The sequence below is a fragment of the Astatotilapia calliptera genome, chromosome 18 (assembly GCF_964374335.1).
Source record: "Astatotilapia calliptera chromosome 18, fAstCal68.1, whole genome shotgun sequence".
NCBI lineage: Eukaryota > Metazoa > Chordata > Actinopteri > Cichliformes > Cichlidae > Astatotilapia > Astatotilapia calliptera.
The window spans coordinates 1,334,737-1,406,825 of record NC_137439.1 but is presented as its reverse complement, the minus strand read 5'-3'; the positions used below and the strand labels follow the sequence as shown (position 1 = coordinate 1,406,825).

General features: G+C 42.0%; 2 protein-coding genes and 1 long non-coding RNA gene across 3 annotated transcripts in view; all 3 read left to right on the top strand.

Moving 5' to 3' along the window:
- The first annotated feature begins 47,809 nt into the window (after positions 1-47,809).
- Positions 47,810-54,697, top strand: LOC145421717 (caspase-1-like). Its single transcript, XM_080292388.1, has 10 exons — positions 47,810-47,929; positions 48,733-48,772; positions 48,932-49,105; positions 49,194-49,395; positions 49,527-49,667; positions 49,755-49,864; positions 50,108-50,195; positions 53,132-53,183; positions 53,332-53,378; positions 53,537-54,697. The coding sequence occupies exons 2-10, from the start codon at positions 48,740-48,742 to the stop codon at positions 54,088-54,090; spliced, it is 1,401 nt and encodes a 466-aa protein (XP_080148514.1). The 5' UTR covers positions 47,810-47,929; positions 48,733-48,739; the 3' UTR covers positions 54,091-54,697.
- Positions 54,698-55,179: 482 nt separating this feature from the next.
- Positions 55,180-59,054, top strand: LOC113010390 (uncharacterized). Its single transcript, XR_003270330.2, has 3 exons — positions 55,180-55,806; positions 58,618-58,829; positions 58,915-59,054. It is a non-coding gene; the product is annotated as an uncharacterized LOC113010390 (long non-coding RNA).
- A 12,962-nt stretch (positions 59,055-72,016) lies between these two features.
- LOC113010728 (stonustoxin subunit beta-like) overlaps positions 72,017-72,089 on the top strand; it is a 2,660-nt gene continuing 2,587 nt past the window's right edge. The window contains exon 1 of the mRNA XM_026149932.2: positions 72,017-72,089. This exon is cut by the window's right edge and continues 12 nt beyond it. Coding sequence (XP_026005717.2) covers positions 72,017-72,089 — 73 coding nt within the window.

Sequence of the window (72,089 nt, the reverse complement as noted above, 5' to 3'; positions counted from 1 at the left end):
AAAATAAAACAGGAAACACACAGACACAAACTGACGCAGCGACTGGGGAGACAGGAAGAAACACAGAGAGAGACGGACTAACCACAAGAGAAGATTAGACTCAGAGGGAGGGAGAACTATGATCACTAAGAACCTACGATCCAGAAACTAAACAGAAACTAAACGATCTAATAAGACCTCCAAATGACAAGAAAACCAAACATCAACCCATCCCCAGCTCTTTCTGTCCTGGTCGTTGTGTCCTTGGGCAAGATACTTCACCTACCGCCTACTGGTGATGGCCAGAGGGGCCGATGGCGCGATATGGCAGCCTCGCCTCTGTCAGTCTGCCCCAGGGCAGCTGTGGCTACACCTGTAGCTGCCTCCACCAGTGTGTGGATGTGAGAGTGAATGAATAGTGGCATTGTAAAGCGCTTTGAGGGCCTAGAAAAGCGCTATATAAATGCAATCCATTATTATTATGAGTAATACTCAGTATACATTTATTTTCCAGTGTACTATTACTATTCTAGATTTAGATTAATGCATTTGTCACTTGTTCCTGAAGCGATGGTTCTACTAGTCAGTGATTTATCCTCAGACCTGCTCTGGACTGTGGAAAGGAGTTGTATCTGGCTCTACTCGTCCAGGAAAAGTTTCAGAAGACACACAATCAGAGGAAGCTCTACAATATAAAGGTAACATTAATGTGGGCTAAAGCTACAGTGTTGTACTGCATGCATGCAGGATCCAGGTATGATCCAGTTCATTTTACTTTGCTAGCCCCTCCCTCTGGAAGACACCACTGCTGCTTTAATCACAGCTACGTTAAATGATGGCCGCTAGTAACCGATGACTGAGCCGAGAGCATGTCTGGGTCTCTGTTATCTGACGACCAGTTAAATTTTCTTTTTCATGTCGCTGGACTTGACAGAGGCTGTGTTTCAAAGACACACGCCTTAATGACAAGTTAGTTTTTTATGCTTTAACTTTTATATATTGTGTTTATGTTATTGTTTAAGGTCACTGATGCAGGTCTTATTCTTTATTTCTTCTTCTATAAATGTTCACTCTGGTAGATTCAGTTTTATTTATATAACAACAGCAGTTGTTGCTTTACATTGTGAAGTCCCTGCAATAATACAAGAGAGAAAACCCCGACAATCATGACCCGCTATGAGGAAGCACTTTGGCGACTGTGGGAAGGAAAAACTCCCTTTTAACAGGAAGAAACATCCAGCAGAACCAGGCTCATCTGTTGTGACCTGTTGGGGTGATGGGAGGAAGACAGGACAGAGACCCACTGTGGAAGAGAGCCAGAGATGAATAATAACGAATGAGTCAATACAGAGAGGTGTATAAACACATAGTGAGTGAAGAAGAAAATCTCAGTGCATCATGGGAGTCTCCCAGCAGCCGACACCGACTGTAGAGTAACTGAAGGAGGTCTTGATGCACAATCAGTCATCCAGGTAAGTAAATCTCCAAAAGTTGGTTCTGTTCATCTGGACATAAATGCTACGTCCAGATTAACTAAAGGAGGATTCAGGGTCACTGATCCAGCTCTAACTATATGCTTTATCAACAATATACTTTAATATAAGTGTAGCATTTAAATAAACTGCAAAGTAACTAAATATTTCCTGAAGGATCACAAACCATCAAACTGACCAAGGAGCCACAAAGTAAAACAGATGTTGTGTCCAAAAGCGTCAGCTGTAACTGGGACTGCTGCTGCACCACAACACTCCTGCATGTCGTGTCCACAGACATGACGTCTCTCAGGTTTGTGTTTGAAGATCAAATCAAATAAGATGATGCTTCATTTGAAAAAACAGTTGTGAACAAAAATCCTTCCCAACATACACAAACTATTCTGAGATGTTTCTTGAATTCAGGACTTCTTACACATTTTTCTCCAAATGTCTCAAGTTTCAGACTTTTTAACTGTGTGAGTATCAGCGACTCTCTGACTCTGTCTACATCGTTAATGTGACTTCTGCTTGTGTGATGTGTCACACGGCTCCCTTAAATCATTTTGGTTATAAAGTGTGTGAAGCACAGGAGGAGGAGTGACTGAGAGCAGAGAGGAGGAGCAGAGATTCAGGGAGGAGCTGAGCTGTTACTGAACTATAGAAGAGAGAAAAACCTCCACATTCAACAGAGTTCAACACAAAACAAACTTTATGTTCCTCAACATGCTGTCATTACATCACTGTGTGTTTCCTCTGATTCTTCTCACTCTCACAGGTCTGCTCACCTACACAGGAAACTATGTTCAACTCAAATGATTCATTAACGTCAATTATTGATTGAAAACGTTCTCTCTTCCTTCAGGTGTCACATGTGATCAGCTCACTCCAGTCAAAGATGAAGAGTCCAGTGTAGAAGGCAGCACAGTTACTCTGACCTACAAATACACCACAGGTGCTAATTATTTCTTCTGGTATCGACAACATCCAGGAAAACCTCCAGAGTTCCTGATCTCACACTCACCTTCAGGAGAAGTAGGAGTAGAAAAAATTCCTGGATTGAAGATTCAAGTGGAGGGAACAGAAATCAAGATGAACATCTCCTCTGCTGCAGTGACTGACTCTGCTGTGTACTACTGTGCTCTGCAGCCCACAGTGACAGGAAACAGCAAAACTCTGTACAAAAACCTTTGGAGCAAAGACAACAGAATACTCCACAACATCCACTAGAGGGAGCCACACACTGTTAAACCTCTGATTCTTGTGTCATTGGACTGATGACAAAGACAACAGAGAAATGAAGCAGTAAAGATCAGAGACAGAGACAGAGCTGCTGTGGCAGCACAAAACTGTTTGATTGGCTGAGCTATTACAATGGCCCCGCCCACTGAACCTGAGCTCATCCAATGACATTATTTGTTGGTCATTGTGCTGCAGTGGAAGAACATTGTTCATGTGCTGTCTGTCTGGCTTTAATAACTCCAAAGACATGTTGCTGCACCTCTTTTTGCTTCTATCTCACATTATAGGTGAGTTTAAGAACAGGGATTAAAGTTTAGTTGAAGCTGCTGCATTAAGCAGATATACAGACTGCATTTCACTACTTTTCTTCTTTCTTTTTCCAGGACTAACAGCTGGAGACTCAATCACTCCTCAACAACCTGAAGTCACTGAAACAGAAGGAAGAAGAAGAAATACATAAAAACAGCCGCTATAATGTGATATTCATAGACTGCTTTACACAGTAGTTCTTAACAGACTTACTTTCTGTGATCACTAAAAGTTTGATTTTTTTTTTAATTCATTGGTCCCGCTCCACAACAAGTCAGAAAAGCTTCTTTTACTGCGAGACAAAGACACTACAATACAGTATCAGAAAGAAAACTGAAAATCTGAGAGGAAGCGCCTGACAAAAGTTTGAAGGAAGAACTCCTTATTATCAGCAAGAGCCCTCCAAGAGAATCAGGCTAAGACAGGGGCAGTCATCTGCCTCTGCAGGTCGGGTGGGAAGAATAGGAAGAGAAAAGACAAGCTGTGGCACTGAGACAACAAAATTTAATGACAGGCACCAGTGGCTACTATTTGGTTGTGCTTTGCTCTGTAGTCCAGTCGTCCAACCTCCATGATGCACAATGTGGGGAAAAAACGGTGAGAGAGAAAGTAGCAGGAGTTTCTCAGCTGAAATTGAAGAAATGTTTAGATGTTAAGTAGAATCAGAGCCAGTGTAACACTGATACTGATAAAAACTTTGTGACATGTGACATTTGTGGAAAAGTCTGTAAGAAAAAGTCCATCATGAAGAATCCACACAGATGAGAAACCATATCATTGTGAAACTTGTGGGAAACATTTTGGTAAAAATAGTAATTTCTTGACCCATATGAAAACTCACACAGGTGAAAAACCATATTCATGTAAAACATGTGGGAAATGTTTTACTATAAGGAGTTGGCCCACATCAGAATCCACGCAGGTGAGGAACACTGTAAAACTGTAAAACCTGCAGGAAAAGATTATCTGCCTCATCAGCACTTAAAAGGTATAATGCAGTGTATACAGGGGAGAAACCATATTCCTGTTAAACAAGTGGCAAAAGTTTGCCTGAAAGTCGTAGTTTGATATGAGAAGCCATGCTGGTGATAAACCGTACCACTGTAAAACCTGCGGGAAAATGTTCACACACAGAAATCATTTAGTGGTCCACATGAAGATTCCCACAGGTCAGAGGTCATAGAGCTGAAATGTTGGTTGGGAAAATAATGTGTGTAAAGCCAAGCTTAAATAATAATGAAGATTTAAAGTAGAGCTTCAGTGGATTTCTTGAATGTCACACTGTGCGGGATCAGCCTGATTATATCTGTTTTTCGGCAGTGATGAAGCTTTCAAATTCTCTAATGAGACTTCTCCTGTTTGCCTTGCAGAAGTGTGTTTCAGCTCCTTAAGGAAACAAATTAACCAAAGAACTTTTTTTCTCTCTGACCGCCATTATTTTGTTCTGTGTCTTTAACTAATTGTTATTGAAAAATTGTGTATTCTTTAGGTCATATTCTGACCTTTGACTCAGTCTGCACCAGTTATTTGTGGCTTGAGAATTGTAACGTTGAAGTGTTGCAGTGTTGGTTCAGTTCATGTTTCTATGTATTCAATACTTGTTACCTGTTACAGTGGTGAGAGACAACAAAGCCCTCTAAGTATAAATGACATTTATAGTGACATCATGTCCTTCTCTTAAGCTGAAAGTGGAAAAGAAATAGAAGCAAACCAACAAAGATTTTATTCTCACAAAAACAATACAACAGTGGTCAAAGGTGAGAAATCGTACTGTTACGAGACACTGGAGAAAGATTTACTTGAACATTGTAGCGCGCACAAAGCAGACGTGTTCTCTTGAAGCATGTGGGAAAGCTGTCAAATGCTGTTGGCTCTCACTGCCATACAGTAGCACTTCCTGTTCCCATATCTGTTCTGTCTGCCCTCTGACGTTTTTTGCTTGAATACTTACAGTCTTTTAGCTCCAGAGCTCTACCTGTTTCATATTCAAAACTATGCTTGCGATCTAAGCACATATTCCTGCTTAGTCACCTGAAAATTGTGACTGTGTGGCAGCAATCTTCATCTCAGGCTTATTTATTTATTTATTTATTTATTAACCTTTATTTAACCAGGAAGATCCCATTGAGATTAAAAACCTCTTTTTCAAGGGAGACCTGGCCAAGATAGGCAGCAGCAGATGTCTCACAGTTACAGAAATTACTCAAACACAGGCAGCAACAACACACATGCAACAATAAGTGAAAGAATACAAATAAAATAAAAATAAAATTCAATAAAATTCAAATAAAATAAAAAGTCAGTTAAAATGACAATCAATCTAATTGAAACAGTTGCATGTTATGGACTTGGCCTCAAGGATTCGTAGTTTAGATTTAAAATCACTTAATGAAATGAATTCAGTCATTTTCCATTCCTTCTGCAGTTTGTTCCAGGCCGAGGGTGCTAAATGGACAAAAGCTTCTCAATCAACCAAAGATCCAGACAGTTTTCATTCATTCGGGGGGGGGGGGGGGGTCCTATTCCTCTGCGGGGCAACCTGCATATGGCCAATAAAGCATTCATCCAATTCAATTCATTCAATTCAATTCAATTCAATTAGAAATGTTGAGTCTTGGTCCTGGGGTATAGAGTATGTGTGGGGAATGTGATTGTGTCCATTTCTGTTTGTCTCCTTGTTGGGTGAGTGCCAAGTATTTGCATATATGTGCATGAGGGTGGGAATGCACGTTTGTGTCTGTGTGTGCCTGGCGCCTGGATCTCCTCCATGCCTGCTTCATACCCTGGAGGACGGGGCTGTGGCCCCCCACACACTCTAGCAGACCATTACACGGAGAAACCGTTTTAATACAAGTGCGCCCGTCCGGACAGGTGCGCACACAGCTGTACACACGGGTGTTCACAAACTACACCTTTCTTGGCTGCTACCTCAAAGCACATTGTGCGCAGTCGCTCTTGCATGCTGCACAACAATTTCAATATTTAGTATTTACTGTTACTTACATTTATTTAGGTTATTGCAGTGATGTTGTGTGTATTGTGTTGCTCTATTTTTGCATGTTTTCCCTTTTTTATCTCTCAACAGGTGCCATGGTCCTGGTTTATTTTGACCCAGCGCTCTCAGTTTTCTTGTGTTTTTGTATTACTGTTAATTTCATTTGTTATTTTAAGGATTTATTCTATGGTTCCTAGGGTGTTCTGTTTATTTTTGTTTATTAGATTCCCCCCTTGTGTCTTTGCTCTTCCTCACGTTCCTCCATACTCTCTCTCCAGTCTGCATCTCTGTGTACTTCCTGTTTACCTTGACAGTCTATCATCAGTGTACACAATGTCCCCTCTAAGCTGCGTGCATGCACAATCACGTACAGAAGATCTGCGTGGCACACAAAAAAAATCTAACCTGAATTGAAATTAAAATAAATACGTTAACAATTCATTCTGTTTTGCAGTGTGAGTCAGTAAGTGACCGGTGACTGGCTGCTCCACCCAATCACGCGATTCACATTCGTATATACGCAGCTATTCAACGTCATTGACAGGCTATGACGCGTCCTTATGTGCCGACACCGGTGTTTTAGCGAGCAAAGCAGCTGATGTGGAGTGAAGCCACGTTAATGACAACGTGCACAACCATTGGAGATGTGAGCAGGACAGACGGAACAACTGACGGACAAAGTTTGGACTTTATACCAGTTTTTAAATTGTGTTGATCGGCCACGTAAAACCAGAGTTATGATAAAATATCTGAAATGTTTGTTTTTCTTCCTGAACTCATTCGTTGTTTATATTTACTGCGGGAAGAAACGGTAAAAACGGCGTTTTATAAGGAAAACGCTCAAAAGCCTGTGAGCAAAAGCAACACCAACCCCCCCCCCCCCCCCCCCCCCCCCCAGCCTTTCCTATTGGTGGAAAAATGTACCATGTCGACCAATCAAAAAATGATATGGCAACATGACATTTAGTTGCTTAGGAAGGGAGGAAGTTTTAGGAGTGACGCCGTGTTTGAGATGTGAGACATTTGCATCGTTTAGCACAAATCTTGTGTAGTTAGTGTGTAGTCAGTGTGTAGTTAGTGTGTAGTTAGTGTGTAGTTAGTGTGTAGTGTAGTCAGTAGTTTTGTTGTGTGTCAGAACAATGAGGCGACTGCTGAGTGTTACAGGTGTTACAGCAGTGATTCATCTGCTGCTGTCAGGCCTGCAGGTATCAGGCTGTTGTTCTCCTTCATCTCATAGTGGACAGAAATTATTTTTTGGAGTGGCACAAATAATTTGTGTGGCATCAGATTTGATGCAGAACAGCTGATTGTTCTGTAAATAGTTTGAAATGTTTATTTTAAAGCGCATTGGCTGCATTTAAAAAAAAAAAACATAGCTGCAAAAAACTTTCTAGCTACCAGACCACATACTCATAATACAAGTCAGAGCTTTATACATATATACATATATACATATAAAAAAAAAAAACACCCAGCACGCCCCTGCGGGCGGTTTATCCTTCAAGCTCGGGTCCTCTACCAGAGGCCTGGGAGCTTGAGCGTCCTGCAGTATCTTAGCTGTTCCCAGGACTGCGCTCTTCTGGACAGAGATCTCCGATGTTGTTCCCGGGATCTGCTGGAGCCACTCGCCTAGCTTGGGAGTCACCGCACCTAGTGCTCCGATTACCACGGGGACCACCGTTACCTTCACCCTCCACATCCTCTCCAGCTCTTCTCTGAGCCCTTGGTATTTCTCCAGCTTCTCGTGTTCCTTCTTCCTGATTTTGCTGTCATTCGGAACCGCTACATCGATCACTACGGCCGTCTTCTTCTGTTTGTCTACCACCACTATGTCCGGTTGGTTAGCCACCACCATTTTGTCCGTCTGTATCTGGAAGTCCCACAGGATCTTAGCTCGGTCATTCTCCACCACCCTTGGGGGCATCTCCCATTTTGACCTCGGGACTTCCAGGTTATACTCGGCACAGATGTTCCTGTACACTATGCCGGCCACTTGGTTATGGCGTTCCATGTATGCCTTGCCTGCTAGCATCTTGCACCCTGCTGTTATGTGCTGGATTGTCTCTGGGGCATCTTTACACAGCCTGCACCTGGGGTCTTGCCTGGTGTGATAGACCCCAGCCTCTATGGATCTTGTGCTCAGAGCTTGTTCTTGTGCTGCCATGATTAGTGCCTCTGTGCTGTCTTTCAGTCCAGCTTTGTCCAGCCACTGGTAGGATTTCTGGATATCAGCCACCTCCTCTATCTGGCGCTGCTACATACCGTGCAGGGGCCTGTCCTTCCATGATGGTTCCTCGTCTCCCTCCTCTTTCTTGGGTTTCTGCTGCCTGAGGTATTCACTGAGCACTCGGTCAGTTGGGGCCATCTTCCCAATGTATTCTTGGATGTTCATTGTCTCATCCTGGACTGTGGTGCTGACACTCACCAGTCCCCGGCCCCCTTCCTTCCGCTTAGCGTACAGCCTCAGGGTGCTGGACTTGGGGTGAAACCCTCCATGCATGGTAAGGAGCTTTCTTGTCTTTATGTCAGTGGCTTCTATCTCCTCCTTTGGCCAGCCTATTACCCCAGCAGGGTACCTGATCACGGGCAGGGCGTACGTGTTGATGGCCTGGATCTTGTTCTTACCATTCAGCTGACTCCTCAGGACTTGCCTGACCCTCTGCAGGTACTTGGTGGTTGCAGCTTTTCTAGCGGCCTCTTCATGGTTCCCATTTGCCTGCGGGATCCCCAGGTACTTGTAACTGTCCTCTATGTCTGCAATGTTGCCTTCTGGTAGTTCAATCCCCTCAGTTCTGACTACCTTCCCTCTCTTTGTTACCATCCGACTACACTTCTCCAGTCCGAACGACATTCCAATGTCATTGCTGTATAGCCTGGTAGTGTGGATCAGTGAATCGATGTCTCGTTCACTCTTGGCATACAGCTTGATGTCATCCATGTACAGGAGGTGGCTGACAACTGCTCCGTTCCGTAGTCGGTATCCGTAGCCAGTCTTGTTAATGATCTCACTGAGGGGGTTCAGGCCTATGCAGAACAGCAGTGGGGACAGAGCATCTCCTTGGTAGATCCCGCACTTGATGGTGACTTGTGCTATGGGCTTGGAGTTGGCCTCTAGTGTTGTACGCCACATCCCCATTGAGTTCCTGATGAAGGCTCTTAGGGTCCCATTGATCTTGTACAATTCTAGGCATTCCAGTATCCAGCTGTGGGGCATTGAGTCATAGGCCTTCTTGTAATCAATCCAGGCAGTGCACAGGTTGGTCAGTCTGGACTTGCAGTCTCGGCTGATATATATATATATCTATATATATATATCTATATATATAGATATATATATTTAGATATCTATATATATATATAGATATATAAATGTAAATATATATCTACATATATATATATTTATATATTAGGGGTGCAACGATACTCGTATCGATATTGAACCGTTCGATACAGTGCTTTCGGTTCGCTATGCATACTGTATGTATCGAACAATACAAAATTTTTCATTTTTCTTAACATAATTGGTGATATAGGTTACAAGCAAGTCTGGTGCTGAACAGAAATTGTCGCGCTATGCTCCTTTGTTTATTGTGCATAAATAGTGAATTGTCCTGACACAATATTGTGTTTCGCTTCTGTTATTATGGTACATTGACAAAAACATGTACTTTTATTCACAGGATAAAACAGGTTTTTTGTATCATTAATTGCCCAGTACGATTACAGGATACAGTATTATTGTCACTGCTACATTTCTGTGATGCTACCAGAAATTATTTCCACTGCTAATTAATTACCATTGAGCTCAAAGGTCCTATTAATAAACGGTTAACGAATGTGTATTTATGACGACGATTTGTGAGACTGGTAAACTTACCTTTGTTCTTACGATGGTCTTTCGTTCTACACGGTGCATTTCAAGGTCCTGCACCCATCCGTCGGTAAACTGTACCTGGGCTTGTTGCAGTGACCTGAAGTTACTAAACTTCATGAGTGTATGCACTCACTCCAAGAACCGTATGATTATAAATATGAGCGTGGTGAAAGTTGGGCAGCACGCTAACATCTTTTGTCCACTCTGTGTGCTCGTAAGGGTCTAACCCTTTCACTCCTTTGATTTTGTCCTCGTATCTTTTCTTTGCCTTTTCGTCGAGTCTGTCTTTGACCGGCATTGTTCTCCTTCGTTTTGTACATAACTTTTTTGGGGGGCAAACAAAAAGCAAGAAGGTATTGGAACCGGAGAATGAACATTTTGCGGTGCTGCAAATGCTTGCATTTGATGCGATACTTGGATTGTTTTGCCACTAGTTCCCGGCATGCAATGCGCAAAAGTCACGTGGTCTGTCAATCTCTATTCAGATCTGGCCTTTGGAACTATTTTGGTTTTCATGTGACGTATGACCCTGAAGGTAAGCGCGTCATGGACAAAAGTAAAACAGTATGTTGGATGTGCCACGCAATGCTCAATTACATTGGTGGGAACTAGTGTGTTAGCGCAGTTAGCTCGTTAATGTGTTGACGCCGTCCAGCCCCACGCACGGGGCGATCCGCGGTAGCTCGTTAACGGAGATTTGCCGTGTTGTGGCGTTAACGTCATTTCAGATTAACGCTGACAGCACTAGTGGGAACACAACGAATATGGCTGCACATTTACTCCGACATCATCCTAGTGCAAAGACAAGTGGAAACAGACAAAAACAACAAGCACGCATGCTACAAACTTTACCCGAGTCATTTAAACAGCCGTTAGCACAGGATTCTCCTTATGGGGACCTGATATGTTTAATATGCTGCTGAGAATATAGCCCAGAAGAAGCGGATAGTATAGCTTTTATTTTGGAAAAAGCCATTTCTCTGTAATAAACTCTCTTTTCCAAAGATGAGGGATTTCTCCATCAGTGTCATGGTCCTGGGCCATGTGGGCCCAGTATTCTTAGTTTCTTGTATTTTTGTATTTCGTTCCTTATTTAGGCCATGTTTCCTGAGTTGTCCTGGTGTGTTGTTCCCAAATGTTTTCCCTTCGTGACTCTTACCCCCTGTGTGCCCCTCTGTGTATTTATGAGCCCTCATCTCTCTTTGTGTTTATTCCATGTTTCCCCTGCCTGTTATGTCTGTGTTCTTCCTGTGCTCTCTCTCTCCCCTCCTGTCTAAACCCCCATGTACTTCCTGTTTTACTTTGTGACTCTCGCGCCTGTATACGTCATGTTATGTTCATCCCGCCCTGTCTCGTTATGATTATCAGTGTCACCTGTGTTCCCCATGTGCTCCCACTTCCCTCATTATCCTCCTGTGTGTATTTAGTCCGCGTGCTTTCAGTCATTCCTTGTCAGGTCGTCTGCTCATCCATACCCTCACTTCAGCATTCTATGTCAGTTCACCACGTTTAAGGTTTTTTCATTTTTAGCTTTAGTTCACCCAGTTTAGGTTATGGTTTAGTTTTCACCTGTGTCCTTCTGTTTGTACACCTTTTTTGCTGGCCTCAATAAACGGCTTGTTTTCTGTTAAATCTACGCCACGTTCAGTTTTTGGAGTTGCATTTGGGTCCTTTTGCCAACACCTACAGTCTGCCCTCGCCAGACTGTGACAATCAGATAGATTTTTTAAATTACTTTGTTGTTTCAGCAACATTAAATTTAAAAACTGTACTTTTGAGTTAAAATATATATTTATAATTTTAATAAATGACAAATTAAAAAGGCATGAACATCTTTTGTATCGAAAAAATATCGACCCGTGACACCAAAGTATCGAACCGAACCGTGAATTTTATGTATCGTTGCACCCCTAATACATACATACATATATATACATATGCATACATATACATATACATGTATATATAAAGAGTAGCACCGCCTACTCTTATTATACTTATTATACTATGAAAAAAGAATGTATTTAAAAGTTTTTAATTAAATTGATAAGCTACTCAGAAACACCACTGTGTTTGAGCAGGAACAGGAAGTGATACTCTGATACTCTACCGCAGAGTATGAGAGCGAACACCAAGAGTAATAATAATAACAATAATTGTTATTATTAGTATACTTTTATCATGTCGATGTTTTCTTGTATTTGAATATCAACAAGTAAATAAGCAAATAAAAGAGAGAGTGTGAACACTGTGTGATTCCTCAGTGTGAAACTTTATGATGTGAATATTGTGACTCTGAGGGATCTTACATGGTTCTTATCTAATGGATGACTTCATCTACTGAAAATGGAAAGTATCAAGTCAGAATGTTTTTATGATTTATCATCATTTATGAAGAAAATTAAAGGAGGATTCATCAGATGTGAGCAATTAACGTCCATCAGGTTAATCAGTAGTTTAAAGCCTCACTTTAGCCTCTACAAGATATTTATGCAGAAGTTCAACCAAACAGAAGACATCAGGTCCTGAGGTCACAGACTCAGACTATCACATTATCAGAGAGAAGCTCGAATGTCTGTGACCTCTGCAGACCTGAACCTATGAAGAAAGACCTACTCTAAAAATATCAAAAGAAACCAGCTTCAAAATCAACAACCAACCTCCTCTACATGGACCACTGACTTCATGATATTTTCTTTAGTTTGTAACATTTTGCCCTGTAAAACAATTAAAGACTACCTTAAATAACTTTGGTTATAAAAGAATCCCAAAGTGTGTGAAGCACAGGAGGAGGAGTGACTGAGAGCAGAGAGGAGGAGCAGAGATTCAGGGAGGAGCTGAGCTGTTACTGAACTATAGAAGAGAGAAAAACCTCCACATTCAACAGAGTTCAACACAAAACAAACTTTATGTTCCTCAACATGCTGTCATTACATCACTGTGTGTTTCCTCTGATTCTTCTCACTCTCACAGGTCTGCTCACCTACACAGGAAACTATGTTCAATTCAATCTTTATATGAATGTCGATTATCCACTGAAACTATTCAACATTTCTTCCTTCAGGTGTCAGCTGTGATCAACTCACTCCAGTCAAAGATGAAGAGTCCAGTGTAGAAGGCAGCACAGTTACTCTGACCTGCACGTACACCAAAGGTGCTGCTGATTATTTCTTCTGGTATCGACAACATCCAGGAAAAGCACCTGAGTTCCTGATCTCTCATTTGGAATCAGGAGAAATAGTAACACCTCCCAGCAGCTCCAGACTCTCTGTTGGAGTCAGAAAGGAAGAAACAAAAATGACTCTTCAGATCTCCTCTGCTGCAGTGACAGACTCTGCTGTGTACTACTGTGCTCTGCAGCCCACAGTGACAGGAAACAGCAAAACTCTGTACAAAAACCTTTGGAGCAAAGACAACAGAATACTCCACAACATCCACTAGAGGGAGCCACACACTGTTAAACCTCTGATTCTTGTGTGAATCAGTGGTTGTAAACTTCTGGAGTTTGTTAGGATGGAGTTAAGATAGCTTTCAGTCATCAAACAGTTATGAAGAAAGAGTTTTAGAGGAAACAGTAAAGAAGCATCAGAGTCTTCCTGTTTGAAGAAACTGGAGGTATTTTTATAGGATATTGAAAGAAATGAAAAGTGTGTAAATCTCCTGTTAAACCAGTACAATCTTTCTCTTACTGGCACCTTTAGTGAAGCTTCCAGCAGAGGACCTGTGAGGCGTCTGTTTCTCAAACTACAGACTCTCGTGTACGTGTCCTCTTGCTCAGTGTGTATCAGTGGAGATTTCAGTAGAGCCAGTTTGTGGAGAAGGTCGTTCTCATCGGTGTATTAAACCTTCATCAGCCTTTGTTTGGAACAAGAACTCTGCTGAGTTTCATAAGAAACTTCTTTTGGTTTTGGGTCATTTGAAACTAGCCTGGATGTGACAGAAGCTGATGTTCTGCACACAGTTTGGTAAATGTATTGTTTCTTTGAGCATCAGATCATTCTCAGCTACGCCAACGTGAACTGGAACGTTTTTACTCCTCATCAATCATCCTGTAAACATGACAAAGGTGAATTATGTGACACAGAGCAGCATCTGAACACGGGAGCTGTGAGTGCTGAACAACGGCCCCCATGTGCTCAGTCTTATAGTAAACTACATTATACTGTTGGCAAAGTGTTACATTACTGTTATTAAATATTAAGTTTAAAATAAGATTTTGTTGGATTTGATTGTCATTTTTATGGAAGAAGTTTCTGTGATTTTCTGTTAGGTAGAGATTTCATATGGTGAACAACAGGGGGCGCTGTTACACAAAACTATTTGATTGGCTGAGCTATTAAACTGGCCCCGCCCACTGAAGTTGAGCTCATCCAATGACATTATTTGTTGGTCATTGTGCTGCAGTGGAAGAACATTGTTCATGTGCTGTCTGTCTGGCTTTAATAACTCCAAAGACATGTTGCTGCACCTCTTTTTGCTTCTATCTCACATTATAGGTGAGTTTAAGAACAGGGATTAAAGTTTAGTTGAAGCTGCTGCATTAAGCAGATATACAGACTGCATTTCACTACTTTTCTTCTTTCTTTTTCCAGGACTAACAGCTGGAGACTCAATCACTCCTCAACAACCTGAAGTCACTGAGACAGAAGGAGAATCTGTCAAACTCACATGTAGCTATGAGACAAGTGCAAGTGATGCTTGGCTTCACTGGTACAGACATGATTCTGACCTTCAGGCTCCTCAATTTATACTCTTGAAAAGAGGAAAGGGGGGCACATATGAATATATTCTTGATAAACGATATAACTCAGAAACATCAGATCGATCAACTAATCTGACCATAGCAGCCCTAACCCTGGCAGACACAGCTCTCTACTACTGTGCTCTAGAAACACAGTGATACAAAGTGTAGAAGAGGCTGTACAAAAACCTGAACACAGATATCTGACTACTCTTCAAAGAGGAGGGAAGTGGTATTCAAAGCACAGCTTCATATCAGATGGATTCTGCTAATTCCTGTTTTATCAGAGTCACTGTGGTTACAGCTGCTAATGAAACACTGTGGGAGGATTCACATGAGCAGCAAATCCACATCAACCACAAACCAACTGCAGGAACGTTCAGACACAATAAAAACTGTCAAACATCAAAAGCTGCTCATTTACACTATTTTATATTTAGTGGATGAGGACATGCAGAAATGCAGCAGAAGCAAAATAAACAGAGTAACAGAGGTTTATCTCTTTAAGGTAAAATCTCTCACATGAAGCTAAAAGTCCAACCAGGAAGACCATCTCATGCTTGTTCCATTTATTCTCTTTGAACTCATCACATCAGATGATGATGCTCTCCTTCATCATTGTCCTGCTCTGGTACTTTGTGATGTTCCCCCTCTGGCAGGTCCAGACTCTCCTCTGTGCTTCTGCTCTGAACAACATTTCAGAGGGCCTGGCCTTCTTGAGATCTCTGAGCAGGATCCTGGACGCTGCATCATCTGGTAACTCTATTGTGCTTCTGAGGACTTTATGTGTCCGAGTGACACAATGGTGGTTTCTGTTTTACTGGACTTGTGTGCTAACCACAGTATAGGTTGATGCTTGACTCTGTAATTGCATCATCAGGTCTGCAGCAGTGTGTTCTGGACACTCTGGTGAAGAGAGGAGCTGAGCTGTCATCTGATCACCATCTGGGGGTGAGTTGAGTCAGGTGGTGGGGGAGAATGCTGGACAGGCCTGGCGTATCAAAGTGGTTCAGGTGATCTTCAACTCCCACCTCCAGCAGAGCTTTGGCAGCAATCTGAGTGAGGCTGGGGACTCATTGCTGATGGGGCTGTGCAGAGCTTTGGCTGCAAGCTGGTTGGTGCTTGTAGTGTTGCTAACCTCCTAACCAGATCTCATTAACTCCTCGTGTTTTGGGGAATGAAAGGTCCAGCTGAAACATCCACTCTTTGTCAGATTGTTGTCTTCATTCTGGTGGTAATTCAGCTTTAATTTATGACTTATCAGTTTGTGCTTGTAGCTTCTGTTACCTCACCATGTTCTCTTGTGTCTGCTCATAGCTCTGTGGACTTGAGTTACCTGAAACCTGAAGGATTGTCTCATTGCCTGCTGTTTGGAAAGGACTGACTTGTAACAGAGCTGGAAAACTCACCTGTCCATCCACTCTCCACCCACTCAGCCTTCTGAAGCCTTCACTTACCTCCCTGACACAGAAACTCCAAAAGTGAAACACAAGAAAGGACTCTAATAAATACTATATAAGCAATTCTGACTGCACTGATACTCAGCAGTCATTCTCTCGGGCAGTTCTCTGGTGTCTCCCTGCTCTGTCCCTCTGCAGGAAACCTACTTACCTGCCCCCCTGTCTTTGAACCTTCTCAAAATAAAAGCATGTAAAGCTTTAGCCTCATGTGGGCTGCGTTAGAGTCGATGCATTCCTGTAATCATGACACTGAGAGGTTGCTCCAGGGATTTAAATCATGTATTAATCGTAGTGGAGAGAAATTAATATGAATATTTCCTGTGTGAAGATGATGGTGTGATATCAGGGCTGCCACATGAAGGGGCAACGTGAACAAGTTTATGAATACCTCAGAAAAAAAGCTTCAATGAGTATAAATGATCTTCTGATATTAACGATATCCTGGAACACCAACATGCACGCTCAGTCATCCAGGTAAGCAAATCCCAAAAAGTTGATTCTGTTCATCTGGATGTTTTCAGTGGGAGAAACGTTTCATCATCATCAGGTGATGTCTTCAGTCTCAGCTGACTGCAGGTTTCCAACCTTAGAAACAGGACATTTGCACAATGACTGAAACCAGCAGCACTGAATGAACACTGGGCTGTGAGGTCAGTTTATGACCATTAATATGCAAATCGTCACAACCATTGATCAACAACCACTGATCAATGGTCACGAGTACCACTCTCTGTTTATCATACTAAGCTGCTGTGGAATCAGAAAACTATTTGATTGGCTGAGATGAAGTTACAAAAAATATTAGAGCTCCTCCCACCTGAAAGTGAAGATGCTGCTACTAGTGTGTAAAGCAGGAGGAAGTGAGAGAAGTTCAAATCCAGATCAGAGAGGAGGAGGAGAGATTCAGGGAGGAGCTGAGCTGTTACTGAACTAGAAGAGAGAGAAACCTCCACATTCAACAGAGTTCAACACAAACCATAAACTTTACCTTCATTCAACATGTTGTCTTTGGACTATTTTGCACTTTCTTTACTGATTCTCACCATTCTAACAGGTACGTTACAATCTGTGTGTTTAAAGAAACACATTTGAATTGTGATGATTTATAAAAGAATAAAACATGTTTCTGTTCCTTTAGGTGTCAGCTGTGAAGATCTCACTCCAACCAACAAAGAAGTGTTCAGTGTAGAAGGCAGCACTGCTACTCTGTCCTACAGATACTCCAAAAAGGCAACTGGAAGTGACGAGTTTTACTGGTATCGACAATATCCTGGAAAACCACCAGAGTTCCTGATCTCTCATTTACCATCCGGAGAAGTGATGAAAGAAGAAATCTCTTCACTCACATTAATCTCTATTAATGTGAGTGAAGATAAAACACTGATGACTCTTCAGATCTCCTCTGCTGCAGTGTCAGACTCTGCTGTGTACTACTGTGCTCTGCGGCCCACAGTGACAGGAAACAGCAAAACTCTGTACAAAAACCTTTGGAGCAAAGACAACAGAATACTCCACAACATCCACTAGAGGGAGCCACACACTGTTAAACCTCTGATTCTTGTGTGACTGATGACAAAGACAACAGAAACGTGACGATCCAGTTCTGGGACCAGGAGTTGCAGTTTTAACAGTCTTCCACACCAGCTTATTGTGTTTTTTTTTATATTTTTTTATTTTTAAAATTTTTTTTCCAAAATTTAAAACAAACACAAACCCCAAAACAAACAAAAACAAACAACCATGCACTTCACAAAAACCACAGGTACCAAAAGCTACCAAAACATCAAACCTACTTCCAGTGGCCGCTGCACTTTAAACGGGAGTAGCTCAGACGTCAGAGAACATCCAAAAACTACAAGTTCAGGCTGTGCAGGCTTCATATCTGCCTCAGAATACCAGTCAAACATTTTAGAACAAAAGTCATGGAACAACGGACCTTCTGCCAGTCTACACCTGTCACACATTGGGGAGATAGAAGGATAAATGTTGTGCAGTCTGGCCTTAGAACAGTGTAACCGGTGGAGGATTTTAACTGAATTAACTGGTGTCTGCTGTTTATAGAGCAGGAGTGGATTTTAGACAGACACTTACTCCACATAGATTCAGGCACCTTCATCCCCGATTTATTCTCCCAAGCCTGCCTAATCCCAGCTGTATGCACCACAGCAGAATTACCAAATAACTGTACAATTTTGGTGATATGATGTCTGGAATCAGGTCTTGAGTATTTTGTAGATGCCATGTTCTGACGGTGGAGTTGCAGAATCTTTAAACTTGGACTGGATGTAATGCCTGAACTGCAGATATCTATATAAATGTGAATGTGGCAGATTATATTTCCCTTTTAGTTGACAAAAGAAGAAAATGTGTTATCAACATACAAATCCTCAATAAACACTAAACCCTTTTCTCTCCAGTCATGATACGTCTTCTCTTGCCAAGGAGGCATAAAATCATGATTAAAATACATCTGTACAGGTGTGTCTGGCAGTTCCAGAAATCTTCTCCTCTGATTCAAGATTCTAACGGTTTGTTTTAATTAAAATATTAGCAGCTCAGGAGTAATGTCTGAAAATTGGCAGGCCCAGCCCTGCGTCTCTCTTGGATTTCTGCCCTCTTGCCATTCCAAATATAGGACGTTGGCAGCTAATTCATGACCTTCCATGCGGTTCTGTAAGTCAGTCTGTACGGATAGCACCGACTGGAACTTGGCCTCAAAAGCATCAAACCGTTCATCAGGTCTCTCCAGGATTGATTCAGATGTTGTCTTACATATTTCCTGGCACATGTCCTACATTTCAATCTTGTCATCTGTGGTGACAACTTTAGGCTCAGCCAAAGCCCTGCTAGCGCAGCTATCATTAGCACCAAGCTCGCTAACATTAGTGCTGCTAATGTATCTGTCGATGGTCTTATTCTCGCCCAGGTTCAAGGCTTTCTTCAGCAGTTTGAGATGTGCAGGGCAACGATTAAGCCAAAGGAACCAGTTGATTATTTAAGCTCCTGAATGGTTTTATCTTGTGTTGCATGGAGAGCTCAAACCCACGCGTCTACATCATACACATGTGCACTAGCCTTCCAACCAGCTTATTAATCTACCAGCGACCCAGACAGAGTTTTCATTCATTTTAAAGCCTGAAAGCTGTTTTATTTGCTATCATCTATCGTCCACCTGGGCCTTACACAGAGTTTCCATTGATGGAAGGACTCGACCAAACTGGAGCAGGGCCAAGCGATGGGTTTGGTGACTCACCCCCAGTTGCCACAGATGCGTCCCCAGTAGGGTGTGGTCCACGAGGGCTGTGTGGTCACCAGCCATTGGACCAGCCATTGAGAGTCACAGCACATAAATGTGTTGGAGCTGCAAGCTGTGGTCCTGCCATGGTCACAGCAGCCTACATGAAGAGCCGGGGGGCCTAGGCTCCCCCCTCCTCTCCAGGATGGCTACTAGGCTGTGGCAGTGGGATCACCTCCTGTTCCACTCACTGAGAGCAGTTCATGTTCCAGGGCCATTGAATATGGCATCGAGTTCTGGAGACACAGAGACACAAAAAGAAAACTGATGATGATAAACTCTGGACTCATGTTTTAAAATCAGTTTTGCTTCACAGAAACTCAGGAGGTTGTGAGTAGAGCAGCTCCACAGTTTGATCAAAGTAATGTTTGATTCATTTTAGTATCACTGCATTTATAACTGTTGAATGATTGTGGCTGAGCTGGGTGCTTAGTTAAAGTGTGTGCTGTAGAACATAAAGGATCATTCCCAAGCACTGAAAGCAGCTTAAAAACGATCCAACAACTAAAACTGGTCCATTCAGAAAAGAGCTGCTGTTAAAAAAGTGCTTCTGCTGGTGTTCTTGTGGTCAGCAAGCTAACTAATGAAGCTCTGCAATGTGAAAGTGTTATTCACAAGCACACAAAAGCTGCTCTCTAAAACCTTCAACACCAAACAGTGTGAACTTTCCATTTAAATGAAGCAAGAAGAACTGTTTTTAAGGATGACTGGGACATAAAGTTTACCAGGACAGCAGATACAGCACTTATTTTTCACTGAACAATGAAGGAGGCAGCTTTCTTCTGGCAGTTCAGGAATAAACTGCAAGAAGTCTACACTGACCTTTCACCCTTCAGTAAAGGCTCAAACTTGTGTAGAACTATTGCACATTTCTGAGGGGGAAGAGGAAGTGAGAGAAGTGAGACTCAAAGAGGAGACAGAGGGCGACATCATCCAGTAGGCGGGGCTCTCCTTCTGCACTGTGTTCAACCATTGTGTCAATAATAAGTGCTGCTGTGAAGAGAACAATTCTCAGACTGAATGTTGAACATCAGCTAGTTTCTCCTGTTGATTTAAACCTTGTTGTACAGATGGAACATTGGCTGTGGATTATTCTTGCTGCTCTTTTCTTTGGTGAGATACAAACATCAACATGTTTCCTCTGCTTAAATAAATGTGTGAGTCTGATTAATGGTGAGTTTTTAATCATGTTTATTGATCCATCTCTTCCTCTGCATGTTCTGTTCTTCCTCAGAGTGTAAAGGAGAAGACAAAGTGATCCAGGAACAAGGAGATGTCATTGCTGCTGAAGGAGACACAGTTACACTTGGATGTACATTTGAAACAACAAGAACAGGCCCCACTTTGTTCTGGTACAAACAGGAAGTAAATGGTTACCCACAGTATATGCTGCATTGTCTCTCAACATCAACATTTAAAGCTGAAGAGTTCAATGTGGACAGATTTGATTCTAAAATCATTGAGACATCAGTTCCTCTGAAGATCCAGAAGCTTCAGCTGTCTGACTCTGCTGTGTACTACTGTGCTCTGCAGCCCACAGTGACAGGAAACAGCAAAACTCTGTACAAAAACCTTTGGAGCAAAGACAACAGAATACTCCACAACATCCACTAGAGGGAGCCACACACTGTTAAACCTCTGATTCTTGTGTCATTGGACTGATGACAAAGACAACAGAGAAATGAAGCAGTAAAGATCAGAGACAGAGACAGAGCTGCTGTGGAAGCACAAAACTATTTGATTGGCTGAGCTATTAAACTGGCCCCGCCCACTGAAGTTGAGTTCTGATGACATCAGATCCAAAGTTTGATCAAATTAATGTTTGTTTGATTTTTTTTATTTGATTTGATTTTATTGATTAGCATTCAAATATCTCAGTGAATACAGAATACACATCTTCGTACCTCGCTAAGTAAGTTAGCTGGATTAGATTGTTGACGATTTCGCGTGATCTTGGATCGTTCGGTTCTCCGAAGCTCATCCGGGACTTGCTGTCATAGCAACAGAGCCGTAAGCGTAAACCTGCTGGGGAGCAGGTTTACTTTATGTAAACAGGAGGTATGCCCGCGTCATTTATACGAAAGCAACAGCGATATTCCACCACTGTTTCACCATAAATAAATAACATCAATGTAACTAAAGATAATGCAGCACCTGATCCATTTATTGATGTCACACAGATACATACAGGTCATTTCCTAAAAAAGGGAAATGTACTATTAACATTCTATTACATGTATGTGATTATTTCAGATGTAATTCATATTTCAGAGTAGTAATTGTAAATTACTTCGTGTAATCAAGATGAGAGACCACGGCTATAAAAGCGAAGGTGGATTTGGGAAGCCTGTCGCAGCCATGTCCTGTCCGTATACGCGAGCCACCCATTGCGGAAGGTGCAAGATTGATAAGGAGAGTCCTCAGAATCCAGCGTATATTGCGGGACAGACAGGATCCTTTAGCTCAGCGCGACAGTGTGCTCATAGAGAGATATCGATTTTCCCGTGAGGATATTATTTACTTAACCAACTTGTTGACGAGGGGGTGCAGGACCACCACCTGTCTTTTGTTGCTCTGCCCTTTTCTTGGTTGCTGTTATGAACAAACAAACAGATTATTTCAGGGTCTCTTTCCAAGAGACTAAAAGCAATATAAGTGATAAATATTACCATTCTGTAGAACATTCTTATATTTCACTTTTACTTGTTCCCATGTTCTAGTGGGTCCTGTTGTGGCTCTAATGTGAAAGAGGATAAAATATAACATATTATAATATAATGTAATATAATATAATATAATATAACATATTATAATATAATGTAATATAATATAATATAATATAATATAATATAATATAATATAATATAACATATTATAATATAATGTAATATAATATAATATAATATAACATATTATAATATAATGTAATACAATATTGGATAATATAGTGTAATATAATAAATCTACCCTACCGCCTACTGGTGTTGGTCAGAGGGGCCGATGGCGCGATATGGCAGCCTGGCTTCTGTCAGTCTGCCCCAGGGCAGCTGTGGCTGCAACCGTAGCTGCCTCCACCAGTGTGTGGATGTGAGAGTGACTGAATAGTGGCATTGTAAAGCGCTTTGGGTGCCTTGAAAAGCGCTATATAAATCCACTCCATTATTATTGTTATTATTAAATTACTTACGAGTTTAATTTGTCAGCAACTTCCTGCCAGCCCTCTCTCCTTGCTTTTGCAGCCTTTGCAGTGTTCGCTTGCGTTTTAATTAAACTCTGAAACTCCTGAAATCCCTCAATCAAGAGTTCTTGCTCTGCTGCCGAAAAATACCGAGCGCGCTCCTTCGACATTTTCGCCGACCAATCAGAGGGTTGCCGATCAATGTTTCTACTCTCGATGCGTAGCCCCTTTTACGACACCCAGTGATCTCACATTACTTCATCCAGCTGTACTAATCGTCAACAGCAGGTGTGTTCGGAGAACCGGATTAGCGAGCTCACGGTTAGCGCGATGATTTGGTCTTGGATGTAGTGAGCGACGTACGAAGAACGGGCCCCAGATCTGCATGCAGCTCCTGTCCACAGGGCTCGAAGCAAAGAATAAAACAAAGCACAAACAAACAAACCAACAAACAAACAAACAAACAAACAAAAAACTTTCCACCTTAGATAAGTAACTACATCAAAGCAAAACAATCAAGAGTTTCAGTAATATTATTTTTGCTCTTTTCATTCTTGATTTATATATTTTTCTAATACTCTATTTTTAAACATGTTTTTAAACAAGGAAAATGAACTACGCCTTTTTAAATCACTGTCATAACTATTCCACAGGTTAACTCCTCTAACAGAAACACATCTCTGCTTTATGTTTGTCCTTATCTTGTTTTTGATTGATTCATTTTAGTATTACAGTATTTATAACTGTTGAATGATTGTGGCTGAGCTGGGTCCTTCGTTAACCTGTATGCTCTAGCCCTTTAGCGTTCTCCTCAACCGTTTGGTAGAGCACATTTTCAGCCCCTAACTGAGGCTTTCACTGAAATTGACCTACCTTGTTGAGTCTTTTCTACCAATTGGTTTACATCTGTAATGCCAAAAAAAAGCCAGCAGAAGGCGCTGTGAATGGAAACTGTGGGCTCTTCTTATACCTCTCCCAACCAGGAAGTCAGAAACAAAAAACCATGCAACATATTTTGAGTGTTTTTTGATGAAACTAAGGTAGAAAGATATCATTTTTGATATATGACAGTGTTAGAGGACTTACTAAACAGATGTGTGTCACTTGACAGGATTAAAAAAGTGAAATTGAATGTTGAATAATTTTTTAAAAAGTGGTGAACCAAACGGTTGATTTGTCCCTTTATGGTGCTAATGCTAACATAAAGTAATGTTATTAAAACTGATTATTTGCCATAAAATCAGACCACTAGACCCATTTTGTTTATCCATTGCTGTTGATAAATCACATTAAGTGTTAGCACAGCAAGAATATGCTGAAAGAATTTCCTCAGTAAGTCTTTTTTGTAACTTTCTGAGTTAATATTTTTAAATATTGTAAAAATCAAGAATAACACGTGGAAATCACAAATATCACAACTGATTACTTTTTAACCAAATTACAGTAGCTGGTAAATTAATATTACTAAGTTTTCAAAATGATAACTTCATTTTGAACAAGACGCTAAACAATATTATGGCTAAAAATCACATGGTTCTGTGGCATGATACTCATGATACCATCCACCTTCAACCACAGCGTGTTTGAGGTCATGGTTTCATATGAAGCCACAAGAGCTGGCACTCTGCACCAGTATATTGCCAACAAACCAGATGAGTGGGGCTTTAAATTGTTCTGCCAAGCGTGGATCTGGCATCATCCACGACTTGCTGCTGTGTCAGGGGGTTCTATGTTCTTCAATGCTCCCCTGAGTGAAAAGGAACAGAAGCTCCCTCTAAGGGGCCAAAGCTGTAAAAAAACACTTTGCAAACCCATAAAAGAACCTGAGCTCTTCACAAGTTTCAGCTTGGTCCAGAACTTGCACACCTCCTCTGGTGTCAGGTGCATTGGTACTGTATGACCAAACTGCAGCGGTGGAGCTCCCCTGATGGCAGACAAAGACCTGATGAAGAAGGGCCATGGAGCCTGTGATTACAGGTCTGATGAAGGTCTGATTGCAATGAAATGATTTGACAACAAATGTGTCAACCTCCTAAACAAGGCCTGTGGGTTCATGGTTCTTTCATCGGTCAAACGGTGGAGCAAAGAGTCCAATGCAAAGATCACCATCCCATGCCCATCACTCATCCCTGTATGTAATTAGCATATGGGAGAAATCAAGCTTTGATATGCTATTACACCTGTATAAGACAAGTTATAAGTTACAAGTTAAGGAGATGGCATATTCCACTGTTTGGATACATCCTTGACTTGAATACCTGGTCTACATGAGAGACTGTGCCCTGCTGGACCAGAAACCGATGGCTCTCAAAAGGTTTCCACCTGGCTGTGTCTGAACCAAGTTAACAAGCCAGCATCTAGAGTTGGACAACCATGATCCAGCTCTCCAAGACCACAGAATCAGAGCTACACCCTAAGACCCCAACGACCAAAACCACAAGCAGATGTGCTGATTTGCACTGTTTTTATTTAATTTTTTAAACAAAACTGATTTTGCACAGTAGCATTCAATCAGAAGTGGCCTGAATGTGAGTATTTTGTGCTGCAGCACATTTTTCACATTTGCAGATGAAAAAATGATGTATTTTGTTGTTTGATAGAATACTTTCCTTTGATGGAATGAAAACAGCAATGTTCATTGGCATGCTGCTAGAAATAAACTGTATCCAATGGCCTGGATAGGTTTTGTTATTAATTTAATTATAATTTGGCCCTTTATTTGATTTTTTTCAACTGTATTATCTAATGTACTTGTATTTGCATGACATTTCATACTTTTACCATAAGAATAGAATAGAATTCAACTTGCACATGTCACAGGTACAGGGCAACGAAATGCAGTTTGCATCCATCCAGAAGTGCTTTAGCCATGATATAGATATATTACAATATATATTAGCAATAATATAGATATGTAAGTATATTACAGAAATGGGTCTATTATGTTATAATGTACACGGTATGAAGTATGTTATGAATATGCTATAACTATAAGTATGTACAGTCTGTAGTGAGTACAAGCTATGTACAGGCTATGAACAGGATATAAATATGAAAAACTATACAGAATCTGAGATATACAGCTATACAGAAATGTAAACTATGCAGGTTATAAACAGTTGTAGAATTAAAAATTATCGTATGTACAGAATGATTATTTACACTGAGCTATACAGTAGTGCAGTTAAGATAAGTGAGGGTGTGGATAATTTCTACAGAGGCTATATAAAGTGCTAGTGGTTGTGAGTGGTGGTTCAGTCCATGTTATTATTGTGTGTTTGAGGGTACAGTTGTCCATTGTGTGAGTGTGTGTTGAGTCCATGAGTTTAACGTGGGTCAGATGTCAGGAGGCAGAGTTCAGGAGTCTGACAGCTGTGGGGAAGAAGCTGTTCCGGTACCTGGTGGTCTTAGTCCGGAGGCTCCTGTAGCGCCTCCTAGAGGGCAGGAGGGTGAAGAGTCCATGTGATGGGTGACTGGGGTCTTTGATGATTTTCGGTCCGAGGCAGAGCAGTTCCCGTACCAGACTGTTATACAGTTGGTCAGGATGCTCTCGATGGTGCAATGATAGAAGTTCACCAGGATGTCTGAGGACAGGTGGTTCTTCCTCAGAGTCCTCAAGAAGAAGAGGCGCTGGTGAGCCTTCTTGACCAGCTTGGAGCAGTTGGTCGTCCAGGTGAGATCCTCGGAGATGTGGACTCCCAGGAACTTGAAGCTGCTCACACGCTCCACAGCCGTCCCCTTAATGTGGATGGGTGGATGTGGGTCAGCATTCCTCCTGTAGTCCACGATGAGCTCCTTGGTCTTCTCGGTGTTAAGCAGCAGGTTGTTTGTGTCGCACCACTCAGCCAGACGATCCACCTCCTCACTAAAAATGGACATCTCAACCGTTTGGTAGAGATCATTATTTAAAAAACTACAGGATCTATTGAAAAAAAATGTATTGAAATGTATTCACTCAAATCAATAAGAAATGCAAACAAAAATGTTTTCCATTGCTTTTTTCTTGGTGAGGACATCAAAGGGCTAGAACAGGGGTAAGCAACTCCTGTCCTAAGTTTATTTTCGTTGTGCAACATTTGTCCAAATAGACATTCCATGTCCCGGTTGGTGGGTTCCCTCCGGGTACTCCGGCTTCCTCCCACAGTCCAAAGACATGCAGCTTGTGGGGATAGGTTAATTGATTAATCCAAATATCCACTAGGTGTGAATGTGTGAGTGAATGTGAGTATGAATGGTTGTCTGTCCCTGTGTGTTGGCCCTGCGACAGACTGGCGACCTGTCCAGGGTGTACCCCGCCTCTCGCCCTATGACAGCTGGGATAGGCTCCAGCGCCCCCCGCGACCCTGAAGAGGAGAAGCGGAAGCGAATGGATGGATGGATGTCTCAAGTTTCAGACTTTTTAACTGTGTGAGTATCAGCGACTCTCTGACTCTGTCTACATCGTTAATGTGACTTCTGCTTGTGTGACGTGTCACACGGCTCCCTTAAATCATTTTGGTTATAAAGTGTGTGAAGCACAGGAGGAGGAGTGACTGAGAGCAGAGAGGAGGAGCAGAGATTCAGGGAGGAGCTGAGCTGTTACTGAACTATAGAAGAGAGAAAAACCTCCACATTCAACAGAGTTCAACACAAAACAAACTTTATGTTCCTCAACATGCTGTCATTACATCACTGTGTGTTTCCTCTGATTCTTCTCACTCTCACAGGTCTGCTCACCTACACAGGAAACTATGTTCAATTCAAATGATCAATTATTGATTGAAAAACGTTCTCTCTTCCTTCAGGTGTCACATGTGATCAGCTCACTCCAGTCACAGATGAAGAGTCCAGCGTAGAAGGCAGCACAGTTACTCTGACCTACAAATACACCACAGGTGCTAATTATTTCTTCTGGTATCGACAACATCTAGGAAAACCTCCAGAGTTCCTGATCTCACACTCTGCTTCAGGAACAGTAGGAGTAGAAAAAATTCCTGGATTGAAGATTCAAGTGAAGGGAAAAGAAATCAAGATGAGCATCTCCTCTGCTGCAGTGTCTGACTCTGCTGTGTACTACTGTGCTGTGAGGCCCACAGTGACAGGAAACAGCAAAACTCTATACAAAAACTTTTGGAGCAAAGACAACAGAATACTCCACAACATCCACTAGAGGGAGCCACACACCTTTGTTAGGATACAGACTAACACATAACACAGCTGTGATGAAGAGCTTCAGGTGAAGTTAATGTGATTTGAGCCTCCTCCTCCTCCTGACTGCAGAAACCTGTCTGACTCCAGCTGTGAACATCAGACCACTCACAGCTAACTCCCAGTGAACATCACTTCCAACATTTCTCCTCTGGAAACATGGAAAAACTGGCTGTGATTTGGATCTTTGCAGCTCTCGTAGGTACGTATGTTTCTGACAGGAACACCTGAAATTCAAAGACATGTTTAGAGCGTTACAGATTCAGTTTGGACTTTCTTTGAGCTCAAGTTTGGAGTGATGATTAAACAGAAAAATATTTCAATTGTGAAATCAGAGAAACCAGAAGTAAAATGTGTTTAAAAAAAACACAGTAATACTCACAGATACTCAGCTTCATTTTCTCTACTTTTCCAGGACTAACAGCTGGAGACTCAATCACTCCTCAACAACCTGAAGTCACTGAAACAGAAGGAGAATCTGTCAAACTCACATGTAGCTATGAGACGAGTGAAAGTGATGTTTACCTTCACTGGTACAGACATCATTCTGACCTTCAGGCTCCTCAGTTTATACTCTGGAAAGGAGCAAAAGACTACAGTCGTTATGAATATATTCCTGATAATTGATATGGATCCCAAACATCACCTACAACAACTAATCTGACCATAGCAGCCCTAACCCTGGCAGACACAGCTCTCTACTACTGTGCTCTAGAAACACAGTGATACAAAGTGTAGAAGAGGCTGTACAAAAACCTGAACACAGATATCTGACTACTCTTCAAAGAGGAGGGAAGTGGTATTCAAAGCACAGCTTCATATCAGATGGATTCTGCTAATTCCTGTTTTATCAGAGTCACTGTGGTTACAGCTGCTAATGAAACACTGTGGGAGGATTCACATGAGCAGCAAATCCACATCAACCACAAACCAACTGCAGGAACGTTCAGACATGAAGACATTTTATTCCTTATTTAGTGATGATGTGTGTAAAAAGCATCAGAAGTCAAATACAGTAACTAGTAATAAACTCCCAACATTGTTGGTGCATTAATGATGTTTTACAGCTGAAAGATTTACTTTGTTATTCTCACATTTTCTCCTGCATGGTTTAAACTTTTCCTTCATTTTTTTTATAAGAATCACGTCTTTGTGTTTTCTCTCGATGATGTCATAGGTAGAGTTTCTCCTCTGTGTTCTGATTGGACATTTAAAGCAGCGCCATCATTGATGGTATCAGATCCATTTCACACGTTGTTGAAGTTCAGTCTGAAGTCACTTTAAGTCTCAAAGCTTCACTTTAACCTGCAAAGACCAACAACGTCTCATTTCCTACTGATTCTTCTCCCCACACTGCACCACTACACCGGATATCAGGACTCCACACTCTCCAAATTCCCAGTGTTAAAATTCAGTCATGAAACATTTTGGCAGATACAAGAAGATTCTTCTACTGTTTTCTCTTCTTCAGATTTTAAAGATGAACATCATGATCCACACTGACACACATTCATATTCTTTGGTTTCCTGGATTAAAACGGAGCCTCTGCTCTTTATTTATCCTGTGCTTGTTTCTCGACTCACAGTTCAGTCTGTTAAACCTGCTTCCTGCAATAGGAGCAAATATCCACTGAAAGCAGCAGAAAGACGTGCTGAGTGTGAAGCTGTCAGCAGGGGGAATAACACAGGGCTGTGAATGAGTCCTGTCACTGTGATCAGGCTCCTCCTTCTAATCCACCAACTTAGTGTTGATGAAGACTAAACAGAGAGATCACAGCTTCTTTATACTTGCTGTAGCTCACAGTTACTCTACACTGCAGATATGACGCCTCTGTTCATCTCAGTGCTGCTGGCTGCTATGTGCCTCGGTATGAACACAACTCTGTTTCTTTGATATCAACATTGACGTGATTCTTTAACAGCACACTGATACTGTTTGTTGGTGTTTTACAGAATGCAGAGCACAAAAAGACAACGTGCTGCAAGCAAAAGGAGAAGAGACTGCTGCTGCAGGAGGCACAGTGACACTTGGCTGTCTCTATAACGTCAGCATTACAACAAATCATTATCTCTTCTGGTACAAACAGGATGGAAACAACAGCCCCAAATTCATCCTCAGCCGCTTTAAGGTTGGTGAGGGGAAAACAGAGGCTGGAGACAGATTTTCCTCCACACTGGATTCCAGCATCACATCAGTTCCTCTGAAGATCCAGAAGCTTCAGCTGTCTGACTCTGCTGTGTACTACTGTGCTCTGCAGCCCACAGTGACAGGAAACAGCAAAACTCTGTACAAAAACCTTTGGAGCAAAGACAACAGAATACTCCACAACATCCACTAGAGGGAGCCACACACTGTTAAACCTCTCTAGCTTATTAGAATACAGGCTACATTCATTTTCATGGATTTACTAACAAAACATTGTTTCTTTACCTTTTTATAAATAAAAGCACATTAAATATAATAAGAATAATCTGAAGTCCCTCAAGAGAAGAAAAGTTCAGAAAGAAAAATACCCTCAGACCACAAATTACATTTTAAACGACTAATACACTACAAGATAAGATAAGATAACCTTTATTAGTCACACATGGGAAATTTGTTTTGTTACAGCAGAAAGTGCAAAGTTACATCGCAAAATTTAGAAAAACTCTGGAATAACATAAAAATAAGATACTCTGTACACAATAGAATAGAATAAGATGAAATACTATTAGCGTCCGTTTTTCTTTTTTTTTTTTTTTTTTTCTTTTTGGCCTGTCCCGTTTGGCTCTTTTGCATCAGAATTGTTGTCTAAAGGCAAAGAAAGATGCCCAACGGATTTACTTTACCAAACTGACCATCCCAGCCTTGCCGTAATGGTCCATTTGATTCACCTTTTATTGTTTATTTTATTTTATTTCTCTTCTGCTTGTTTTCTTTTTTCTTTCTCAGCAGGTGATCCAGGTGATTGATAGATGCATTTTTTTTTCTCTGCCTGTTCTGTTGGTTTTTGTCTTTTGCCCTTCTCCCCCGTCCCTCTTCTCAGCTGTTTCTCTTTCCCTCTTTCTTTCTCCCCTTCTTTCCCCCAGTCAAGTCTGTCCCGTATTCAGCGTCCGTTTTTCACTGCGTGGGAAGAAAACTTCTTTTTACAGCAAAACCCCCCCCGCTAAACTTACGAACAAGCACCGACAGTACGCTACGACGGGAATGGGAAATTCACAGACAAACTTGCGGATTCTTCCACTTCCACTTATTTTATGTGCTGGAATGTGCAGAAAATGGGTTTAAATGTTAAACTAATTTCTTCCAGTCAGAGAATGTTGCATATAATTAAATTTTTGCTTGATGCATAAAGTTAAAAGATTAAAACTGATAAAACAAGTTTTAAAAAGAGACTTTTCCATTTGATTACATTTTGTATGATGGATTATGCAGAAAAAGTAGAATTGGGCTGAAAGATCTATCACTTTATCACCTCTTCAGGTTGTAAATCGTGTTTTTAAAAAGTTACTAAGTAACTAAGTAATTAATTACTTTTGAAAATAAGTAATCAGTAAAGTAACAGGATTACTTTTTTGGGAAAGTAATCAGTAATTAGTTACTGATTACTGTTTTTCAAGTAACTTGACCAACACTGCTCATAATACAAGTCAGAGCTTTATATATATATAAAAGAAAGTTGTGTTTTAAAAATTGGAGTTCAAGTTATTTTTCCTTCCAATAGTTAACATGCTGCACAGGTCATGAACAAGATTTTTTTTAAAATTTTCATTGTAAGTGGGCTAAAGCAGTTAATTAAAAGTAGTCTAACATAAATGCTGTAATTTGATTATTTTAATAAACATGTAACTTGGATGGATTCGATGCTGGCGTGACCACAGTGCACACGTCTGCTGTTGCTCACAGTGGTCCAAGGGACGCTCAGGGAGTTTGTGTGTTCACTCAGACACATGAAACATTAGAGGAAACACTGACTATGAGTCCAGTCCAGTTTATTGTTCGGATGAATATCAAGGTTCCTGTAGCTGTCCACAGCCTCAATGCCCTAACCTTGAATGTTTAGTGGTTGCAGTCGAGGATAAGGAACCATCTCCGTTTCAACCTGAGATGCAGAAAAAGCAGAGTTGTTCCTAAGAGCCTGCGCCTTGGATCCACTGTCAGGGGATACAGAGCGGACTTGATTCTACGGAGAGCACAAAATCAGCTTCTAAGTGAAAGGATAAGACAGGTCCATTTCACTATAGATCCCTCCAGAGCAAGATTAGCCAGACTCTGCAGGAACTGCAGAAAGAGAGGTAAGCGAGCCGGCGTACTCGTGCGTTTGAGGAAACGCGGACTGAGAACGGCCCTTCCTGGGATCTTCCTTTCTAATGTACGCTCACTCTGGAATAAGATAGACGAACTGGCCCTGATGAGAAGCATGAACAAAGACTTTGCCTCCTCCTGTGTCTTATGTTTTACGGAGTCGTGGCTCAGTGAGGACATCCCGGACTGCGCGCTCAAGCTGGAGGGCTTCCATCTGCTGCGCGCGGACCGGCAGGCCGCTCTCTCCGGTAAAACCAAAGGTGGAGGTGTCTGCTTCTACATCAATAGTGGCTGGTGCACAGATGTAACAGTGATTGCTCAGCACTGCTCTCCCTCTCTGGAATATCTTTTTATTCACTGCAAACCGTTTTATTCTCCGCGGGAGTTTGCTTCATTCATCCTGGCCGCTGTTTACATCCCGCCAGACGCAGATGCGCAGGCAGCTCAGTGCGCACTCGCGGAGCAGATTCTCCACACGGAGCGGACATTCCCGGACTCTCTCATCATTGCTCTTGGGGACTTTAACAAAGCCAATCTGAGCCATGAGCTTCCAAAATATAAGCAGCATATTAAATGCCCGACCAGAGAGGAGAGAACATTAATTCAAATTCAAATTCAAATTCAAATTTTATTTGTCACGTACACAGTCATACACAGTACGATATGTAGTGAAATGCTTGGACAACTGCTCGTGACCTAAAGAAAACAAAAAAGGAAAAGGCTATGAATAAGATAGGAAATAAATATGAAAAATTAAAAAGGGTAAATTTAACTAGGAAGGAATAGAATATAAATTAAGGTTAAAAATGAAATAACTGTACAACACAAATTAGAATGAAGGGTAAATTTAACTGGGAAGAATAAGATAAAGATAAATATATAAATTAAAGTTGAAAATAAAATAACTGTACAACAAAATACACAATACACAATATAGAACTATATAAGAATGTATGAAGAAATCTAAATATAAATAAATATATACACAATAACAGCAGCTGTACAAGTATTAACTGGAAATGAAGAATATAGTGACCAGTGTTGTGCAAAACCAAAGTCCAGAAAGTCCAGTGTGTGTGTAAGAACTGTATGTGTGGGTCAGTACTGTGTGGTGGTGTGATTGAGAGACCGTATCGCCTGCGGGAAGAAGCTCCTCCTCAGTCTCTCTGTGTTGGTCTTCAGGGAGCGGAATCGCTTTCCTGACCTCAGCAGAGAGAACAGTCTGTTGTTGGGATGGCTGAGGTCCTTCACGATCTTCCTGGCCTTGGTCCAGCACCGCCTGCTGTAGATTGAGTGCAGGTCAGGGAGCTCGGAGCGGATGGTGCGCTCAGCTGACCGCACAACCCTCTGTAGAGCTCGTCTGTCCTGCATGGTGCTGTTCCCGAACCAGGTTAAGATGTTTCCCGCCAGGATGCTCTCTATGGTGCACGAGTAAAAGTTCCTGAGCACCTTGGAGGGCAGTTGGAAGTCTCTCAAGCGTCTGAGGTGGTAGAGACGCTGACGGGCCTTTTTCACCACGGTGTTGATGTGACAGGACCATGACAGGTCCTGCGTGATGTGAACTCCGAGGTATTTGAAGCTGTCCACTCTCTCCACTGGGCACTCGTTGATGACGGGGGTCTGGTAGTTCCTCTCCTGCTTAGTGCTGAAGTCCACTATCAGCTCCTTTGTCTTACTGACGTTTAGAAGGAGGTTGTTCCTCTGGCACCAGTTCTCCAGATTCCTAATCTCCTTCAGGTAGGCCGTCTCGTTGTTATCAGAGATCAGGCCCACCACGACGGTGTCGTCAGCAAACTTGATGATGGTGGTGGAGCTGGTAGTGGCCACACAGTCATATGTGTACAAAGAGTACAGCAGGGGGCTCAGAACACACCCCTGGGGGGCTCCAGTGCTGAGAGTGGTGGAGGCTGAGACATGTCCGCCCATCCTTACTGCCTGTGGTCTGCCAGTTAGGAAGTTGGAGATCCACTGACACATAGATGAGCTGAGTCCCAGATGCTCCAGCTTGGTGGTGAGTGTGGAGGGAATTATGGTGTTAAATGCAGAGCTGTAGTCTATGAAGAGCATTTTAACATAATTCCCCCTTCTAGTGTCCAAGTGAGTGAGTGATGTGTGGAGGAGATGAGAGATGGCATCGTCTGTGGAACGATTTGGACGGTAAGCGAACTGTAGTGGGTCCAGTGTTAGACCACTGTTATAGCACGATCAGCGGGGCCTATCGCGCGGTGCCCCGCGCTTCACTCGGACTTTCTGATCACGTCATGATCCACCTAATCCCCGCGTACAGACAGAGGCTGAAGCTCTCCAAACCTGTCGTGAGGACTAAAAAACTGTGGAGCAACGAGGCTGTGGAGGAGCTTCGCACGTGTTTGGAGTCTACAGACTGGGACACAATGAAGGCTGCTTCTAACAGCTTGGACGAGTTTACGGACACTGTCACCTCCTATATCCACTTCTGTGAGGACAGCATTGTGCCATCACGCACCAGGGTGAGTTATAACAATGACAAACCCTGGTTTACTCCTAAACTCAAAAAGCTGTGGCTGGAAAAGAGTAAGGCGTTCAGAAGCGGAGACAGGGACTGCTACAGAGAGGCCAAGTACAGGTTCACTAAAGAAGTGGACATTGCTAAACATCAGCACTCTGAGAAGATGCAGCAGCAGATCTCAGAGAATGACTCGGCCTCTGTGTGGAAAGGTTTTAGGAATATCACAAACTACAAGCCTAAAACCCCCCACTCCACTGATGACTTGCTCTTGGCCAACACCTTTAACGACTTCTACTGCCGTTTAGACGAGCCATCAGGCAGCCTTCACACCTCCAACGACCCCAACAATAGAGGCACTTTGGACACTCATTCCCCCACCTCTCCCCCCTCCATAGAGCCATCACCACCTTCAAACTGTTCACCTGCAACACCCGCCCCCTCACCCCACACAAAAGAGGATTTCACACCACCTCCTCCCACCACAACTCTTCATATTCATGAAGCAGATGTGAGGAAGCAGTTTAGGAGTCTGAATGCTCGGAAAGCTCCCGGCCCAGACGGCGTGTCTCCTGCCACCCGCAGACACTGTGCAAACGAGCTGGCCCCAGTGTTTTCTGGCATCTTCAACTCCTCACTGCAGGCATGTCATGTGCCTGCCTGCTTCAAGTCCTCCACCATAATCCCTGTCCCCAAGAAACCTAGGATCACTGGACTAAATGACTACAGACCCGTGGCTCTGACATCTGTGGTCATGAAGTCATTTGAGCGCCTAGTTCTCTCCCATCTCAAGACCCTCACGGCCCCCCTCCTGGACCCCCTGCAGTTTGCATATAGAGCCAACAGGTCTGTAGACGACGCCATCAACATGGCCCTACACTTCATCCTGCAGCATCTGGACTCCCCAGGAACCTACGCCAGGATCCTGTTTGTGGACTTCAGCTCTGCCTTCAACACCATCCTTCCAGACCATCTCCGAGGCAAGCTTTCCCAGATGAATGTGCCTGATCCCATCTGCCGGTGGATCACTGACTTCCTGACGGACAGGAAGCAGCACGTGAGGCTGGGAAAGAATGTCTCGGACTCCCGGACCATCAGCACCGGCTCCCCTCAGGGCTGTGTTCTTTCTCCTCTGCTCTTCTCCCTGTACACCAACTGCTGCACCTCCACCCACCAGTCTGTCAAGCTAATCAAGTTCGCAGATGACACCACCGTTATTGGGCTCATCTCTGACGGGGACGAGTCTGCCTACAGGAGGGAGGTTGAACGTCTGGTGTCCTGGTGCAGCCACAACAACCTGGTGCTGAATGCCCAGAAGACAGTGGAGATTATTGTGGACTTCAGGAAGCACACAGCCCCACTCCCCCCCATCATCCTGACTGACTCCCCCATCACCTCTGTGGACTCATTCCGCTTCCTGGGTACCACCATCACCCAGGACCTGAAGTGGGAGCCCACCATCACCTCCGTCATCAAGAAAGCCCAGCAGAGGATGTACTTCCTGAGGCAGCTGAAGAAATTCAACCTGCCAACACGGACGATGATGCAATTCTACACCGCAATCATCGAGTCCATCCTCACCTCCTCCATCACCGTGTGGTACGCTGGAGCCACTATCAGGGACAAACAGAGACTGCAGCGTGTTGTGCGCTCTGCTGAGAAGGTGATTGGCTGCAGACTCCCATCTCTGCAGGACCTGTACACCTCCAGGACACTGGGGCGTGCAGCTCGGATCTCAGCTGACCCTTCTCACCCTGGACACAGTCTGTTTGACCTGCTCCCCTCAGGCAGGAGGCTCCGGTCCATTCGCACCAGAACCTCTCGCCATAAGAACAGTTTCTTCCCCTCTGCTGTTGGACACATGAACAATAACCACATGATTGTCCCCGCCACTAACACATGACCCTACGCTGTATCACTGCATCATTTCATGTTTGGCACTGATCACCACCTGCACTCATGTATATATCTTTCTACGTAGCACTCATAATTCTTATTCTCATGTATATATCTCATGTATATCTCATGCACATATCTTTCTTTCTACATAGCACTTTAATTCTTATTGTCTGCACTGAAGCACCGCAGCAATTTCCTAATGTTGTAAACCTCAACATCTGGCAATAAACCCATTCTGATTCTGATTCTGATTCTGAACTGGAAACCCTTCTACCCTCTCTAATTTTAGAAGAGGTTTACAAGTTTGTGGACAAGGCTCAGCGGGCCCAACACTCTAAAGGAAAAGAAAGACAACGCAGGAAATTCCACACCTTGCTTTCAAAAACATTCACTCCTCAGTCTGAATCTACACAACTCAGAGAAGAACACACACCTGAGGACAGAATCCTTAGACTACGATGACCTGGATGACTGAGAACCTTCACAGACAGTCGAGGATGTTTGTGCCTGCAGAAGTGTACCACCAGCTCCTTGGTTTTACTAGTGTTGATCTGGAACGTGCCAAAACTGTTGAAATTTGTCAGACATGCTCTCCATCAATATGAGAAAGCAGCCCTGTTATTGACACATGACTTCTTCCTTTCATTTAATCTGATATTGTAACAGAACCTGCAAGGCACACAGGGAGACACGGCCAAAGCCAACCATCCACAACTAATGGAAATGATCAGTGGGAACCAGCAACAAATAAATTCATCCAGTTGTTGTTGTTTTTTTGAGGATATAGACATCGAAACTGAGGTGATCTAGAAGTACATTTTTCTATTCAGTAATACATAAATGAAAACAATAAAAGTTGTTTTCTTTGTGATGCTTTAGGCAGTAAGAACTATATTTCATGTATTTACTTGAAATAGTTGCTCTATTATTGCAGGGTCTACCTTACAATGTGCAGTATAAAAAATGAATTGACCTGAATTCCATCTCTAGTTCATTTAAGTACACAGTTTGGGTGAGGTTGGGATACAGCAACTAAACCATTTGTATAGATCTTCACATATCCTCTGCCAGAAGCTCTGGACAGGCATTCAAGAACAAAAAGCATGGATATAGTTCTCAATGGTATTGCCTTTACAGTGGGTGCATGTTTGAGTCTACAAGAACCATTTGTCCTGTATAGTGTCGTCTGTGGAGAGTTTTTGTATTATATGAGTCGTAAGATGGGGCTTTTAGTACTTTTGAAGGTATCTAAGTATATTTATGCTGCCCTCACGACACGTGACCATGTGAAGCTAGACAGCTAGCGAACAAAATAGAGGAGATCTTCCACACAAGGCTTGCTTTTCTTGCTTTTAATGAAGATCCTTTAAAGCCTTATCTCTCTCAAGGCTTCTCCTTGCTATTTCTTATTTGTAACTGAAACATACAGAAAGTGAAAATAAATTGCTAGCTAATACACCTCTTAATGACAAACTTACTGATTAGCCTAGCTTAACACGTGCGTTGCATTAGCATCACAGTTCACTCCAGGTAAAGACATATAAAATAGTGATGTGACGTTCTGTATCGAGGCTTCGAAGCGTGTGTCGAGTAATTGAGGGAGCGTTTCCGCGAAGCGCGTATCGAGGCTTGCTTCATTTATGGGAGGAGCTGAAAATGATGACGTCCGAAGCCTCGCTGCCCGGCTGTACCACGTGACTGGTTCATGAAGTGGTTCGAACTTTGCCGCGAGATATGACAGCGATATAAACCCCTCAGACTTCATTCAAAATGTGGGTGTTTGATGGAGAGTTGCGGTTAGTGAGAGTTAGAGACAGTTTGGAGGTTTAGGAGAGTGAGGAGAGAAAGTCAGGAGAGAATGGAGCCAGCTAAGAAGAGGAGGATGTCCTCCCCTGTGTGGGAACATTTTGATCTTATTCCTCCCAACAAGGTATGTAAATTTCCACAGAAGATGTATTTTCATAATACTGATGGTGCAATAAAACCTATGTTAGGCTGTCTGTACTTTTGTACAAGGTGAGGTGTTTGCTATGTGCCAGGGAGCTGGGATATAACAACAACACCTCATCCATGCTTAGGCACTACAGAGCTTTGCATGAGAATAAGGGGAACACCGATTGTGGAGCAAGACCAGGTGAGCCATCAAATGCCATGATAATATAGGATGCAGTAATGTTACTAAATGATATAACAATATTATACAACTGTAATAAGTTACGTGTGTGATATTTATATTTGTGCTTTGTCTTTATTGTCTTTCCTCAGGAGAACAATCTCAAATAGATGAAGACCTGGTCAGCATGGTGATTGAGGACTCCCAGCCATTTAGCATTGTGGAGGACAAAGGATTTAAAAGATGTGTTAAATCATTAACTCCTAGCTATGTTCTCCCCACTAAAAAGGTTATAAAAGCAGTGAAAATTCAGTTTTTACAGAATAAAATAGGAACAGGCAGGACTGAGGCCTCAGTGTGTAGCTGTCCATACCTCAACGTTACAAAAGCACAACCACTGTCCACACCCCAACCACACCTCACCTCACAGTAAATGATCATTTCCATTTCAAGCATTTCCAAATAATCATTTTCCATACTGCCACTATAAATATACACAGTATGCTGCCATCACTACAATATACATGTTTTACACACTCCTTTTGTTGTTGACATTTACAGGCTGTGTGCAAAATGCCACACTCTTCAAATTCATGCCAACTAATATTTTTACGTCCAGTAGGTGTCCTGCTAGAGCAAATGAAGCTTCAAGAAGCTTTGCACTGGAGTGAACCAATTGGATGAAAAGCTTCAGTGCTTCATGAAGCTTCATCTGCCCATCACTAATATAAAAGTTATCTCTGAACATATTAATACTCACAAAGACGAACGTTTCCCAAGGTACAAGCGTGTAGGGCACACTGCTTAGCGTGTACATGAACTCGTTCACTCTTTTAATACTGCCGAAGCACTTTTCACGGCATTAACGGAGAAAATACGTCAAAGATAGGTTAATGATCAGAGCGCTCCCTCGCTCCCATTTCCGCACATACAACACAAAGATCGCTTGTGATAATGTCTCACTCTGAGCAAATTTCGAACCCATACATTTTAACTGTTTTTAGCATGAATCACTTATAATATGTCTTAACTTTGAACTTATTTATCACTTTGCTTATGTAACTTAGTCAGACTACGCACTAACTACGGACTTTTGACCAAAAGGCATAACAATATTTGTGTCCAGAAGTATTGATCTGGATTCATGGAATGGTCCACAATCACCAATATTTAACTTCTACATTTTCAATAACAATTTGGGAATAAAGAAATTAAAATTAATTAAAATTATGTTAGCCAGATGGTTAATTGAGATTAAAAGTGGCGAATGTTGGTGTGGTTCAGTGGGTGAATGTGAGGCCGTGCTGGACATGGACGTGCCTGAAGGCTCACAAGCAGCTTGGCAGATGGCTGGAATTCCAGGACCACACTGTTCCAAAAAATAGTAATGTCAAAGTATCTTACTATTTACAGTTTTGTACTGTCTTTCTAGAATATCATTAAATTTACATAAGTAGACTGTGATTTTACATGTCAGAGGTAAAATAACATAACATCACTGTAAATATAGTAAAACACAATTTACTTGTTTTTTAAATATATTTTTTTGTACATATGCATATTTAGATTGTAAAAATACATTCAGAAATGTATCATCATTTCACAAATATTTGTCTGTTATGTGAGAGAATGATCTGTTAAATCCAAATGTAATACTATGGAAAAATATATAAAATGATCGAAAATCAATGAGAATAATCAATAATTAAACAGTATTTGAATTATAATTGTGCTGAAAATTTCATGTCATCCAGGTCTGATTCAACAATTCAGAGGTAACAAGTGAAAATATAATTAATAGGAATAAAAACTAAAAAAAAACATATAAAACATTGCACGGCCACGCTGTACTAATTATATATTTAAAAAAATAAATGTAGAGGTAGGAATTGCAATTAATATAAATCTCAAAGTATTCCCAACATTCCTGAACAGAAAGAGGCCTCTGCACCTGGGGTGAGGGTGTGGCCATGAAAACAATGTGACATGCCATTGGCTGTTGGGACACAAAATAACATGACGCTAAGCATCGGCCAATGAATGTGAACTAACAACCACAAGGTCGCGGCTGCACTGTAGGAAAACATCCTAATATAAAAGTATTTTACTGCATTTCACAGTTTTGTTCTTCTAAAATATCATTAAAGTTACGTAAATAGACTGATTTTACATTTCAAATGTAAATGAACATTAAATCACTGTAATGTAATACAACATAATTTTCATGATTATTAAATGTATCTGTCTGTACATATGCATATTTAGATTGTTAAAATACATTCACAAATGTATCAGGATTTCACAAATATCTGTCCGTTATTTGAAAGATTGAACTGTTGAATTCAAATGTAATGCTATGGAAAAGTATATAACATGATCCCTATAAGCTTGTGTTACATCACATAAGTATTATAATCATTGCTATTTAGGGCGATCGTGGCTCAAGAGTTGGAAGTTCACCTTGTGATCAGAAAGTTGCCGGTTCGAGCTTCGGTATTGTGTCCGTGGTCAAGACTCTTCACCTACTGGTGATGGCCAGAGGGGCCAATGGTGCAATATGGCAGCCTCGCCTCTGTCCCAGGGCATGCGATGCATTATTATTAAAACCAACTGTTAACTGTATATTTCTGTACATTTACGTATCATGATTCATATTGCCACATTCATTGACCTTGTTTATAGGTAATTTCATTGTTTGATCACGTTAAAATGTTCCTAATTTGATCTCTAAAAGCACTTGGAAAAGGCAGAACCCCATGTGAAATTAGCGCAACAAACTCTATTTTCATTACTGAAAATAACTGTATTTTCATGAGAAAGTTATTTTCTGTTATTTTACGGTAGTATTTTGGCGCCCCAGCTGCCAGAATATTACCGTTTTTAAGATGTTTTTTTTAACAGTGCAGACGAGGCATGACGAGACGAGACAGGAGGGCCCGCTGACCTCTGGCAGAGATGGCGCAGGACCGGACAGCGTGCTGACCACTGGTGGAGATACAGCTTGACCAGATGGCAGCGTGGCAGTTGCCAGTTCAGCTAGTGGTGGCATGGCAGCCATGGTTGGTTGAGATGGTGATTGAGTTTGCAGTTGAGAGTGGAGTGGCTCTCTTGAGCCCCCAGCGGAATCAGACGGCTGTAAACCAGTTTTATTTAATATCATCTATCGTCCACCTGGGCCTTACACAGAGTTTCTGTCTGATTTCTCAGACTTTTTATCTGATTTAGTTCTCAGCTCAGATAAAATAATTATTGTGGGTGATTTTAACATCCATGTAGATGCTAAAAATGACAGCCTCAACATGGCATTTAGTCTGTTATTAGACTCAATTGGCTTCTCTCAAAATGTAAAAGAACCCACCCACCACTTTAATCACACTCTAGATCTTGTTTTAACATATGGCATAGAAACTGAACATTTAACAAATGAGTTTTTAAACCAGCAGAGATGTAGGATAAGTATAAAAAAGTGTGGACAAAGTATTTACAGCATGAATCATCTGTGGACTGAAGCAGCACAGAGCTGAAACATGAGCTCCCACCTGAAAGTGAAGATGCTGCTACTAGTGTGTAAAGCAGGAGGAAGTGAGAGAAGTTCAAATCCAGATCAGAGAGGAGGAGGAGAGATTCAGGGAGGAGCTGAGCTGTTACTGAACTAGAAGAGAGAGAAACCTCCACATTCAACAGAGTTCAACACAAACCATAAACTTTACCTTCATTCAACATGTTGTCTTTGGACTATTTTGCACTTTCTTTACTGATTCTCACCATTCTAACAGGTACGTTACAATCTGTGTGTTTAAAGAAACACATTTGAATTGTGATGATTTATAAAAGAATAAAACATGTTTCTGTTCCTTTAGGTGTCAGCTGTGAAGATCTCACTCCAACCAACAAAGAAGTGTTCAGTGTAGAAGGCAGCACTGCTACTCTGTCCTACAGATACTCCAAAGCTGCAGTTTATGGTGATTATTTCTTCTGGTATCGACAATATCCAGGAAAACCACCAGAGTTCCTGATCTCTCACTCAGGGACAGGGGAGAAAATATTAAATCCAGTCACAGGACTAAATGTAAAAGCAGTTGATAATAACAGACAAATGGATCTTCAGATCTCCTCTGCTGCAGCGACAGACTCTGCTGTGTACTACTGTGCTGTGAGGCCCACAGTGACAGGAAACAGCAAAACTCTGTACAAAAACCTTTGGAGCAAAGACAACAGAATACTCCACAACATCCACTAGAGGGAGCCACACACTGTTAAACCTCTGATTCTTGTGTCATTGGACTGATGACAAAGACAACAGAGAAATGAAGCAGTAAAGATCAGAGACAGAGACAGAGCTGCTGTGGAAGCACAGAACTGTTTGATTGGCTCAGCTATTTCACTGGCCCCGCCCACTGAACCTGAGCTCATCCAATGACATTATTTGTTGGTCATTGTGCTGCAGTGGAAGAACATTGTTCATGTGCTGTCTGTCTGGCTTTAATAACTCCAAAGACATGTTGCTGCACCTCTTTTTGCTTCTATCTCACATTATAGGTGAGTTTAAGAACAGGGATTAAAGTTTAGTTGAAGCTGCTGCATTAAGCAGATATACAGACTGCATTTCACTACTTTTCTTCTTTCTTTTTCCAGGACTAACAGCTGGAGACTCAATCACTCCTCAACAACCTGAAGTCACTGAGACAGAAGGAGAATCTGTCAAACTCACATGTAGCTATGAGACAAGTGCAAGTGATGCTTGGCTTTATTGGTACAGACATGATTCTGACCTTCAGGCTCCTCAGTTTATACTCTGGAAAAGAGGAAAGGGGGGCACATATGAATATATTCTTGATAAACGATATAACTCAGAAACATCAGATCGATCAACTAATCTGACCATAGCAGCCCTAACCCTGGCAGACACAGCTCTCTACTACTGTGCTCTAGAAACACAGTGATACAAAGTGTAGAAGAGGCTGTACAAAAACCTGAACACAGATATCTGACTACTCTTCAAAGAGGAGGGAAGTGGTATTCAAAGCACAGCTTCATATCAGATGGATTCTGCTAATTCCTGTTTTATCAGAGTCACTGTGGTTACAGCTGCTAATGAAACACTGTGGGAGGATTCACATGAGCAGCAAATCCACATCAACCACAAACCAACTGCAGGAACGTTCAGACACAATAAAAACTGTCAAACATCAAAAGCTGCTCATTTACACTATTTTATATTTAGTGGATGAGGACATGCAGAAATGCAGCAGAAGCAAAATAAACAGAGTAACAGAGGTTTATCTCTTTAAGGTAAAATCTCTCACATGAAGCTAAAAGTCCAACCAGGAAGACCATCTCATGCTTGTTCCATTTATTCTCTTTGAACTCATCACATCAGATGATGATGCTCTCCTTCAGATTTGGTGAAAACATCAATGTCCTGCTCACATTTCTCAAAGTCTCCCCCTCTCTGCTGTTCTTAGTTTTCATTTCAGTGTCAGATGGATGCAGCCCTCCTCCCCCCCACACCTTTCATCAGGACCAGAGTCTGTGGGTCCTTCCACTGAGTTCTTCAGCAGTCCTGCTCCACCACCAGGCTCCCTCTGATCTAAACACTGAGGACCGCTCACACATTTCTGCAGCAGCAGGGAGAGTTTCCAGTCAGCAGAGTTCATGAGTTCACATATTTTCTTTCACAGGAACTGCAGCAACATTTCAACATCACATCCTCTTTAGATTTTATAATCTTACAGAGATTATAAAAGACAAAATATGACTTTGGACGCAGGATTCCACAATAGCAAACTTATATCTGATGAACCAGCAAAGACAGACTCGACATAGCTGCTGTAAACCAAGAAGAAAACACATGGAGGAAACCTGACAGCATTACTGTATATGTGTGAAACCAACAAGGCAAAACAAGCACAGAGTAAATATCAAATTTATCAGGAAGTGGGGACAAGGAAAGCACTAGAAATGAAGAGGATTAGGTAGACGGGGAAGCATCAGAAACATGAGGAAATAGTAAAGAGAAGAAAAACAGGAGAAGCTGTGAATGTGACAACCTGTGAGATTTGAACTAAAGACATGCTGGAACAGTGGGGACGAGATTTTCTCACCTTATTGTTTTGTACAAGAATATTTAAGGCATTCACACAGCTCAGTTAGATGTGGTCAATATAATGTGACTGGTACATGGTCAATGAACCTGATGGAGGAAATCAGAGATGACCCGGAGCCTGCGAGCAGAACCAGGTCCTGCATTTTTAGCTCCTGAGCTTGATACAAGCAGCAGAAATTAACAGTTGGTCTTCTTTCTTTTAAATTCATAATCTTTTGACAAACAAACATTTGTGTTAGTTGAAATTTGGCGGCTCAAACTGGTGCTGCTTGAAAGCTAACTCTTGGTCTGGTTTATGTCCTGAGTCTAACACACTGATCATGAGGAAGTTTTGGATTTTTAATGAAGGGTTTTCCCCTGACGCTGCTTCTTCAGGAAATCATCTGATCTACACTTATTATCTGTCCTAATGCAACATTTACCTGCAGGCCAGGTTTGACGCAGCATTGCTGAGCGGCCTCATTCTTCTGCTGGGAGTCAAAAAGAAAACGATCTATTAGTTCAAACTTTGACACTGGCAGTCCCATGAAGACAGTGAAGCAGGACACAAACAGCCTGAAACTGTGACCTCTTCCAGTATTTCAGTGTTCCTTCCAACTAATGTTAGCTACACTGTAAAAAGCACAAAGCTTCCATCCAACAACCAAACACAAGCCCAGGTTTGGTGCAAAAGTGCAAACAGCCAGAACCCGTTCCAGGGAAGCAACTCTCCTGTCCACCAGCAAAAATCCCAACATAAAGGCATCAAGCTGGGGGAAACAGATGTATCCACCCTGGTTATCGCCAGGGCCTCCAACTTTGGCTGCCACCTAACCCACACTCTCTGTGGAGCCCCTCCCCTGGGCCTGGTCCAGCTTAGAGCCTCAGAAACCCCATCCCACGTACCCAGACATTTAGTATTTAGTATTTATTTATTTATTGTCATTGTCAAGAACAATGAAATTGCGTTTGGGGCTTCCATACAACCCCAAAAAAAGAAGAAAATAATAAATACCCCTTAAAACCCAAGTGTACATATTTAACCCAGTGTGACTCCAATGCAATAAGACAATCCTTAGCAATAATGTTCGTAGAAATTGAGACAAAGACCTGAGAAACATGACAAAATACAACAATGCAACCCATTCAATATTATTGTACTGTGAGATATGATATCAGATATGATAGTTATCTATTTAAGAAAGAGGGGGGGGGGGGGCAGGAGGGGGAAGAGAATAAAGATATGATGCACCAATGCAGACCAGTTCATTGCTATTAAGAAGTTGGATATGGTTATTGTCCGTGAGAGGGGGGCAGAGAGTTCAGGAGCCTCACAGCCTGTGGATACAGGCTGTTGGCCAGTCTGGATGTTCTGGCCTGTATAGACCTGTACCTTCTCCCTGAGGGCAGCAGATGGAAAAGGTGGCGCGCAGGGTGATGTTGGTCCCGCAGGATACTGTGCACCCTCCTCAGACAGCGAGTGGGGAAGATATTACTGATCTCTGGCAGACTTGTTCCAATAATTCTGCCAGCTTCTTTCACCACCCGCTGGAGTGCTTGCTGATCGGCCTTGGTGCAGCTGGGGAACCACACTAGAAATCCATACGTCAGAACGCTGCTGATGGCACAGTTGTAGAAGTTCAACATCAGAGATCTGGGAATGTGTGCGCTCCGCAGTCTCCTCAGGTAGTAGAGGCGCTGTTGGGCCTTCCGTACAACTGAGGTGATATGGTTGCCCCAGGACAGGTCCTCGGTCACAGTTACCCCCAAGAATTTAAAACTGCTCACCCTCTCCACCGCCTCACTGCCAATGAAGAGAGGCAGATGGTTGTTATGGCCCCTCTTCCGGAAATCTACAATGATCTCCTTGGTCTTTTTGGTGTTTAAGACCAAGTTATTGTCGTGGCACCATGACTCTAGTTGTTGCACCTCTGTCCTATAGTTTGTCTCATCATTGTTGGATATAAGTCCGAGCACTGTAGTGTCATCTGCAAACTTAACAATGAGATTGGACGCGCAGGAGGAAATACAGTCATGGGTGAAGAGAGTGTATAGCAGAGGGCTCAGAACACACCCCTGTGGGGCACCGGTGTTGACCACAAGGGTGGAAGAGGTGTTCTTACCCACTCTGACACTCTGTCTACGGTTAGTGAGGAAGTCCACAATCCAGTTGCACAGAGAGGAGTTAAGTCCCAGTTGGTGGAGTTTGGGACGGAGTTTGTATGGCCGGATGGTATTAAAAGCCGAGCTGTAGTCTACAAAGAGGAGCCGTGCATAGGTGTTCCTGTGTTCCAAGTGCTTCAGTAATGTGTGCAGCACTGTGGCGATCGCATCCTCGGTTGACCGGTTCTCCCTGTATGCAAACTGGTGCGAGTCCAGGGATGGTGGAAAAGCAGCTCTGATGTGTTTAATGACCAGTCTCTCCAGGCATTTGGCGGGAATGGGGGTGAGTGCCACAGGTCTGAAATCGTTCAGACATGTGACATTTGACTGTTTTGGGATGGGAACGATGGTTGCTGCTTTGAAACAGGATGGTACCAGTGAACAGGACAACGAGGTGTTATATATAGAGGTGAAGACGTCCGCCAGGTCCGCAGCACAGTCTTTTAGCACCCGGCCCAGCACTCCATCCGGCCCGGCCGCCTTCCTGGTGTTAATGCTCCGGAACACACGCCTCAGCTCATGAGTGCTCAGGACCGGAGCAGGGTCGGTTGAGGGGAGAGGGGACAGGACAGGGTCGGTGTTCTCCCTGTCAAAACGGGCATAAAAGAGATTTAGATCCTCAGCCAGAGTAGAACTGTCGGCTGAGGGTGATGGTGTTCTTCATGGTCCAATGGTCAATGCAGCATGGATGTCTTCTGATTCATTCTTAGTCTTACCCCTCTCTCAGGACCAGTGTGCATATAGGGACCCTACCAGGGGCAAATTACCATTGAAAACAGAGCTCCTGGTATCATTTGGCACCATATCCCTCCACCATGATAAGGTGGAGATTCGTGGAGGAACATTACATCAAGTAGTTCCTGAATTATCTCTAAACATGTCCATGAGTTAATCAGTGAAGAAGCAAACGTATCACCTGTGTAAAGGAAAGCGAGCCTCATTCCTGTGTTTGTTCTGGTATATTGTGAAACCAGTTCGGTGAGTTTCTTTTCAGGAAACTGGAAACCTCCCAAACAGCCAAAGCAAAACTTTCCAGCTCAGTATAAAAGAGCATCCAGTCAGTCAGTCAGTCAGCAGGTGTTTCCAGTGCAGGTACAGTTGAGTCCTTCTTTTCTGAGCAGTCTGAGCTCTTTAATCAGAGGACAACCAGGACTCAGCATCTCTGCTGTAAGTCTCTGATTCTTCATTTCTCATTTGTCTTAGCAGCAGCAGCAGATGTTGTTTCTGTTTTACTTTGAAGAAGGTTTTTCTTTCATCTGTCACATCAGAGATGGAGGATGTTGCAAAGAAAGAAGACATGAGAGGAACATGATTATTTTGTGTTCTTATTGTGAAACATCTTGGGACAGATATGACATTATTCAGATTTTATGTCAGTGAAAGTGTTAAGTTTGCAGTACTGTGGTAAAGCTGAGAGGGGTAAACTTGGACTGGTGAAGAGTAGCTGAGCTGTTTGCATACATTTAATCAGACATTGTTTAACTGTAAGGTGCTGTTTGAGTTAATTCACCAAATTCTAGGTTTTTTGGGTTTTCGTAGTGGCTGGAAGCTGGAAATATGTAACATCTGAATTCGGTCGGCTAAATCCACAAAGAGCAGCTTCAGCTGATCACAACCTGGATACAAAGAAAACCTGAGTAGAGCTTCCAGTACAGGGTCTCATTTCCAAGTCGCCCACGCTGCCCCACTGCACCTGGGCTTAGAGTTTCCCCACCTGCCAAATCTCACTTTGATGCCTGATTAGGATCCTGTGTGTCTACATTCAATAGTCTTCAGGTTTATTAGGCTCAAGTCTTATTATCTATTAATCAGTATCAGCAATACATTTTCTCATTAATATTTTTAAAAATCAGTCCTGAATAATCCACAAGAAGCAGAGATGATGTGATGCACAGTGAAAATCCCAAGAGCTGATGTGATGTGACACATTCTGTCTCTCCAGCTCAACATGTCCTCTGATTTCTTTCTAGGTCAGAGATGGAGACGTGGACAGACAGTCAGGGTAAAAAAGTATGTTACTGTATGATTCATATGAGATATGTCGATTGTTTGATCTTAGCCTCTTGTAGTAACTTCCAAACCAATAATAATAATAATTACTGCAAATGACTGCATAAAAAAATCAGCTTGTGTTAAAATAATCTGAAGAGTTTCTGTTTGGTCTCTCAGATTTACCCAGTGACTCAACAATCACAGTCAAATCGCATCGCCCTGCTGATCAACATTGAAACGTTTAATACAAGTTTATACAAATGTAGAGCTGCGAAAGATGAGAAAGTCATGCAAAGTCTACTTCAAACTCTTGGATATGAGGTAGTGAGATGTGGGGACATCACTGCAAAGGTAACTTTTAAAAGCAGAAAAGGTTTCTTCACTTGCACCCAGTTTTACAAACTGGTTAAATGATCCAGTGACGGATTTCTTCTCACAGATGATCGATAAACCTCTGAAAGAATTTTCTGAACACCCAAAACTGGCCCTCACAGACAGCGTGTTTGTGACTTTGGTGTGTTATGGAGGCACGGGAACTGAGGAGTTTGAAATTGACCAAATCTTTCAGCACTTAAACTCAAAGAACTGTCCTGCACTGAAGGACAAACCAAAGATCGTCATTATTCACGCCTGCAGAGGAGGTGATTCTCATCTGTCCTCACACACCCAACAAACAGCATGAATGAATCTTCAATGAATTTACTGTTAATATTTGTTCATTTGAAAAGGTAAAAGATCGACACGTTTCAGTAAGTCTGTGTGTTTGTTTCAGTGGGGGAGGAATCGGTGGATTTACTTGATAGGACACAATTTGTGCCCACAGACGACATCGAATCTCTGTCAGTGAACTCTGTCAAAGGTCCTCGGACACACAATGAAAAGGATTTCATCATTTTTCATTCCAGCACCACTTGTAAGTGCACCACCCTCCAATAAGTAACATTTAGAACAATCAAACACCGCCTAACTACAGATATGATCTGGTTCTGTTTGCTTGCAGACACAGGTTCATACACTCATGAAACATACGGTTCTGCCTTCATCCAACACATCTGTGAGGCTGTCAAAAAGCACTGCCTTAGAGATGACATTGAGGAAATATTCAGAACGGTAAGTTTGGCAAGTGGAATATATGGAATACACAAATACATACGACATCTATCTATCTATCTATCTATCTATCTATCTATCTATCTATCTATCTATCTATCTATCTATCTATCTATCTATCTATCTATCTATCTATCTATCTATCTATCTATCTATCTATCTATCTATCTATCTATCTATCTATCTATCTATCTATCTATCTATCTGTGTGTGGAATCATGTTAAGTGCAGTCTAACCAACAGGTCATGCAAAGCTTTGAAGAATTCCCATCTGAGCAGATGCCAACCAAAGAGAGAGACACTCTGACAAAGCGCTTCTACGTGTTTCAAAGTTAGTGTTACAGGTTTTTGATGTGACTTTAAGATATTGTGTTGTTTTGGGATGACAGGACACACGAGACTGCATGAAATGTTCAGTCTGGTTTATTCACATCGATGAGCGACTGATGGAACTAAAGAGCAATGATGATGATGATGATGAACAAAACAGAAAAGCATCCCACAACATTACAGTTTTTCTCAGTCGCTTTGGTGCGTTTCTCAGATCAGAATTGAAATTCTCATAACTATTAGTTCAACCTCCACAACACTCAGTCATTTGTGCACATCATAGTAGCAATTTCTCCTCTCTCTGAACAAACTGCAAATGATTTTGGACATGAATCAGTTGCTTCCATACATTTCCCTCCTGCTTTCTGACATTTCCATTTGCTTATGTCATGTCAGTCAAAAGTAATCATACCTATGGATGCTGAATAGTCGTTCCCAATAAAACTAATAGTCATACATCCATTGCTTGAGTCATCACACACAAAATTGTTGAACTAGTTATCACATGCCAAATATTGGCCATCTGTCAAGCAAATCCTATACCTTTCTGTATCATTGTTCCTGGAAATGTCTCCGAAATTGAACAATTGATCTCGGGTGAATTACAGCTGTCACTCATGAGGAGGCGTGTGAAAGTTTAGTTGTAACCAATGACAAACAACTTGTTCACTGTCAATTATGGATGAATCCTGTGAATCCCCAATTGGCAAGCATATATAAACTGCGCAGGAGCTAGTGTGTACCATTTCTACACTTCTGTGACACAAAATGGAAGATCAGCACCGTGGAAGAGGGGTGAAGATGCGGGGAGGAAGGGGAAGGGGAAGAGGGAGAAGAGGCAGATATAGGCGGATTCCCAATGAAATAAGGGCTACAATTGTGGACCATGTTGTCAATCACAGCCTCACCATGGAGGAGGCTGGTCGAAGGGTGCAACCCAATATTGGAAGAACTACTGTCAGTTCAATCATTCAAACATTCCGTAGGGAAAACAGGTATGCAAACAGTAATACACTGTACTGTACTGTGCCATCTCAGACACATCACATGTTACTGTACTGTATTTGCAATTTCACAAAAAGTTCACTCTGCACCACATAGGATTGTAAGACAACCTCGCGGAGGCGGAAGAGGGCCCCTTTTTACCCCACAGCAAGAAGAAGCCATTTGTGCAATGGTCATTGCAAACAATGCAATAAAGCTGAGAGAAATACAAAGCGCTGTCATAGAGAATTACACGGTATTTGGCAATATTGAATCTGTTCCAATTTCAACAATTGACAGAGTACTCAAGACAAATGAAATCCACATGAGCAAATGGCCCTGCTAGCAGCCATGGATGCAGCATGTGACGACATCACAGCAGGGTCCTGCAGAGGATGGATTCGCCACTCCAGGAGATACTTTCCTCGCTGCATTGCGAGGGATAACATCTGTTGTGATGTAGATGAAAATATGTGGCCAGACAGACAGGAACGTCTGGATGTGCCAGAATGATTTACTGTACTGTTACATGTGCTGTTTATTGTTCACATTAGTGCACAGCTCTACCAAATGGGTGATTTTATGTTTACATGTATTCTACAGTGAACAGGTGACTGTAGCATATTTTTCTTTTGCACACTTCTGTAGGATTACAAACACTTCTACACAATGGAAATGTGAAACGTACGTATTCAGTGTCTCAGTTACTCCCAAGACTCCCATAACATCTACAGTGACTTTACTGCACATTTCAGATGGCTGTACAGGTAGGCCATAGTGCTGTCGTCAGCATTTTCAGGTGTCACCAATTGTTTTTGCAATGGGAAACACTGAAATTATAAACTGTCACAGTGGAAACATGACAATGCCATTTGACTATCTTGTTCATAAAGATGGTGTCAAGACTTTTCATTTTGATGGCACTGACAGTTTCATTGACATGGATACTTGCTTTTGAGGTATGGATAATCAATTCTGTGCATGTGACGTGCTTTTGCAGGCTATCCACTAGGTTTTGCAGTTTGCACTAATTGTTTTGGGAAATGCACTAACTGCTGTGCAAATGTTAATGGTGTTCTGAGGAACGCACCAAAGCGACTGAGAAAAACTGGAATTTCCCCGTGGACAGTTCTGTGTGGCATCAGTCCATATGAGAGTCCTCCATGATCCCACAGGGCTTCAATAATGAGGTCCAGGCTCTGAGGAAGCCGGTGCATGGCTCACAGTGTTTCATTGTGTTTGTGTTTCATTGTGTTTGTGAAGTTCACCTGATCGACACACCAGCTGTCAACAACTGTACCATCCGTGCTCCAGTTATGTTGAGTCTTCCCAGGCACCTCAACCCCTACTCACATCTTGCGTCTCAATGGGTCACATGATAGAGTGAGGCAAGGTTTCACCATAGTTTCATCCAAAAGCTCTGCTGATAATGACCCACACCTTTTTTTATAACTTGGATCTTGTGATGAGGCACATGATCAATAGTGTGCCTATGATCCTCTTAAGTGGACAACTCCCACTAGAGTTTAAACACCAAAGGAGAAACCTCTTCAAAAAGCTTCATGAGGTCCAGTCGCCGTCTTCCAAAGCTGCTTAGATCGAATAAACGGTAAATGGACTGGTTCTTGTTTAACTCAACACAACGTGCCTCATTCACCTTTTCTATATAAGAGCTTTCTATCTAACATGCACACATATTTATATTCTGATGGATGCGTCGAATCCATCAATCTTCTTCAGTAGTTTATGTAGACTAAAAATGACCATGACAAGCAGAGGACGAATGTCAGCACATCAAAGTCTCTTGGTGGCTTTACTGCTTTCACTCAACTGATATATGAGGAAAAAACACTTTGACTTCCTACTTTTGTTCTGTTTCATTCAAAAAAACAAAACATGTAGGTGTTGTGAAAATTGTAATATTTGATTTTAAAAGAGCAATTCTGATTCAAGATGCACCTGAAGAAGTGAAGCAGTGGTCTGCAGGAAAGGAGTCTCTAAACAGGTATGAACAGATCCCTTCACTCAGCCTGTTTGTTTTATGCAGATGTAAGAGCTACATGAAGTCTTCCCTCTGTGACAGTATGAGTGATGATGTCCATGTTAGCATGTTGCCAACGACTGTGCTGGTTTCACCCCTCCTCTCCCTGCAGGGTGGAGCCTGATGGCGTCCGACGGGTGAGCTCGGATCTGAAGAAGTGTACGTTTGATTTTATGATGATTCTTGGAAACAAATCCAACCGTCTTTAAACTACTGTGTCGCTCATTCATATCTCTGATATCAGGAGTCACCATCAAAGAGCCGATCAACGAATAGATGATCGATCAATAACTGGATTTATTTGTTCTCTCTATCAGATTCCTATCAACTCACAATCGACCCAAACACAGTATACAAATGGATCCAGCTGTCTGACAGCAACAGAGAGGTGATGCGTTTGAATGCACAGCAGCCATATCCTGATCATCCAGAGAGATTTGACCGCCCTCAGCTGCTGTGCACAGACGGGCTGACTGGTCCTTGTTACTGGGAGGTTGAGTGGAGTGGATATGTTTCTATAGCAGTGAGCTACAAAGGAATCAAACGGAGAGGACACAGTGATGACTGCTTGTTTGGACTGAACAGTCAGTCCTGGAGCCTGGACTGCTCTTACTCTTACTCTGTCTTGCACAATAACACAGAAACCTTCATCCCCAAAGACGTTGTCTCCAACAGAGTAGCAGTGTATGTGGACCATCCTGCCGGCACGCTGTCCTTCTACAATATCTTCTTGGACTCTCTGATCCACCTCCACACCTTCAACACCACATTCACTGAACCTCTGTATCCTGGATTTGGAGTCTGGTCTCATAATTCTTCAGTGAGAATAATGAAGCCGGTCCATGTGCACTGCTCTCCTCCAACAGAGTAGCAGTGTATGTGGACCGTCCTGCCGGCACAGCAAACAACCTCTATCCTGGATTTGAAGCTTGGTTTCATAATTCTTCAGTCAGTCTGTGCTTAGTTCAGTATAAAACTCTGAGAAGCACTGCTAAATAGACCTTTCAGTCTGCATCTTGCACTCAAAAACACTTTCAGATTCATGGATTCAATGATTTAATGTTTTAAACTCCTCTAAATGATTCCTTCTTAATTTCAATCCGTTGAAGATTGAAGCTTCCAGCAACCGTAGAGTGTGAGCCAGGGTCCAAGCTGGACAGGTCACCAATCTGAGACAGGGCTGACATTAACTTCATTCCACTAACTGCATGTCTTTGGACTGTGAGAGGAAGCTGGAGCACCCAGAGAGAATCCAAACAAACAAGCTGAGAACATACAAACTCCACACATGAAGGTGAAGCTGGACTCGGGACTTTGTTGCTGTGAGGTGACGGTGCTGACCTCTGCACCAAAGCTCTTCTGACATGGGGCTGAGAAAATATTTTGCACTGCTGATCAGAAAGAGAAATTCCTGCTTGAACAATGTTCTTTGTGTGATAGAGACTAAATATATATTGATCTTCAGTTTTCTTTACTGATGTGCTTTGTGTGAAGTGTGTTTCTTCTGCTTCGAGTATTTTAAAGTCACTGATACAACAACCACGTTTTTCCTCACCTGGAGCCTTTCAATGAGAGCTTTAGATGAGAAATTCATCATGATGTTTAAATTGAATTCAACTTTATTTACACAGCACCAAATCACAACAACAGCCGCCTCAAGGTGCTTTATATTATAAGGTCGACCCTACAATAATACACGCAGAGAGAAACCCAGCAATCATATGAAGTCCAGATATGTAATAGTCATTAACATGATCAGAGCCACGAGTGGTTTTAATCTCAGGAAGTTTATACAACAACTTGTAGCACCAACTGTAGTTAAATGAGGCTGCACAACATGAAATGCAGACTACAGAATTTCACTTTAATAATACTGAATGAGAGGAGCAGCAGCTAAGTCGTCTACATAAACCTGGAACAGTGTTTATTGATAGGCTGCGGACACTGCGCTGGTTGCCTGGGGTCAGGAAACTCTCAGGGTTTGCCTGCTCTCGTTGTGCCTAACTGAGCTAGTCTGGGTAAACAGGCACAACATTCACTGGCTTCATCTGGACTGAACCACGGGGAGAACCGGTGACAAGAACACTCTTCCTCCTGGAAGAGGGAGCATGGCTCCTCATCCTCCCACCACAACCACACCAATGATGAAGCTGGTTCATTCATGGAACTGTCTGGAATGCCGAATAACAGGAGCTCTTACAAGCTGGGCACCAGCGTCACAGCTTGAATGCTGGGTGGCAGCGGTGATGGTGGTGACCTGGGTGACCGGTGCAATAAGACTGCTGACTAAGAAGGCAGCAACAGACGAACTCCAGAAAACTCATCTCCAGTCAACCAGGGAACACATGATGGTAGGTCAACATAGACTGACACAGACACTGAGGAATAAACAGCACTATTTAAACACCCGAGGGTCAGAGGCATCAGGAGAAACAAGAGTGTAACAAGACGCAGGTGAGGATCATCAGAAGCAATGAGACAGAAGATAAAACTAGACCAGCAACCGTCAGGACGTCAGAACCTTTAACTAGGGGAGCTGACACGAGAGGACACGATCGGAAAGGGAACAAATTAAACTCTGAACCAGGTGAACAACATTAGTGCAAATACTTTGTGTTACAAATATTTTTCAGAGTCACCTATTTTAATGCAGCCCCTCACTCTGACAGTGTAATTTCACAGGATTAACTAATTTATTTGGATCACGTTTGAAATGTCATGATTTTTGCTGTAGATTAACAGATGGGAGCATTCAGACCACTGCAGTAGCAACAACCAGTTTAGTCAGCGCTACTTTCTCCTGAGATGAAGCCAAAATGTTCCTTTCTTTCTTTCCGTGTTTAGAAGCATCTGGACCTGCTCGTCATCACTCGTGTCCACTTCTTACACTTACAGTGCATTTTTGAGGAACACCTTTACTGTGTATATATCACGGTTATTATAGTGAACTAATATAATCTGCATGTGAAAAGCCTTTTGGTTAACTAAAACAAAAATAAAAACTAGACCTGAAATTATTTTGTGAACTTGGAAAAAAGAAAGATTAACGGTGGAAATCCCCGTAGTTTCAATATTTGTGAATTTGATCAAAACGTTCAAAATGTGCTTTATGAGGCTTTATGAGGCTTTATGAGGCTTTATGTGACGTTTGCCATCCAGGCAATAATAATTAATAAAGACTAAAACTAAAACAGACAATGACAGTTAAAAATAAATATTCTTAAACATTGCAAACTAAACTGAAATGATTCAACTCAATCTAAAAACTTATTAAACCTACATTGAATTAAAAGCCAAATGTGATGGTCTCTGTCGTCTCCGGCTGATTTCTCGGTTTGTTTGCTGTCTGTCTCTGGACTTTAGTTTTCTCTCTCTCCTCTGTCTGTGTTCCTTTGTTGTTGTTTGTGTTCCTTTGTTGTTGTTTGTGTTCCTTTGTTGTTGTTTGTGTCATTCTTCACTGGACTGTTGAATTAGTGAAGCCCTGGCTCCTCCTGCTCAGTGTTTGTGCTGCTTCTGATGCTTCAAGATATTTGCTGTGTGTTTCTTCTGTGTAGACTCCTGGTTTTGATCTTCCCAGGTGTGTGGTAAGACAAACCCTGAGTTGAGAGAGTGTTGTGTGGACTCCTTTCCTCCCTGGAGTCCCTGGAGCACTATACGCCTCCAATGAACTTTACAAATCATATATTTGAGTCCAACCTGCCTACCAACACAGATACACAAAGTCAAAATATGTAATGTAAAGCCTTAAGACTGCATTATAATAAACAACTAAATGTTCCAAAATGCAAAACAGAACTACGAATGTTGAACAACCTTAAAAGTTCAAACATTATTAATCGCACCAAATCTCAACAACAGTCCCCTCAAGGTGCTTTATATTGTGAGGTAGACCCTACAATAATCAGACCCAAGATCATGTGCAGCCGATATTTTACAGAATCTGTCCTCTGTGTTGGAAAGGCTGTCAACTGTGTGTGGGAGCCCCCTTGTGGCGAGAGGGCACAGGTGCACTATTGAACACATGTTCCAGGGATCAGAGTTTGAGCGGACTGACTCAGCGGGGGATGTCGACACACAGTGTGAGTCGTGCGCGTTGCTAAAGAACTGAGTGGACGTGGAGCCCTGCCTGGAAAGGACAGCTTTAGTCTTTTAGGCATTTAGTGGATGTAGAAGTGCAATGTGTATTGGCCTGTTCACCTGTGTGGCTAGTTCATGCTGCTAATGTTGTACACAATAATAATAATGCACACTTTGCATTGATCCCCGTGGGGAAATTCACTCAGTGAAGCAGTGGGCAGACACCAGTGCAGCGCCCGGGGAGCACTGTGTGGGGATGGTACCTTGCTCAGGGGTATCTCAGGGTAGCCGTTCAGGGGATTCGAACCCCTGACCTTACGATCATGGGGCGACCGCTTTGGTTGATTGGCTGTTTTGTGTTGTTGGGTGTATTGGCAATTAATGTCATGGACTGTAAGGTTTTCTGAGTAGTGCATGGAGATCTTCATATCGGAATTTCCATTTGTAGTTCTGGTCAGACTGGAAGAAAGCTCATGAATCTTAATTCATGACTTAAATGTTTGTTATATTCAGTATTTTGTATATGTTCTGCTCTTGTTAGCTAACAGCTAACAGCCCCCCCACCTACGAGTTCTTGTACATCCTCTGTAAGCCTGCGGTTGCATTACTGTGCTGCTGTGCTGCGCTGTTAAGCTACAGAATCACAGTAAAGACGGAATAACCTTATTTGTGCGTCCTGTGTGTTCTGACACCACAAGGTGAACACCACTGCTATTCAGCCAACGCCGATACAGTCCTGGGTTCAACCCAAATTACCTCAGAATCAGAACAGAAGCAGAAAGAATGGCTTCTAAGTACACAGCAGATTGTCTCTCTCACTCACTGTCTGACTGCTACAACTATCACAGCCGAACATAAAGACAGGTTCAGATATGCTTTTTTCCCTGCTGTCAAATAATTGTGTAGTTATCAGTGAATTCACTGTCACTGATGATTCCAGGGAATCCTCTCCTCCCCAAACTTTACAGTCTGAACGGGAAACTTGTGCAGACACTGATGTGGAGAAGCCAGCCGTAAAAGTCACTGTCTGGATGTACTTGTACTTGTAACTGCACCTCTTTAGTTTCTTTTAACACCAGCAGATGTTTCGCTGTTCATAAAGACTCTTAACAGGTTTCTGTCTGGCTCCACCCACTGATGCTGAACTCAGCCAATGAGATGGTCTCTCTGTGAAGAACTACAGCCTGATGTTGAGGAGAAGGCTGTGCAGCAGAGAGGCTGCTTAGTCTTTTCATTCTGCTGAACTTTGTTCATCTGCTGTGTGACTTCAGCACCTGAAACATGTTCCTTTATCTGTTTGTACTTTTCTCTCACTGCATAGGTGAGTGTTAGAACACAGAAAAGTCTCATGGTGACAAGATTTGATCAGGAAATAAAAACCAGAGGAGACACAGAGATTCAGGGAGGAGCTGAGCTGCGACTGAAGAGCAGACGAGACAGAGAAACCTCCACATTCAACACAGAAGATTCAGTCCAACATGTTGTTGTTGGGCTGTTATGAAACTTCTCTGTTAATCATCATGATTCTAACAGGTACATGTGAAAAAACTTCATCCTAATATTTTAATTATTATTCACGATTTCTTTGTATAATATTTACAGATTTCTGTTTCTTTAGGTGTCAGCTGTCAACAACTCACTGCCAGCAAAGCTGAAGAGTCCAGTTTGGAAGGCAGCACAGCTACTCTGTCCTACAGATACTCCAGACAAGCAACTGGAGGTGATCAGTTCTACTGGTATCGACAATATCCTGGAAAACCACCAGAGTTCCTGACCTTTAACTTTGGAACACAAAACACAACAAATTCCAAACTTTCTGTCAGAATGGTCGATGACAGAAATGGTCTGAACCTTCAGATCTCCTCTGCTGCAGTGTCTGACTCTGCTGTGTACTACTGTGCTGTGAGGCCCACAGTGACAGGAAACAGCAAAACTCTGTACAAAAACCTTTGGAGCAAAGACAACAGAATACTCCACAACATCCACTAGAGGGAGCCACACACTGTTAAACCTCTGATTCTTGTGTCATTGGACTGATGACAAAGACAACAGAGAAATGAAGCAGTAAAGATCAGAGACAGAGACAGAGCTGCTGTGGAAGCACAGAACTGTTTGATTGGTTGAGCTATTAAACTGGCCCCGCCCACTGAAGCTGTGCTCATCCAATGACATTATTTGTTGGTCATTGTGCTGCAGTGGAAGAACATTGTTCATGTGCTGTCTGTCTGGCTTTAATAACTCCAAAGACATGTTGCTGCACCTCTTTTTGCTTCTATCTCACATTATAGGTGAGTTTAAGAACAGGGATTAAAGTTTAGTTGAAGCTGCTGCATTAAGCAGATATACAGACTGCATTTCACTACTTTTCTTCTTTCTTTTTCCAGGACTAACAGCTGGAGACTCAATCACTCCTCAACAACCTGAAGTCACTGAAACAGAAGGAGAATCTGTCAAACTCACATGTAGCTATGAGACGAGTGATGACATAGTTTACCTTCACTGGTACAGACATGATTCTGACCTTCAAGCTCCTCAGTTTATAATCTGGAAAGGAGCAAGATCTCGGAGTGATCGTCAATATATTCCTGATAAACGTTATAAAACCCAAACATCACCTACATCAACTAATCTGACCATAGCAGCCCTAACCCTGGCAGACACAGCTCTCTACTACTGTGCTCTAGAAACACAGTGATACAAAGTGTAGAAGAGGCTGTACAAAAACCTGAACACAGATATCTGACTACTCTTCAAAGAGGAGGGAAGTGGTATTCAAAGCACAGCTTCATATCAGATGGATTCTGCTAATTCCTGTTTTATCAGAGTCACTGTGGTTACAGCTGCTAATGAAACACTGTGGGAGGATTCACATGAGCAGCAAATCCACATCAACCACAAACCAACTGCAGGAACGTTCAGACATGAAGACATTTTATTCCTTATTTAGTGATGATGTGTGTAAAAAGCATCAGAAGTCAAATACAGTAACTAGTAATAAACTCCCAACATTGTTGGTGCATTAATGATGTTTTACAGCTGAAAGATTTACTTTGTTATTCTCACATTTTCTCCTGCATGGTTTAAACTTTTCCTTCATTTTTTTTATGAGAATCACGTCTTTGTGTTTTCTCGCGATGATGTCGTAGGTACAGTTTCCCCTCTGTGTTCTGATTGGACATTTAAATCATTGATGGTATCAGATCCATTTCACACGTTGTTGAAGTTCAGTCTGAAGTCACTTTAAGTCTCAAAGCTTCACTTTAACCTGCAAAGACCAACAATGTCTCATTTCCTACTGATTCAGATACAAGAAGATTCTTCTACTGTTTTCTCTTCTTCAGTTGTTAAAGATGAACATCATGATCCACACTGACACACATTCATATTCTTTGGTTTCCTGGATTAAAACGGAGCCTCTGCTCTTTATTTATCCTGTGCTTGTTTCTCGACTCACAGTTCAGTCTGTTAAACCTGCTTCCTGCAATAGGAGCAAATATCCACTGAAAGCAGCAGAAAGACGTGCTGAGTGTGAAGCTGTCAGCAGGGGGAATAACACAGCGCTGTGAATGAGTCCTGTCACTGTGATCAGGCTCCTCCTTCTAATCCACCAACTTAGTGTTGATGAAGACTAAACAGAGAGATCACAGCTTCTTTATACTTGCTGTAGCTCACAGTTACTCTACACTGCAGATATGACGCCTCTGTTCATCTCAGTGCTGCTGGCTGCTATGTGCCTCGGTATGAACACAACTCTGTTTCTTTGATATCAACATTGACGTGATTCTTTAACAGCACACTGATACTGTTTGTTGGTGTTTTACAGAATGCAGAGCACAAAAAGACAACGTGCTGCAAGCAAGAGGAGAAGAGACTGCTGCTGCAGGAGGCACAGTGACACTTGGCTGTCTCTATAACACCAGCACTACAGCAGCTACTTCTCTCTTCTGGTACAAACAGGATGGAAACAACAGCCCCAAATTCATCCTGAGCCGTGTTAGTGGGGATGATGGAAACATAGCAGACGAGTTCAAGGAGAGATTTTCCTCCACACTGGATTCCAGCATCAGATCAGTTCCTCTGAAGATCCAGAAGCTTCAGCTGTCTGACTCTGCTGTGTACTACTGTGCTCTGCAGCCCACAGTGACAGGAAACAGCAAAACTCTGTACAAAAACCTTTGGAGCAAAGACAACAGAATACTCCACAACATCCACTAGAGGGAGCCACACACTGTTAAACTGTCACCTTTAGGTCTGAATTCTCTGTTCTTATGATTAAACAAAGTCTTATCTATAACTCGTTATGTTACATCTTATTACTGTGCTGTTGTTTGATGTTTCCTGTGTTTCTTACATTATGTATAATATGAAGAATTGTTTTATGAAAGTTTGATATTATAGATATTATTTTGCTGTGTCTCTGGACCCTCTGAAAAACACTTTTACACTACAAATGTTATCTAGATATAGATATTTATATATCTATATCTATATATATCTATATCTATATATATCTATATATATATCTATATATATATATATATATATATATATATATATATATATATATATATATATATATATATATATATATAGATATATATATATATATATATATATATCTATATATATATATATATATATATATAGATATATATATAGATATATATATATATATATATATATATATGTATGTATTAGGGGTGCAATGATACTCGTATCGATATTGAACGATATTGAACCGTTCGATACAGTGCTTTCGGTTCGGTACGCATATGTATGAACAATACAAAATTTTTTTTCATTTTTTTTTCATTTTTTTTATCAACTTTCCTTCTGACGATGCTGTCTGTGTTGAGCGCTCAGTGGATCTGCGTTTGACTACTCCGCCTAGGCTGCACTGTTGAGTGCAGATCCACTGAGCGCAGCGCAAGCTAGCAAGACAGAAGCTAAGCTCGTTGCAACATGGCAAATTGAACCTCCCCCACCCTCATAGAAGCTGTGTCCCAAAACGTCGGCTGCATCCTCTGGAGGCCGCATTTGAAGGCTGATTACGCCACAGCCAGGCAACGAAGGCTGTCCCAATGCGTCGACTCCTTCAAATGCGGCCGACAAATGCGTCCTTCATTTCCCCGAATTTGAAGGATGGGTCGGGTGTGTCCTTCGTGGCCCACCATATCCCAGAATTCATAGTGCGGCCCAGCCAAATTTCAGCTGCCAACAATGGCAGCCGCTACTAAGTTTTAAAATTACTCTTATTAATCTTTCCGGGTCACAAAATAAACTTTTACCATATTTTCAGGTGAGAAAGTAGCTGTGTAAACATCAAATATCTTCTTGGTCTATCAAGACATCGTATATTTGCAAAAGTGTGCCGACGTTTTCGGAGACGTCTGTTACCCACCCGCTCGATAGCAAGCCGGGGGGTTCAATGGTCACTCGAGCCGGCGAGAGCAGCGGACTCCCGGCTTCATCGTTTTCAGACCCCCGCTCTTTCACTATTCAGGTTAAACATGATATATAAGTCACTCGGATAACTTAAAAATTTAATTGTTTGCCTTTTTTCTGTGTTTTATTTGTTCCGGAGTAAATCAGTTTGGCTGAGATTAAAGTTATTAGATTATTAGATTATTAGATTATTAAATTAAATAAAACTTAAAATAAAACTAGTGCTGACAGCACTAGTGGGAACACAACGAATATGGCTGCACATTTACGCCGACATCATCCTAGTGCAAAGACAAGTGGAAACAGACAAAAACAACAAGCACGCATGCTACAAACTTTATCCGAGTCATTTAGACAGCCGTTAGCACAGGATTCTCCTTATGGGGACCTGATATGTTTAATATGCTGCTGAGAATATAGCCCAGAAGAAGCGGATAGTATAGCTTTTATTTTGGAAAGAGCCATTTCTCTGTAATAAACTCTCTTTTCCAAAGATGAGGGATTTCTCCATCAGTGTCATGGTCCTGGGCCATGTGGGCCCAGTATTCTTAGTTTCTTGTATTTTTGTATTTCGTTCCTTATTTAGGCCATGTTTCCTGAGTTGTCCTGTTGTGTTGTTCCCAAATGTTTTCCCTTCGTGACTCTTACCCCCTGTGTGCCCCTCTGTGTATTTATGAGCCCTCATCTCTCTTTGTGTTTATTCCATGTTTCCCCTGCCTGTTATGTCTGTGTTCTTCCTGTGCTCTCTCTCTCCCCTCCTGTCTAAACCCCCATGTACTTCCTGTTTTACTTTGTGACTCTCGCGCCTGTATACGTCATGTTATGTTCATCCCGCCCTGTCTCGTTATGATTATCAGTGTCACCTGTGTTCCCCATGTGCTCCCACTTCCCTCATTATCCTCCTGTGTGTATTTAGTCCGCGTGCTTTCAGTCATTCCTTGTCAGGTCGTCTGCTCATCCATACCCTCACTTCAGCATTCTATGTCAGTTCACCACGTTTAAGGTTTTTTCATGTTTAGCTTTAGTTCACCCAGTTTAGGTTATGGTTTAGTTTTCACCTGTGCACCTTTTTTGCTGGCCTCAATAAACGGCTTGTTTTCTGTTAAATCTACGCCACGTTCAGTTTTTGGAGTTGCATTTGGGTCCTTTTGCCAACACCTACAGTCTGCCCTCGCCAGACTGTGACAATCAGATAGATTTTTTAAATTACTTTGTTGTTTCAGCAACATTAAATTTAAAAACTGTACTTTTGAGTTAAAATATATATTTATAATTTTAATAAATGACAAATTAAAAAGGCATGAACATCTTTTGTATCGAAAAAATATCGACCCGTGACACCAAAGTATCGAACCGAACCGTGAATTTTATGTATCGTTGCACCCCTAATACATACATACATATATATACATATGCATACATATACATATACATGTATATATAAAGAGTAGCACCGCCTACTCTTATTATACTTATTATACTATGAAAAAAGAATGTATTTAAAAGTTTTTAATTAAATTGATAAGCTACTCAGAAACACCACTGTGTTTGAGCAGGAACAGGAAGTGATACTCTGATACTCTACCGCAGAGTATGAGAGCGAACACCAAGAGTAATAATAATAACAATAATTGTTATTATTAGTATACTTTTATCATGTCGATGTTTTCTTGTATTTGAATATCAACAAGTAAATAAGCAAATAAAAGAGAGAGTGTGAACACTGTGTGATTCCTCAGTGTGAAACTTTATGATGTGAATATTGTGACTCTGAGGGATCTTACATGGTTCTTATCTAATGGATGACTTCATCTACTGAAAATGGAAAGTATCAAGTCAGAATGTTTTTATGACTTATCATCATTTATGAAGAAAATTAAAGGAGGATTCATCAGATGTGAGCAATTAACGTCCATCAGGTTAATCAGTAGTTTAAAGCCTCACTTTAGCCTCTACAAGATATTTATGCAGAAGTTCAACCAAACAGAAGACATCAGGTCCTGAGGTCACAGACTCAGACTATCACATTATCAGAGAGAAGCTCGAGTGTCTGTGACCTCTGCAGACCTGAACCTATGAAGAAAGACCTACTCTAAAAATATCAAAAGAAACCAGCTTCAAAATCAACAACCAACCTCCTCTACATGGACCACTGACTTCATGATATTTTCTTTAGTTTGTAACATTTTGCCCTGTAAAACAATTAAAGACTACCTTAAATAACTTTGGTTATAAATGAATCCCAAAGTGTGTGAAGCACAGGAGGAGGAGTGACTGAGAGCAGAGAGGAGGAGCAGAGATTCAGGGAGGAGCTGAGCTGTTACTGAACTATAGAAGAGAGAAAAACCTCCACATTCAACAGAGTTCAACACAAAACAAACTTTATGTTCCTCAACATGCTGTCATTACATCACTGTGTGTTTCCTCTGATTCTTCTCACTCTCACAGGTCTGCTCACCTACACAGGAAACTATGTTCAATTCAATCTTTATATGAATGTCGATTATCCACTGAAACTATTCAACATTTCTTCCTTCAGGTGTCAGCTGTGATCAACTCACTCCAGTCAAAGATGAAGAGTCCAGTTTAGAAGGCAGCACAGTTACTCTGACCTGCACGTACACCAAAGGTGCTGCTGATTATTTCTTCTGGTATCGACAACATCCAGGAAAAGCACCTGAGTTCCTGATCTCTCATTTGGAATCAGGAGAAATACTAACACCTCCCAGCAGCTCCAGACTCTCTGTTGGAGTCAGAAAGGAAGAAACAAAAATGAGTCTTCAGATCTCCTCTGCTGCAGTGTCTGACTCTGCTGTGTACTACTGTGCTGTGAGGCCCACAGTGACAGGAAACAGCAAAACTCTGTACAAAAACCTTTGGAGCAAAGACAACAGAATACTCCACAACATCCACTAGAGGGAGCCACACACTGTTAAACCTCTGATTCTTGTGTGAATCAGTGGTTGTAAACTTCTGGAGTTTGTTAGGATGGAGTTAAGATAGCTTTCAGTCATCAAACAGTTATGAAGAAAGAGTTTTAGAGGAAACAGTAAAGAAGCATCAGAGTCTTCCTGTTTGAAGAAACTGGAGGTATTTTTATAGGATATTGAAAGAAATGAAAAGTGTGTAAATCTCCTGTTAAACCAGTACAATCTTTCTCTTACTGGCACCTTTAGTGAAGCTTCCAGCAGAGGACCTGTGAGGCGTCTGTTTCTCAAACTACAGACTCTCGTGTACGTGTCCTCTTGCTCAGTGTGTATCAGTGGAGATTCCCATAGAGCCAGTTTGTGGAGAAGGTCGTTCTCATCAGTGTATTAAACCTTCATCAGCCTTTGTTTGGAACAAGAACTCTGCTGAGTTTCATAAGACATTTCTTTTGGTTTGGGTCATTTGAAACTAGCCTGGATGTGACAGAAGCTGATGTTCTGCACACAGTTTGGTAAATGTATTGTTTCTTTGAGCATCAGATCATTCTCAGCTACGCCAACGTGAACTGGAACGTTTTTACTCCTCATCAATGATCCTGTAAACATGACAAAGGTGAATTATGTGACACAGAGCAGCATCTGAACACGGGAGCTGTGAGTGCTGAACAACGGCCCCCATGTGCTCAGTCTTATAGTAAACTACATTATACTGTTGGCAAAGTGTTACATTACTGTTATTAAATATTAAGTTTAAAATAAAATTTTGTTGGATTTGATTGTCATTTTTATGGAAGAAGTTTCTGTGATTTTCTGTTAGGTAGAGATTTCATATGGTGAACAACAGGGGGCGCTGTTACACAAAACTATTTGATTGGCTGAGCTATTAAACTGGCCCCGCCCACTGAATTGAGCTCATCCAATGACATTATTTGTTGGTCATTGTGCTGCAGTGGAAGAACATTGTTCATGTGCTGTCTGTCTGGCTTTAATAACTCCAAAGACATGTTGCTGCACCTCTTTTTGCTTCTATCTCACATTATAGGTGAGTTTAAGAACAGGGATTAAAGTTTAGTTGAAGCTGCTGCATTAAGCAGATATACAGACTGCATTTCACTACTTTTCTTCTTTCTTTTTCCAGGACTAACAGCTGGAGACTCAATCACTCCTCAACAACCTGAAGTCACTAAAACAGAAGGAGAATCTGTCACACTCACATGTAGCTATGAGATAAGTGCAAGTGATGCTTGGCTTTATTGGTACAGACATGATTCTGACCTTCAGGCTCCTCAGTTTATACTCTGGAAAAAAGGAAAAGGATGGACAGCTCAATATATCCCTAATAGACGATATGACTCAGAAGCTTCACCAACATCAACTAATCTGACCATAGCAGCCCTAACCCTGGCAGACACAGCTCTCTACTACTGTGCTCTACAAACACAGTGATACAAAGTGTAGAAGAGGCTGTACAAAAACCTGAACACAGATATCTGACTACTCTTCAAAGAGGAGGGAAGTGGTATTCAAAGCACAGCTTCATATCAGATGGATTCTGCTAATTCCTGTTTTATCAGAGTCACTGTGGTTACAGCTGCTAATGAAACACTGTGGGAGGATTCACATGAGCAGCAAATCCACATCAACCACAAACCAACTGCAGGAACGTTCAGACACAATAAAAACTGTCAAACATCAAAAGCTGCTCATTTACACTATTTTATATTTAGTGGATGAGGACATGCAGAAATGCAGCAGAAGCAAAATAAACAGAGTAACAGAGGTTTATCTCTTTAAGGTAAAATCTCTCACATGAAGCTAAAAGTCCAACCAGGAAGACCATCTCATGCTTGTTCCATTTATTCTCTTTGAACTCATCACATCAGATGATGATGCTCTCCTTCATCATTGTCCTGCTCTCATGTTTAAGTGTTTCCCCTCTCAGTGTCAGATGGATGCAGCCCCTTTACAGAATCAAACTCAAAGTAAGGTCAGTACTTCCACGCTTTAAACGCTGCACGCTCATACTCTCTCTGCACTCGATATATGATCCATTGTTGATCTGCACACAGCTGTTGTCATGAATGTCGCGCTCGCTTACGTCACTGTCGTGAGACTCTCGCAAAAAAATCACGGTTTCAGTAACGCAGTAATGCAGGGTACCTACGGGAAAGTAACGGTAATCTAATTACCTTATTTGCAATTGTAATCGTTACTTGGATTACAGTAACGCGTTACTGCCCATCTCTGATCATTTGTGTCGTCTACTTGCTGCAGTCTCCTCCTTTTCTCTGCAGCTGTGATTTCTCTTCCCTTTGACCTTCACTAAGTCTTCACTTGAACTTTGAATCTGAACAAAAGTTTTTCCGTCACATCTTCTCTTCATCTTTCACGGCTATAACTAAATGCAGACACAGATTCTCTTTGTCTCTCACAGGCTGTCAGTGATCTTCAGTCTGTTTCTGACTTTGTTTCTGCTCACAGTCAGAGGGAGCTGACATATTCAACATGAACACAGATCATGAAGTTACAGAGTTATTCTGTCTGTTCTGACTTAAAGTTGTTGATGGTCAAAGATGAATGGATCTTCAGATCTGCTCTGCTGCAGTGAAAGACTCTGCTGTGAGGCCCACAGTGACAGCAAACCCACAGAGATGCTCCACTAGAGGGCGACATCATCCAGTAGGCGGGGCTCTCCTTCTGCACTGTGTTCAACCATTGTGTCAATAATAAGTGCTGCTGTGAAGAGAACAATTCTCAGACTGAATGTTGAACATCAGCTAGTTTCTCCTGTTGATTTAAACCTTGTTGTACAGATGGAACATTGGCTGTGGATTATTCTTGCTGCTCTTTTCTTTGGTGAGATACAAACATCAACATGTTTCCTCTGCACACGACTCACAACAGGGACAGAAAGAGGAGATTTAATCATTTTACACTGTGGAACTTTTCAATAACTTCAATCATGTTTATTGATCCATCTCTTCCTCTGCATGTTCTGTTCTTCCTCAGAGTGTAAAGGAGAAGACAAAGTGATCCAGGAACAAGGAGATGTCATTGCTGCTGAAGGAGACACAGTTACACTTGACTGCAAATATGAGACCAGTGACTCCAGTCCATATTTGTTCTGGTACAAACAAGAAGTAAATAGTTACCCAAATTATATGCTGCAATGTTTGTCAACATCAACAGTTAAGGCTGAAGAGTTCAACAATGACAGATTTGATGCTAAAATCAACAAAGCAGAAAAGTCAGCTCCTCTGAAGATCCAGAAGCTTCAGCTGTCTGACTCTGCTGTGTACTACTGTGCTCTGCGGCCCACAGTGACAGGAAACAGCAAAACTCTGTACAAAAACCTTTGGAGCAAAGACAACAGAATACTCCACAACATCCACTAGAGGGAGCCACACACTGTTAAACCTCTGATTCTTGTGTCATTGGACTGATGACAAAGACAACAGAGAAATGAAGCAGTAAAGATCAGAGACAGAGACAGAGCTGCTGTGGAAGCACAAAACTGTTTGATTGGCTGAGCTATTAAACTGTCACCGCCCACTGAAGTTGAGCTCATCCAATGACATTATTTGTTGGTCATTGTGCTGCAGTGGAAGAACATTGTTCATGTGCTGTCTGTCTGGCTTTAATAACTCCAAAGACATGTTGCTGCACCTCTTTTTGCTTCTATCTCACATTATAGGTGAGTTTAAGAACAGGGATTAAAGTTTAGTTGAAGCTGCTGCATTAAGCAGATATACAGACTGCATTTCACTACTTTTCTTCTTTCTTTTTCCAGGACTAACAGCTGGAGACTCAATCACTCCTCAACAACCTGAAGTCACTAAAACAGAAGGAGAATCTGTCACACTCACATGTAGCTATGAGACAAGTGATAGCTATATCGAGCTTCACTGGTACAGACATGATTCTGACCTTCAGGCTCCTCAGTTTATACTCTTCAAAGGAGAAAGATTATGGAGTGGTGGTGATTATATTCCCAATAATCGATATGACTCAGAAACATCTTCTACATCAACTACTCTGACCATAGCAGCCCTAACCCTGGCAGACACAGCTCTCTACTACTGTGCTCTACAAACACAGTGATACAAAGTGTAGAAGAGGCTGTACAAAAACCTGAACACAGATATCTGACTACTCTTCAAAGAGGAGGGAAGTGGTATTCAAAGCACAGCTTCATATCAGATGGATTCTGCTAATTCCTGTTTTATCAGAGTCACTGTGGTTACAGCTGCTAATGAAACACTGTGGGAGGATTCACATGAGCAGCAAATCCACATCAACCACAAACCAACTGCAGGAACGTTCAGACAGAAACAAATTAGTGAATACAGTCAAACAGCAAAAGCTTCTGATAAACAAATATCTCACATTTAGCACATTTTATAACTGACCATGAAAGTAAAACAGGAAACAGACTGGGCACAGAACTAAACCTAAGAACTAGAATTCAAAAACAGAACTCAGAATACAAGAAGTTATAGACAAAGGAGAAATCAAAGAATAACAACAACGTTTCAGTGTGTAACGTGGAGCTGAGCGGTGTGGGTCCGTTGCACCAATGGTGCACGATTAATTCCCAGACTACTGCTCCTTTCTCTGCTGCTTTTACCAACTCTGTCCTTTGTGATGCTAACAGTAATGAGGATCTTTTGGTTGATGAGCTCAGTCATCTGTTTAACTCAGCTTCCTCCTCTGTTCTCGATACCGTGGCTCCTCTAAGGACTAAACTGTTACGTCAACCCTGGTTGAACCAAACTACCGTCTACCTACTACCGTCATGCTGAGAGAAAATGGAAAAAGGACAAACTTCAAAAGACTGTTAAAGCTGCCAAGTCTGCCTTCCTGTCAGGTATAATTACAACAATCAGGCACAAGCCTCGAGTCGTAACTGTATGATTAACCCTGATGTCATCACTCATAGAGATGCTTCCCCTGCACTCTGTGATAACTTCCTACAGTATTTCACTGATAAAAGGCCAAGTTCCCGCTTCTCAGTTCCAAACTCCCTTTTTTGTCTAAAATTTTGGAAAAAGTAGTTCTTAAGCAACTTCAGTCCTTCTTAGACGCTAACGATGTTGGTGAAAAGTTCCAGTCTGGTTTTAAACCTCGCCACAGCACAGAAACGGCTTTAGTAAGAGTTTTTAATGATTTACTTTTAACTTTTAACTGGCGACTCAGGCTGCTCTGTGGTTTTGGTTTTACTTGATTTGACCTCTGCATTCGATACGGTTGATCACCACATTTTATTATCGAGGCTGGAGCTTGTTGTCGGTTTCAAAGGCACAGTACTATCTTGGTTTAAATCATCTCTTTCAGAGAGGACTTGCTATGGGCCAGTACTTTTCTTCTTCTGCCCCTGTCCACTGTGGAGTGCAGGGGTCTGTTCTTGGTCCTACTTTGTTCTGCCTGTACATGCTGCCTTTGGGCTCTACTTTCAACAAATATAACATCTCCTTCCACTGCTATGCCGACCACATCCAAATTTACTTCCCCCTGAACTTGGATGTCTCTGACCCACTACAACCTTTGTTCAGCTGTCTTCATGATGTTAACGTTTGGCTATAACAAAACTTTCTCACTTTGAATGAAAATAAAACTGAAGTAATTGTCTCTGACAGTCATACCGCTCTGGGTCAGTGAACAGACACCCTTGGTCCTCTTGCCAGCTTCTCTCTCACACGGTAAGAAACCTTGGAGTCTTTTTGGATAGCTCTCTGAAATTGGAGAAGCCAGTGTTCTCAGTGGTAAAAACAAGCTTTTATCAGTTGTGTTTGATATCAAAGGCGAAGCCCTATATTCCTTTAAAAGTACTTGAAAAACTCCTTCATGCATTTATCACCTGTAGACAGAACTACTGTAACTCTAACCCAGCTTTTGTGGAAAACTCCTGCAGCTCCAGCACGGGACACCTGCAGACAATGAATAATAATGGATTGGATTTATATAGCGCTTTTCAAGGCACCCAAAGCGCTTTACCATACCACTATTCATTCACTCTCACATTCACACACTGGTGGAGGCAGCTACAGTTGAAGCCACAGCTGCCCTGGGGCAGACCGATAGAGGCGAGGCTGCTGTATCGCACCATCGGCCCCTCTGGCCAACACCAGTAGGCAAGTAGGGTAAAGTGTCTTGCCCAAGGACACAATGACCAGGACAGAGAGCCCGGGGATCGTACCGGCGACCTTCCGGCTACAGATGCGATTCCCAACCCCCTGAGCCACGGTCGCCCAATAACATCTATGTTAGATTGTACACATGTGGACACATTGGACAAAGTCTATCTATCTGTGTGTGGAATCATGTTAAGTGCAGTCTAACCAACAGGTCATGCAAAGCTTTGAAGAATTCCCATCTGAGCAGATGCCAACCAAAGAGAGAGACACTCTGACAAAGCGCTTCT

Excerpts from the sequence above, each read along its gene's own strand:
- LOC145421717 (XM_080292388.1), top strand. The coding sequence starts at position 48,740 with ATGGAGACGTGGACAGACAGTCAGGGTAAAAAA. Across the intron at positions 49,396-49,526 it reads TATTCACGCCTGCAGAGGAG|TGGGGGAGGAATCGGTGGAT; the intron begins GTGATTCTCATC and ends TGTTTGTTTCAG. Across the intron at positions 49,668-49,754 it reads TTTTCATTCCAGCACCACTT|ACACAGGTTCATACACTCAT; the intron begins GTAAGTGCACCA and ends GTTTGCTTGCAG.